The following is a 71,454-nucleotide window of genomic DNA, read 5'->3' as shown; positions in this document are numbered from 1 at the left end:
GTTCTTAAAGATGACTATATGGATAATGATATATGCAAATATGGTCCAACAAATGAGTTTTACTTCTTTTTTTTCCAACAGGAAGTTTTGAAACTTGCAGAATCCCCTTTGGGATGTCGGGGCTGAACCCGTGCCCCCCAAAGCTCTTTCAGCCCCTGCTGCTGTGTTCCTCCTTCCCCTGGAAACCTGATTTTTTGAGAGATGCTCAGCCAAGGGCACAGGAAGGGCTATGAGACAGCAGCAATGTCCCCTGGCAAACCTGCTTTTTGGGGAAACTGCGAATTGCATGATGCCAAACTTCCAAGAACTTTGTAAAAAAGAGAATCCTTTCTGGCAAGCAGAGAAACAACAGTTTACAAGTTGGAAATGTATGTATTGATGTTTGGTTTCTCGCTGCTCAAACATACTTTGGGGCTTCATTTAGCCTAAGCTCGACTGCTGATTGTTTATATAGGCTACTGGCTGTTTACATTAGGTCAATACACAGGACAGGCTGTTTATACCAGACCAGCAACAAATTCCACAGCACGGTCTGTGTCTACCACTGCTACTTTATTGTGTGTGCAGAGCTGGAAAGAAATAAAAATTCGGCTCTGGAAATAAACATGTAACAAACTCTCCTATGTATGGAGTATTCCCTCTTGCCTGAGAAGTGACCAGCACCATAACTTTTTAATGGTCTGTTCAAAAATACACAGCACAGGGAATTAGCCTGGGACAACCTGAATGGCAAATGATGGGGAAGAGCTGAGAAGAAAGCGAATGGTCGGAGTTGATGTTTGTCTCCATCTACAGGGGACACAGAAGACCCGTTTGTAAGCATTTGGTCTCTACTTCAGCTGCAAACACAGGTTTGCAGTGCGCTTCACTCAGGGTGTAGCTCGTTCCATCTCTGGTAATGCAAAGACTCCTATGTTAAACTGAATTCAAGTGTTTCTCTTTTAAATGACTTCATAGGCTGCTCTGACAGAGCTATGTTCAGAGCTCAGGTCCCCCACCCTGGATAAGCAATGCTATTTATATCCTTCACAACACTGATAAACATTTGCAACGCTACTAAAAAGTTTCTTGGCCACAGATCGATGGGTTTCTGTAAGGCTGTGGGAGAAGGTGGGTCTCTGTCCTACTGCTCTTAGCAACCCCTTGCTGACCTGAGCTGCCAGGGTCCACCCCTATGGGATTCATGCCAAAATGAAGGATGTCTTGGGCCCCAGCTCCCTACTGACCACCATGGCATTCCTCTTCTGCTCTTGTACTTTCCAAGGAAGGGTGCTGCCGGTTGGAGAGAAGACAAGGGAGAAAGCCCATCTTTAACCTGCTTGTCTTGCTGGTCCCAGCAAACCCACCAAGAAAGGTACTGATTGTCCTGACGCTGCTGGGGACCTTAGACTTGTGCTGGGTAAGCGTGGATCCCATGTGATCAGAAATACCTCATTGTTTCTGGAAAATGCAAGCTTGATGCCGAAGCCTTCAGATAGATATGTTTTTTGCACACCTCAGCAGTTTTGTTTGCATTTGACATTTAACTCCAAATGCATTTTGCATTCTTTTGATTCTAGGCCCACAGCTGCCTGTGTGCTTTCCCAGCGGTAACCCTAGGGAGGAGTGCAATGAGAAAGGGCGTAAGATTGAGCAACACCCATCCAAAAGCGTATTATTTCACCTACTGCTAGTCAGCTAAGCAAGCTGAAGCTAGTCAGCTCTGCACCCTTAACAGCTGACGGAGAGAAGATGCATCTCCTGAGAGTGAGTCTTCCAACTAGACACAGAAATGGGCAAAAAGTGTCTAAGCAGTGTCTCATCCCACCTCATCTATGGACTACTGATTACAGAGGAAGCCTAGATGAGTAGTTTGTATTAGATATCTGACTTCTTAGTGACTAAGGTGAAGGCAGAAGAATCCCATCCCACTTCTCCCAGTCCTTTGTGAGTTCCCATGTGCCTGTGTGCACCAGCCTCAGTGGGGCTACCAAGTAAGGTAATCGCAAATGAGCTTTATGAGGATGCATGCAGAATTTGTGAGTCTCTCTTACTAATAAGCCCCATCAACAGCTTCATGTGCCCAGCCCTGACATCACAGGAGGGTCATCTGGAAACTCCCCAGCCAAGCTCCTATGTCTGACAGATCTAACTCCCCTGTGTCTCCTGTCTTGGTTTGGTTTGGTTTGGTTTTCTTTCTTTTTTTACTTTCTGATGTGCATTTCTATACCTTTGTCATGCAGGAGCAATGAGTTATAATGTTAACGGTAGATTTTATTAAAAAATAAATGGCTCCAGGAGGGTGCAACCAGTTTAGCATTGCTTACTATCTCCATCAGGAACTGTAAGCCTATTGGAGCTCCCCACGCTTGCCCTCAAGCCAAGAGCTGATTTAATGAACTGCCTCCTCTGAGGGTTGGCTTGCACTTAATTCTGAACAAGAAACTACTGCCATGCTAGTTTTTCTGTTTTCCATGCGATAATATCATCAGGGTGAATTTAACATAGTATCAAGGTTTTGACTGGGTTTTATGTTTCAAGTGAGCCCTTCTCAAATACCCCATCGTTACAAGGCTGGGTCACCAGGCAAATCATTTAGCAGGTCTCTCCTATTTTATTTCTCTACCTGCTCTTTTTGTGGCCATAGCTAACAGCCTGAAAACTCACCATCTTGTTTCTTTAAAATCTTCCAGTTAAATGATAGAAGAAAATTGTTCACAAAATAGGCAATGCTGGACACATTCCTGATGGTTACACAAGAAGGAGCTGAAGCTCGCGAAGAAACAGAAGCTCTTAAATTTTGGCAGCATTCAGTAAACTGTCTCCCGTTAATAAATAACTGACATAATTTTCAAATTTTACTCCTTTACAGACGCCTCTCGCTTGGCAGCTGGCCTCATCCCAGCCAAGTCGGGAGTAAAAACTCCTGATGATTTCAGCTGGCCGAAGGGTCAGGAGGCTGAGGCTGGATGCTGCAGCGCCCTGAGGGGGAGCAGGGAGCAGCAGCCACTCAGAGAAGCTTCTGTGAGTAAAAAGGGTCAGTTTGATCTCCTTTAAAAAGCTTTTCTCTGCTTTTTAATCTCGGGCATGGATGCACTCTGCGGGAATCTGCTTCCAGCACTGCTTTGCAGACTCCCTTTGCTCAAATTTCATGCTAAGGAAAGCAAGCTGCGTGGTACGTGGCAGCTGTATGGGTCAGGTTTGGGGAGGTGCGGAGTGTGCATGCAGGCAAATCAATACTTGCCAGAGGGGATAAGGCGGCTGTACCTTTCTTTCCCTCTCCCCTAAATTAGCCCCCCTCAGCCCAGGCATAGGCAGGCTCACACACTGGGAAGCGACGCTGTTGTGCAGCTGCCAGTCCTGCACTCGCACTGGGGCTGCTTCCATTCCTCAGCCCCTGCTGACTTAAGTGGGGGAGAAATGTGCCCCTTGCAGCTTATGTACCTGTAGCTGGTGCAGAGCAGCACAGGCACGCTTAAAAAAGGAAAAATAAAAGTCCCACTCCAGCATCTAAGCCTCAAGTTGCAACCCTGGTGACTTGCTGTTCATGGTATTTTTTGCTGCAGCGGCTGAAGGCAGGTAGGAGCAGCACACAGGCTCCAAGAGGGTGCCTGCTTTTCTCCGAAATCCAGAGCCTGTCCCAGCAATGTGGCGCTTACTGGTATCAACCTCAGGGGATCTCTTCTGCACTGTGCAGGACTGGGCCTGCAGCTCTCACACTGGCCTATTGGTTCAGCGTGAGTTTGGAGTAACTCAGGATTTGAAGCACCGTAAGCTGAAGCAGAAATTTGCCCTTAGCAAACGCGCTGCTGTTTGAGAGGGCTCTGTGCCTGCTCCTTGAATGTAACAACTGCACCGCTTTTCTAACAACAACTTTAAATGCCATTCATCAATAAATCCATTGGGCTGCTCGGCTTGTATTACATGCCACTGATTAACTACCATTAAATTAGCAGTTAGTGTAATCAGATATAAACATTCCTTTGTGGCTAAGCTGTTAAACTTTTTTTCCTTTTTACAATTGCGCGTAACACATGTCGGCAGGAGACAGGCTCAGTAATTTCACATTACTGCAGCTAAATTATGTTTGTGGGCTCCAGAAACGCTTCTGGTGCTACCAGGCTCATAAACACCTACCTGGCAGGGAAAAGCTACAACTTCTGCCCCAGAGCGTTCAGGGTTTAACAAGATTCGGCGTAGTACAGTGAGTGAATTTATTACATAAATATGTGCATGGGCCACGGACAAGCGATTCAGAGGAGGAGTTCAGAATTCGATTTGTTGCCATTCGCCGCTGATTTTCACACTGGGTAACATTACTAACTGGTGTAAGTCAGCATACAACTTGTTAGAAGGAGACATGGAAGAAAGGCAGGTGTTTGCAGTTTAAAAGGACAGGGATGTGACTCCGCGTGGCTTTCAGCTCTAGGAACTCCAGGCTGCAGCAGTCAAAAGTGGATTTTGATTTTTCAAAAGGAGACATTTCATAGGTATCGATTTGTAGAGCAGAATTAACTAGATTTACTTTATATGTAGTTTTGCACCCTCTCCATTGCTAGGCATTTTTGTAACTCTTAAAGACAGAAATGAAATACACAGCTGTAGTAATACTCAACCACTTCCTTATACACCTGTGCAATACAGAACATAATTAAATTATTACTTGAAGTTTCTGTCTCAGTGCCAATGTTAAATCATAAAAAAAATACCAATCAGCAAAAATGTTCCCATTGTAGCCTTCCATTCCCTCATAATGCAAGAAAATAGCTAGAACTTGCAGCACACCCAGGAGATGGATAAACTTATCTTCAGACAAAAACAGGCTGTGGAACAGAATTTTTAAAATGTTTGGGTGGTGGTTTTTGTTGGGCTTTTTTTGGTCTGTATTAAATCTGGTGATGTTTTTATCATTTACATATCACTGTATTGGCTTTTAGACGTTTATATGCTTTAGGTTATACTTGGGTGTGATTACATGTGAAAATTTGCACCAACAGATATTCGTCTAAATAACTTGTGAGCTGGAAATTGGACTACTAGATTAGCTGTTTTAAAAAGTCAGTCTTGTCTTTTTTTAAAAAAAATACCATTCAAAACATTTAATTCAAGTTTTTGGGATTTCTTGTTTGGGGTTTGTTGTTTGTTTGTTTGTTTCCATTTTAGTTGCACTGTTTAGAAAAATGTTATAAATTGTTACACTTTAATGCGTTGTCGATTGCTCTCGTGGAAACCTCTAGTTTCTCCAGTTATGTTCAGACAGCTTTCCTGAGCTGTCAGCCTTGAAATGGGAAAGCAAGAGAATTCAGCTTAGCTGCATGTGTTGTCTGACATTATTTGACGATTTGAGAAACTTATGATCCAAATTACTTGGATTTCCAAAACCTAATAGCGGGCCACTCTCCAAATGTATTCTTTCTCACTCTGACTATGAGAAAGGGGAATTTATATGGCTGCTTTTAATATTTTCTTCATGGGTGTAAACCTGTAGAAACTGGATTAGTATGTTGACTCCCTCAATTAACTTTAATCTAATATCCTGCCTATTTAAATTACTGTAAACATTGGTGTATAGGGTTAAGGGAAAGAGTTGAACTGAAAAAGATTTATTTAAGGATTAGTGTAGTAGCTAAATTAGAATTAAATCCAGGAAGTAAACATCCCAGCAATGCAAGTTGTGGGAAACAAGAGACCACAGCAAAGATCAGTGGTTTGAAACAATAATGTGCCACCACGGGAAGAGAAAGGAAGAAGGGGAGAAACAAGTAAATCAAGCATTACTGTACAAATAAGACTCTAAGCCTATTACTGCCACACAGGTTGTGAGGAAACTCCCAAATAAATGCAATGGAAAGAAATTGTTATCCTTTTCATCTTTCTTCTTGATTTGCTCAGTTGAATTACATTTCAGACCAAAATACTCACAGCAATTACAATAAAAGGATAAATTTGTAGAAGAATCCCTGAAGGTACGAAAATTATCGAATTTGCTGGCACAGATTGGCTACAACAACTAGCGAGGGTTTGTAGAACCTTTGGAGGAGAAAACAAGCAAGAAAAGGTGGCTTCACTCTCTGATAGGCAGCAGTAGGAACTAAACCTGCCTGTGACATAAATGCATGAATTTTTTCTCACTTAAAATTACTAAGGCTGGCTTTTGGTATTTGCTTAATAATACCTCCGATGATAGAAACATCCCATCTACTGAATTATCACTTTTGGACCTGATTTTTTGTTGGTAATTTGCCTTCCCGGTATCAATTTCATCAAATCCTAATGAATTGGTGACAAAAATCTGACAAGAATTCAGCCTGGGGTACTATGGCTGAAGGCTGCTGTGGTTGACTAATTTATAAATTAGGTAAGGGCTTGTTCGTTCAATAAATACAGTTTTAACTGGTTTCCTGCCTATATACCCAACATCCTTAGCAAATGTCAGATGTCCTCTTTTACCATCAATTCTTATCAGCAGAAAAATTAGCCCACTGCTATAGTGCTGCTGAAAAGAGCGGGGGCCCTGCATTAAATGAGGCTTTGCCCACCAGGAGCCAACCATACATCAGCGAAAGGCCCGTGGGGAGCCCGGTGAGGAGCAGGGCCTGGAGCTGTGGGCGCCTGGCCGGCTGCGCAGAGCTGGGAGCATGCGTGGGGTAATCTCTCCCAGCAGAACACACAGAGTGCTTCCCAGCCACGTATATAACTCATTTTTTTTATTGTTTTGGCAGTTTCTTTGCTCTTTATACCCCTCAAAGACTGAAATGATCCAGCCAGCTTATTCCAAAAGAAAATGTCTGAATTTCAGCCCCCATGAGCTATTGTCTTGTAAAGGCAGGCAGCTTAGTATTTCAACTTTCTGACTAAAGCAGCTTTTAACAAGCTCGTTCTTGGCAGAAGGTTTTGGACTTAACCATGGCTCAAATACATCACGTGTCTTAACAGCATGCTTCGCATGAACTGCCACCCTGCTTGGCAGGAGATGCAAAGAAATACTGGTCCAGGGGTGACTTGAACCGTCGTAGTGTGTCTTCTGAGGGGTCAGCAGGGAGTGGGGAAGAGTGCAGCGTCACTCTTCATGTGACATCTTGCTGGACAGGGGAGATTGTTTATGGGGCTGTTACTTCACAGGACAAAAAAAGTCACTCCACAAAGTAATTACTCTTGTTCTAATCCTCTTCTCCATCTGCATGCTGAGCACCCTGTCAGGCAAACCTTCTGTGGTCTGTGCTGGGTGGATGCAGACGGCAAATATGAATGCAACTACTCTGTGTTCCTCATTCGCCTTAAAAAAGCACAGCCACATCAGCAGTACTAAACACGCAGCAACAAGATCTCTGGGTAAAAGCTCAACCAAAGAGTTTGCTAATAAACCCCCCTCTGTCTGTGTAATTCAAGCTTTTCCCCTCCCTGACACCTGTTCCAGCCAAGCTGCTTGAGTTTAGAGCTTCATGATATTTTTAATAATGTTGCTTGACTGGGCCCTCAGTCGAGGGGTGCTGCTGTGGCCCCGTGGATGCCCTGCCGTGGCTCGGGTGATGGAAGTGCTGTGTTGGGGGCAGAGGGTTCAGCACCCGCCCTCGGGGTTGGGAAACTCTTCTGCACGCCCTGCTCTGCAAAGGCTGCATTGCCCCAGCCTGATGCTGTAAGGCACTGACTGCCCTCATGTCCCACCACGCGTGTGCGACAGAAAGCAGCAGGTACGGAGAAGGCGGAGGATCAGGCATATGCCCATTCCTAATCACCATCTGCTTTAAGGTTTTGTTGCTCTTATTCATGGTGCATGGTACCTCACTTTAGGAGTAGTGCCCCTGGGCCAGCAACTGATACCTTCTTCAAGCTAAGCAGATTTTCTGACAATGTAGAAGCACTTGGGTCTTTATGAGTCCTTTTATTGATGCTGGGGAAGAGAGGTCATACTATAAGCATGAAGTGGACTCAGTCTGTGTAGAAAGAGCAAAATCTGTCCATAGATCAACTTAGTGAAGTACCACAGCTTATAAATCATTTATCTTTGCTTAATTGTGTTACCTTGGAGTCCTAAAGAGATACAAGAGGCCCCTTAGTTTCAAATGCAGTATAAAGAGAGAGTAGAGAAACCTTAAGCTAAGCTGGCAACACCAACCGTGGTCAGTATTGGTTTTCTGCAGGGCCACAGCAACGCTTGTGCTGGCTGGAGGGAGACGGTTTAGATGGTGGGGTGGCTAGGGCAGGAGAAGGCAGTGCTGCCTCTATCGCTGAGCTTGCCTGTGCTCATTCACAGTGCTTGTGAAAGTACAGCCCTGATGCAGGACCCATGCAGCTCAGTGGGGCTTTTTCTATTGACGTTCAACAGATTTTTGGAGCAGATCTTTGGATAGGACCAGTAGGGTAAAAGCCAATTTACTTGTGGTGTCTTACAACCCATCACATTAATCCTGCGTATAAAAAAAAATCACATTTGAGTAGTGGTTTCCTCCTGTTGTTTAAATAAATTCAACTGCTGGGCTTCTGATTTCCCTACCAGAGCTCCGCATCAGCCGGCCCTGGTTGTGGAAAAGTCAGCAAGCACGTTTCAGCCAGCGTGGGGTATTAATGTAGGAAGCCAATGCTGAGTCGGTTCTCCTTGTTCCTCTTACAGGCTATAGAGTTTCACAGCCTGGGATATTAGTAAATATTTATGTTTAATTACTTTCACTTAAGAAAAACAACCACAGCCAAGAAAACTACAGAGCAATTTAATGGGTTTTAACTTGCCACACTAAACCGCCTTCTTAAACATAATGAATTATATGAAGTCATCCGGTTTCAGAGACTCTTAAAGAGGTAATTTAATTCAAATAAGGTTGCATATTACTAGCTTCAGTGTCTGAAAACATTTATAGTGCCAGTAACTGTTCCATTGCCCTGAGTTATTCTGCAGCCTGAAAGACAATAACAAGCTAAGCTTAGAAAAGTGTGCTGTGGTTTGGTGTAACTGATAGATGAAATTGCTAGGTTCACTGCCTCAGGCAAGAAACACTGGGTGAGTGTGTTGGAGTCTCCTTTTACGTAAGACAGTCTGGGTTAAAACAGAAACAGGAAAGTAAATATGGCATTAGCTTCTCAGCAGCATCGTTTTTTAATCTTTTCCTCAAGAAAGCAGCCTACAAAACGGCTTCTTGCCTCCAGTTCCTAGATACAATGCTGCCTTTTTTCCATATGGTGATTAGGTTCCGGTATACGTTCGTTGGTCCATTGTCGCACTATAATATAAAGACACTTCTGTTCTCCGGCGCCACTGCAGAGCTCATATTCAAAGAGAAAAGAAAGGGAATGTTGGGTTACCTACACAACTCTTTTTTTCCCCTGACAGGTAACTAACAGAATGAACTAAAGAAAAATACCTATACTCTTCCGTGTGGAGATCCCCAGCTACTGAACTATGGGTAGGATTAGGAACATCCATCAGGGTATTTTTTCCCCTCATGAAACAAACCGTTATTGTTGGTCTGAGTTTGGCAGTTAAGAGCCAGAAGGTTGTGCCACAAAGGCTGTAAAACTTTGCGAGGCTTTCCATGTCCTTTAAATGGTTGTCCTTTAAAGTAATTGCATACTTTAAAGCTCCTTATGGGGCTTAAGGGCTTTATTTGCCCAGGACAATTGCACACCTTGTGAAAAATGCTGTAAGCCAAATCCTGAGCTTGGTTCTGCCAACTTTCCAGATGCTGATTGCTAAACTTCTAAACTTGCTAAGTCTGATAGATGTTGATTGCTAAGTATGTAGCCTGCATGTATGTCTATCAACATGTTAGCCAGAAGATGCACAGGGAGAGTCCCTATGTTCTTGATGTTTCTGTGAAGATTGATACACAACTCACAATTCACAACTTTGCTCATCTATTATGAGCACATGTAATGAATGCAAACCTGAGGAAGGATTACTACATTAGAACATGCTGCAAGTATAATAAACAGTCCACACATAAACACAATGCCGTCATACTTTGAGTCTTCACCATGACTAGCCATGACAATATTTTGCCAACTTTTGAAGAGGACTATGCGCACAGATGGCATTCAGTGGAACTAGCTTTGATTTCAGAGCTTATGGGGTCCCAGTGAAATTACAGTACAAGGTTCTTTGATGCTATGTTTTCCAGTCATCTCCTAGTTCAGGTACCTTTTCCCATCGATTAAAGTCTTACCTGAGGACACATTAATTTCCCTTGATTCATACTGCAGCCTTGAAGGAATTGCATGCATTTCAAGTCAATTGATTGAAGAGTGAACCTCTGATCAGTACTTACATGACTAACACTATCAGCTTTTGGGCCATTTAAATTCCTTGAAAATTGCTTCACAGAATGTCAAAGGGTTTCTTTTCAATAACAGACTTGTGGGATAGGGACTGTCCCCTCCCAGGAGACACACAGCATCTGGCTGAATGGAACCATAAGCTTGCTGGCTCTACAAACTATGTGACTGTATTAATTTGGTCTAATTGCAAGGTCTTTACTTCCATTCACATCCAACTAGCTCTGACTGCTAATTAATTATGTTCTTTAAAGTTTTACTCTCACAATATAAAAGTCACCCCTGGGAGAACATTGCTGAACATGCTTGATGAATGTATGATCTCTTCTTTAAAACAAGCCACGCATAGAGTTGCTTAGGTGTTCTTACAGAAGACTTCTGATAGGATTAAAAGTGAACACAGAGCAATGGAAAAAAATATTCTTCATTAGAAGGGATCACATTTAAACCCTTCACAATGACTGACATTTTTTTCCTTTTAACTCGAACTTGAGTCAGCTGTTGAATGGAGCTCGGAGATTATTTCTTGTCAGGACCTATCAAAAAAATCTGAGATCACCAAGGCATTTGAGCATGCTAAGTTTGACTTTTTCATTGCTCCCTATGTTGCATTTTTACTATGTCTAAAAAACTGTAGTCACTTCTACGGGTACTTAGCCATCTTCTAGGAGAACTAATTTTATTTCACATCATGGTCAGTAATCAGTCTGGAAATGAAACCATTCATTTTAATGCAGTAAGTGCATGTATACATTAAATTTTATTGCTTTGTATGAATTTAAAAGAGCAACAGTAGGGCGATTTCAGGCCAGTGTAAAGTTGCAGGTGCCTGTACTTTACTGCTCACCTCTTAAGAAAGAAGAGCTCAGCATTTCAAACTTTTAGACCTGCAAGTCTCTGAAATAAAACGGAAAGGTTTCTGGAAGATTGGGATCAAGCTTTTGGACTGTACCATTTATATGTGAGGATCTTCTCACCTAAAGATACATGATCTGTAAAGTGCACAACGGACTTGACAGTGTACTACCATTACAATCAGTAACGACACAGATTTTGAGAGTCCTAAAACTTGCTACCCAAGCTTGATAAATGTAAAGATCTGTTGGGCCAACTACAAATACATTAAAGGAAGCATAATGATAACAGAGCAACCAGAGCCAAGAATATTTCCGATTTTTCAAAGGCTTCCAAACATTTTATATGCCATAAGATCATATGCAGAGTCAAGGCATCACATTTCAAGTTAAAGTCAGACATTCAGCTGTAACTTTGAATGTATGGGTTGGAATCAAACACAATATTTTCACATTACTTGAGTTTAGACTTTCTTTGTGTTTTTATGTTCCTGTTCAAAAGAAAGGAAATCCCTGATACCGAGACAAGTAATCTGCGTTCTGAGCCAATAAATCCTCAGGGAATTTGAAGCAGGTAGATTGTAAGAGGCCCTTATAGGAGGCTGAAAAGCAATGGGTGACATTAGAGGGACCTTAATGAGAGTCGCAGGTGCTCAGCTTTTAGGACGAGGTCATTTCCTGTGTGTTGGCACAATGACAAAGATGCAAGATTGAATGGTTCTTCTAATTCACAGCTCAGTAATATATACTCCTTAACTGGGAATGGCTGAAAAGATACCTTTGGAATGCTCTCGGTGCCCTAACACATCCTAAACGCTGCAGCCAAGTCTCAGCATTGTTAAAATAATAGATGCAAAGAAGAACCTGCTAGCCAATAATCAACAACAGCTCCTTTCCCAACCCTGATCTTTTGTTTACCTGTTTAATAGAGATGCTCTGTGGCTTTGTTGCCATCCTGACCTCAGGGAAAAAAAAAAACAAACCACAACCTGACAGCAGTGCCAATGCACGTCTTTCTTTGTATTCCATTTTAACAAGAAAAACTGTGCAGGTGGAGACTGGAGAGGCTGAGATGTCTGTCTCAGCCTTCTGGGAAAGCACAATTTTGGCAACATGTCTTAGCTGTGGGCCAGCCCTAAAACACCATCTAAAATCACCTAAACTTCCATGTTTGTGTCTTGACCTCTGTTTGTGGTCACAGCTAAATGATTCAATACAAATTCCCTTGAATAAACATGCAAATAAGACTAAGTATTTACATTTCAAATGGATCGTCATTAAAGTTTCAAGCTGTCAATACGACCAGCACAGGAAAATGTTATTATTAGACCTGAAAGTCTTTGAGGGAACGCGTGAGAAGAAAGCCTAATATCAGGGGACCAGTAATGTGTTCCTAGCTGGCTTTTAATTCCACTTAGCAAATGTGAATGATTTTAAGCGTTGAATGAAGACGCAAGCTACAGAACCTGCACCATGCGTTTAAACTACAGCTGGCTGGAATGCTACATGCCTGAAGGCAACATTTTTAAGTTCAAAGGTAAACATTTGGGGTTTTACAGAGAAAATTAGTTGTACAGCATATTTGATTTAGCATACTGCTACCCAGTCCAACTTTTAATTGAAATGTATTAAAAAAATAACCCTACTTCCACTGATAGTATGCAGTTTCCTAGAGAGCCGCATGCTTGCTAGCAAACATCAGTCCTCTGGGCCAGGTCTAGAAGACAGAGGTCAGAACTTCTATAACTTAATATTTTTCAAGGCACCATAAAGACTTCCTCTTACCTCCCCATGTAAATTGTTTACAGCCTGCTCCAAAGAGAAGCTCCCCTGCAGGACTTTGACCATGCCTGTAAACTGATAAAAAACCTCTCCCTGGAAACTTCCCCTGGTGAACCTCGCCATAATATTTTATTGTCTTTGATTCTAAGTGTATACACAGGGATCCTTTCTGGTAAAAATGCAGGCAATAAATAATGCTGAGCAAGGAAAGGTCTATACATTGAACCTTATTAAGGAGTGATGGTGGCATTTTGTAATTCTTCTTACTGTTGGATTAAAAGGATAAAGGGAGCTTTCTAGTGCCGCTCCAAATGCCAGCACCCACTGTCCTGCAAAGCTGTTGCATAGCATTTGCATGTGGTTTCAGACATTTTAGTATGGGCTGCTTAGATTTTATTTCTTATAATTGTGGAGCTTTTTTGTTTAAGTAAACTTTTTAAAAGTGAGGAAAACCTATGCTGCACAATGAGGTATTGAGAACCATGTGTTCCATGGTATGGAAAGATATGTTATGATTCTTATCTTCGTGAGACTGTGAAAAAATAGTTCTTTGTCCTCAAACTCATTAAAAAGTTATTTAATAAAGAACTTGAAACCATTATCAATATTTACAAAAGAAATGCTTGAGAGCTGAGTTATGTGTTTTGAAATTCACAGAAGGCTCAGTGCATTGAAGCAACAATGTACGTGATAGGAAGTATAGCTGACATTTTCCAAATATAAAAACCAGATGATGGAAGGTTTAATTTCTGTGAATTGGAGTAGTAGCTGAGAGCCTACTAATCTCTCAGGAATATTTTCAGCCCATCGGGGTGCTCAAAGAATATAAAATTCTAAGCATTTCTGGAAAAGCTGTTGAGATCAATGTGATTTTGCTAGATTCAAAGGTGGCTCCAGTCTTTGACCTAGGTTTGAGGACTAAAACTATTTTTAAGGTTGGTTTGGTTTTGTTTTTTTTTTTTCGAATAACAGCATATTGGGTTTTCTTTTTAATTCTCAGGATAAATAGAGCCAAATTATCAAGGGATATTTTATGAATAATATAGGACTTTTTTACACAAGTATACAGTTTTTCTCCTTGTGAAACAATGCTGCTGACTTTATTGCCTGTTATCTATTATGCTTTAAAGAAAGGTGGGAATAAAAAGTCCCCTGCAAAGTGTGACCACATTTGACTGAGGATATATCCATCTGCAAAATGCTGTGAGCAAAACACCTCCACAAAGTGATGTACTCATTAACTGCCTCTCTAAGCACCTGAAAGCTTCAGAACCTGAAAAATCCTCAGAAATCCTTTTGACCCTTAACCCTAGGCTGCCCAAACCCCGTTGGCAGGTCAGTCTCCACCTGCCAAGGCTGTTGGGTCCTCCCGTTCCCGCAGGGCACATGCCAAGCCGTGCAGGTGTGAGGACCCTGTGAGGACCTGGGAAGGGCCTTGCCCTGCAGCGATCCTCGGGGCTCAGCCGGCCTCGCAGAGTGCTGCTGGGCATCTCCCCAGGGTCTGTGAGTCAGCGCATTTACTGTCCTAAAGCCGACGTCAGCAGGCTGGCCTGTAAATCCACCTTTTGTGTTATTAGAGTTAAGCGTGCCCCAACTGCTGGAAATGCATGTGCCTTGTGTCTCTGTTTCTTCTGTTCATCATTTAACCAGGGACTGACCTCAGTTCTTTTATGCAGCAGCTGATAAAAAATACCAGAGTACAGAATAATTTCTGTAATAGTCTTTAATACACAGCCCATCATGTGCAGCCCTGATGGAGCGAATCCCATCATGTAGTCTCCTGCCAGAGTACTCCAGTAAGAGGTGAGGGACAAGGGACAAACTCTGGTCAGGCAGTATAGGGACTCAGGTACGTAGATCTCCTGGATCGCAGGACAGTCCAGACCACCAGATTACATGATGAGGTAGCAGTACAGAGCCTCAGTCTCTGCTTTTTCATAGGAGCCACCTGCCCAGGGGTGTTTCAGGATGTAAATCCCAAGTGCAGAGGCAATACCTTTCAGCCTTAAACCAGGCACCTAACTCTATATTGCACTCCGTACTTGCTGATGAGCTTCAGCAGCTCTTTTCTCAGCCTGACGGTTGTCCTGACTCCCATTTGCAGTTAGTTCTCGCTCTTGGGATGCCCAGGCTCTTCTGGTGAACAACATGAAGACAAAAATCCTACGAGTGACACAGCACCGTAAGGGTGGCTGTTGTAAGGCCAAAGTGCCTCTTGTGCATCTATAGCCCCAAAAACCTTGGTGTGGTCTTATTTTTGAGTGATATAGGTGTGAATAAGACTAGACTAAGGTTCTTGGGGCTATAGAGAGATCAGTGCTGAAGCAGGTTAGGATTGGAATCAGGACCAAAACCACTAAGCATCATGTTAGGCAGTATTGACTCCAGACCAGGGCATAAGCCTTGCACAAGCACAGCCATGACCTATTGCCCATGTACTTACTATTACTGCAGGAGTATTTATGTCCGAAAAATTCTCATCCAAGGACCAACCACACACAGACACGAATATTCAGTCAGCAAAAGTAGTTATGTGAGATGTTCATCCACATGATGTGTGAAAATCCCAAACTGTTTCTAAGTGCATATCCTGAAGTGATTTAAACACTTGTGGGTTTTTTATTTTTTACATGAGGTGGTTGGTGTTTTATATATGATACAGTGTTGATGCTGTGCTTTTTCACTGTGAGTGTACTTCACTGCTCATGCTGTCAGGGCTATATATTTCTTACACTATAGCAACAGTTGATTTTAAAATGTTCAGGCAAAAGACAAAAAAAAACATAACGTAATTTATTTTTCTTTTTTAATTACAATCCAAGGACTTTAAATCTATACTTTAGCAGGCTTGAAAATGGTCTAACTGGAAAAAAGAGATGGCAACAGGGTCACAGAATAGATGCAGCGACCAGTATCACGGATGAAGGTGAGAGCCTGACCACTGAGTGCATTAGTTTTCCCAGAAGTTTCCAGCTCTCTGAGTATTCAATCAATATGCTAAGGCTGAGCTTTAAGGACTAGTTGGATGAGGTCTAATCCATACATCTGGAAACAGCCTGTGTATCACAGAGAATACGTGCAGAGAGGGCTGCTCTTATATTTGTGTCCCATGTGTTTGCTTTTATTTGATTTTGTATTTGGGTGGGAAAGGGAAAGAGGAAATTCTCTGACATTTTCACATGCCTTTTTTTTTAAATGTCTCTGAGAAACAATTCAAACATCTTGTCTATTCAAACAAGAGGCTGTGAAGTGACCTGACATCTTTCCTGGATGCAATCTTGGATTCTTTCATAGAAAGTAGTGCATTCCCATTTCTAAGAACCACTACTGCAGTTATCCTGCCAGCACCCTTGGAGGTAGATATCAAAGGCACAGGAATAAATTACAGATCCAGGTCTTCCTCTTTGCCATGTCTTTGTGAACTGACAGATAGCAAGAAATTGTATTCTGAGTACAAAAATAATCTGTTCTTGATCCTTTCCATTGCTGTATGCTGATGGAACAACTAAGATTCAGACAACATCCTTCTGCACCTCTCCAGTCTGGCCCTTGTATTTCTGTCCTGATTTTAATCCAAAATTGTTTAAGTCCTCTAAAAAAGCTACTACTGCTGCAAAGGATTTTATGGCCTGGCAAAATATCTGCATCAGGATCTTCTACAATCACATTTAAAAACTCACAGCTCCTAAAGCTCTTCAAGTCTATGGAAACAGAGGAATTAAAATAAAAACACTGGTGGTGATTAATTATGCCTAGATGCCAGTGTAATGGGTTTGCATGGCAAGGTTTTGGTAGCTAGGGGGACAACAGGGATGACTTCTGTGAGAAGCTGCTAGAAGCTTCCCCTGTGTCTGATACAGCCAATGCCACTGGCTCCAAGATGGACCCACCGCTGGCCAAGGCCGAGCCCATCAGCAACGGTGGTAGCACCTCTGGTTGTGTTTAAGAAAGGGAAAAAGTTATTGCACAGGAGCACTTGCACTCAGAGAGAGAAGTGAGAATATGCGAGAGAAACAGCTCTGTAGACACCAAGGTCGGTGAAGAAGGAGGGGGAGGAGGTGCTCCAGGTGCTGGAGCAGAGATTCCGCTACAGCCCATGGTGAAGACCATGATGAGGCAGGCTGTGCCCCTGCAGCCCATGGAGGTCCATGGTGGAGCAGATGTCTGCCTGTACCCTGTGGAGGACCCCACGCCAGAGCAGGTGGATGTGCTCAAAGAAGGCTGTGACCCTGTGGGAAGCCTGTGCTGGAACAGGCTCCTGACAGGACCTGTGGAGACAGGGGAGCCCACGCTGGAGCAGTCTGTTCCTGAAGGACTGCACCCCATGGGAGGGACCCCACACTGGAGTAGGGGAAGCGTGTGAGGAGTCCTCCCCCTGAGGAGGAAGGAGCGACAGAGACAGTGCGTGGTAGAACTGACCACAACCCCCATTCCCTGTCCCCCTGCACTGCTGGTGGGGAGGAGGTAGAGAAATTGGGAGTGAAGTTGAGCTCGGGAAGAAGGGAGGGGTGGGGGAAATGTGTTTTTAAGATTTGGTTTTATTTCTCATCACCCTACTCTGATTTGATTGTTAATAAATTAAATTCATTTCCCCAAGTCAAGCCCTATTTTGCCATGACAGGAATTGATGAGTGATCTCCCTGCCCTTATCTCGATCCAGGAGCCTTTTGTTACATTTTCTCCCCCCTGTCCAGCTGAGGAGGGGAGTGACAGAGCTGCTCTGTGGGCACCTGGCATCCAGCCAGGGTCAACCCACCACAGCCAGCCTTCACTAATTGTTTTGGGAGTCAGGAGGAAAGGAATCAGCATTGCCCTGCTGGAAATGGTTCGGTCACTGTAGTCCTCAAAAGCCTGGAGGAGGAGGTGGAGGAAAACTGCCACTTTCGCTGCTGGCAGGAGGAAGAAGCAGAAGGGACGCCCAGAGGGGCCTCCTGCATGGAAGCAAAAGGAGGTGTGCTGGGAGAAGCAGGCTCAGTGGTGAAGATGGGAAAGACAAGAAGACCAGAAGCGAAGCCGGGAGGGATGAGGAGTAAAGGCTCAGGGGAGGCTGCTGGACCTCCCACCGCACTGGGGCAGCGAGGCAGGCAGAGGGCAGCCACTTCCAGGGAAATGCCAGAGCTCTCCCTTGGCAGCTTGAAGTCAAACACTTGAGTTTTATTCTTGCTTGCTTTAATGCTGCAGCTGCCCAGCGACACAGCTTGCCTCAGACTCTGGCCTATTCTGATTCCTCAGAACAAGCTCCCAAAGCTTTTCTTTGGATGGTACTTATGGAGAAAAGTGATGTTGCAAATGGCAAAATATACCAATTTTAAACCGTCAGTCCCGAGCCACTCAGTGACCTTCACGTTTGCGTGACTGCACACTATGCCCATGTACTGTCATACTCACTGCAAAAGTTACCATGATGTTGCCTGAACATTTTGCTTCACACAGTAACTCTGTGAACCATGGCCAGAGAGAATTGTGCCTTGTCAGCAAATACAGCACGCACCCCTGGCCTGCAAAATTGCTCCTTTCTGACTTGATCCTTGGCAGAGCCCCTGGTTACACGTGCTGGGTGGTTAGACCAGTGCTGCTGAAGCTGTTCCTTCACTTCTGAGCAGGTCCTCGTTTGATGTCAATTCATAAAGCTCCACCAATGAAGCCTATTCACACCTGGAGCCCATCCCCCTGCACTACAGTGTTAGGTTATTGTTTATTAGGTTGAATGGATATTACGTGCATGGATGTAAGGCTTTTCATTTCAGATTATGAAAAAAAAAAAGTAAAAGCAAGAATCTCAAGAGTGCCCACAAGCCACGAAGACCTTGGACTGAACTACAAACACAGGGACAAGGCAAGGCAGTGTGATTCACTGAGAGGGGGGGAGCCCCGGGTGCCGCAGGATCTGCGGTAAGTCACTTCCCACGTGCAGGTGCACTTCCCACTTCCCAGCCGGTGTGTGACTCCTTCCAGTTCCCTTTGGGAACAGAGCCCTCTGTGAGCAGCACTGGCACCCCACCTACTACTCTGGGGTCCTGACACTGGGGATGCGGGGCATTTCTAGTATAATATAAATCATCAGATGAAAGAGGGGATTTAAAAACAATTTCTTTTGTGGCTGGTACTTCAAAATACTTTACAAGTCATATCAAGAGGATTTTAAAAAAATCTTTCTTTATGAGTTGCTTTCTTTTCCAGAATAGTATCCTTGGAAATGACCCACTGGGTAAAAACAAAACAATAATAAACCGCTGTGAAAAACAGCCGTTTGAATTTCCATGAACACCATTACCTCCAAAAGCCACTGCAGCCTGCACTGTGTTTGGGTGGCACTGTGGAGAAGACTGAGCAGTTGGAACAGAAGATTGGCAGCAGTGAGATTACACAAATCATCAAATGTCATCCAGACTGCTGGTAAATACATTTGTCCGTGTACCAGGCTCAGATAAAGAGCTTGCAATGTGAATTCAGGCCTGCACCACATTATAACGCTACAGTTCACATCAACCTGGTCCAGCAACACACAGCCACACCGCAAGAGTGAAATCAGTGGGAAGAATAAGCCACAGAGCAAACAACTCACCTAAACAACTCACCCAAAAGCTCAGTGGCAGTAAGTTCAGGCAGCTCCCTGTGCCTTTACCCCATCACACGCTAGACGATGTGACTACCATTTTCACACAGATATTTGCGCCCCAGCTGTGCTGGCTGGTTTTGTTTTTCCAGGTGCCAGGCAGCACCCCGGAATGTAAATTGTTAGACTAAGTAGACTTGAGGCTTGCTACTGTGTCACGCTCATCAGACCAAACACAGTAATTTTTGAAATGCCTGTGAGAGGTGACCTAGCCTTTGGCATGTCCTCAGGGAAGGATCAGCCACGAGAACTCACATCGGCTTTTTTTAAACAATTACTGGAGGAGCTTGCAGCAATATTATTCACAGACTGGTAGAGGAGCCTGCCATGTGGGAGCTCAGTCTTTCCTCCTGGTATCATGAACCAGTGGAGCTGGGCAGCAACTGGGAGGAGTGAAAAATCACTTGAGATGCTTGGAAACATCTGCCTGTCTTCAGCTTACCAACCCTCACCTTTGCCAAGACGTGGGACATCCCCACGTGCCAGAAGGAGCGAGGGCGCTGCTGTAGGTTTTGAAGGCACTTTCCAAGCTGCCCTCATACTGCTGCACGTGGTCCTGCCATTTTATTAAATCCTTCTGAAGTTGCTTCTGACCTAAGCAAAGTACTTTTCTATTGACATCAACTTTTGCCACTTCACTATTCACCCCCAGGTTATTAATAAAGCATTAAACAATATTGGTCTGAGTCCTGCTCTCTAGGGCACCTCATTATTAATCTCTTTCCCTACTAGAATTGGCCATTTATTCCATACCCATTTATAACCAGATTTTAATCCATGACAGGACTTTACTTCTCACTTTGTGGTTACCAAGTTTCCTTAACAGTTTCTTGTGTGGGTGTTTATCAAAAGGCTTTTGAATGTCCAAATAAATTATATCCTCTGGTTGTTCTTTACCCACCATTTTATTAACTCCTAAAAGTGTAAAAGGTCTGACTGGCAAGATTTATTCTTATAGCAGCTATGTTACTTTTTTCCTTTGCTTGAGACTTGATATTTCCCTGCAGATTGTAAAATATTTAGAGCAGTGACCCTCTGAAGATTGTGGCTTGAAGCAGCACCAGCTACGTTGTCAATGTTTAATTAAAAATAAAAGCAAATGTAATATACTGCTGACTTTCTCAGCTACTTCCTTGTAATGAAGTTAAGCTAATATTGTAAAATTTCCATGACCTTGCCTGTCTGTGTAAATATTTACAGGGTCTTTATCACTGCAGTACCAGATTTCCACATGCATTAATGGAGTTATCCTTGTTATACCTCTCTGACACAGAGAAGCTTTAATCCCAGCTGCCTGAAGAATCAGGGCACACTGACATCTGGCACATAAAAACCAAACTGCTGTGCTTTGAGACTACAGGTTAGGAGATAAAACACCTTCTCCCACTTACAGATGCTGTATTCACAAAAAATGCAAGAATCATCACAATTCATAAATGTAATCCAAAAGGCACAGTGCCCCAGCATCTCTTCCCAAGCTCTCTAAACCCCAAAGTTCATTTTTCCCTTCGAAAAAATGCAGAGCACCACAGGTAGAGTCCAAGCTTTTCCTTTTCTGCAGACTGTGCTTGCAGGTTTTTGCTGGCTCTGCTAGTGACCATTTATTTTGGACTCACACCACACATCCAGTGTTTCATTACGCATTTTTGCTCCAGCCAGAACTAATACAATTGGCTGTATCTCAGCTTGCTTCAAATATACAAGGGAGTGGGGTTTCCTGAGAGAAAAGGAAGAAACAACATCAAAAAAAGAGATCTTGTTTAAAGTAAAAAGCCTATTACAAAGATTTTGCCATGTAAGAAAACTTACAAAAGGCTACAAAATCCACACAAGAAAGGGCCCACCGCTGGCCCCACATCCCTGAGGAAAGAGAGGCTTTCCACCCTGCCCTGAAAGCTGACAACACCTTGGCAAAGCAGGGAGAGACGGAGAGGCTGGATACGGAGGAGCCCTCAGCAAAAAGGTATGCAGGACATGGACTTGCATTTTCTGGCCTCACGGCTGAGGCCAGGCTTTCCAAAAACAGCTCTCCTTCCACACGAGCAGCCAGAACAGGTGGCCAGGAATTCAAAATTTTTTTAAAAAATATTAACTCCTAAGTGTCAAAGGGGAGTGATGTGAATGCAGAACATTTCTAGAAGAACAAAATTCCGCAGCAGAAGCTCTGAAGGATTCCAGCGCCCACAAACATGTTTCCAGTTGTGGTTTTTAAGTGACATCTCAAAGCCACCCACGCTTGAAAATGTGGGACTTCCTTTTTGGGACCTGGCATCAAAATCCCTTGAGACTAACAGTAGGACTCGCTTGAAGATGCCTCCTTGTGGGTGTGAAAACAGGGACAGTTGAGCTTAGCTTGGCAAATTTCATTGACTCCATAGGTCAGCAATGCCTATGCAGCTGGGCTGGGAGCACAGAGGGGGACAGGGACACTGGCACTTGATCCTGCTCCTGGCCGGGTTTGGACGCAGACTCCCAAACCTCCCTTTCCCATCACCCACTCCTGAAACATAAGCTTTGCCTGGAGGATGGCCGTGGCTCCTGCAGCAACAAAATGATTTCCCCAAGGAGCAGTCAATATATTGCCACGATCTTAATCTTATTTAGCGTGGTAGCATGGTTTTAATTTTTCCGTGTTTGATCCCTCAGCTTTAGAAATATTGATAGAAATAGGGACTGTGAAGATCAAATAAAGAGCAGCCCGTTGCATATGAAAAAATACCCTTCAGTCCTCACTCTCTCCGCCGTGATTCAGCTTTTCCAACTGCTCTGCCGAGATAAAAGGCTCGCATGTGAGCAGAAGTGTTAGCAAGGTCTGTAATGCTTTCAGCACAGCGTCCTTGCGAAAGAGCCTTGGCTGCGGGAGCAGCTCTCGGCTGCTCCTAAATCTCCTTCAGCGGCGGCGTGGGGGATGCAGAAAAGGCTTTTGCCCCGTTTGCGCGCCGGCACGGGCTCTTCGCCGCAGCTCGCTGTTGGCTTTAGTCGGCAGCTCTGTTTATGCACCCGTGTTGGGCTGCCTGGCAGCGCGGTTTTAGGAGGGTGGCAGCCCCTCCTCGCCCCGGCACCGCCGCCCTAATCAGTGGCAGACCCCGGGCGCGGGGTAATTAGAAACATGGCAGGGGCTTTCTGTCTTTTGAAATCTGTCTCTCGACATCAAAGCGCTCCGCGCAAGTCGTCCTCCAGAGGTCGGCTCCCATATCTAAATGAGCGATGTATTTCATGGTATCTGTCGGGAGGGATATAATGAAGAAAACCGGCTTTGAGATGGGGCGTGATGTGAAAAACAGGTGGCCCACTTTAATGGGTTGCGGGGCATCTGTTTTGCAGGCCGGTTGTGTTCCCGTCAACTGCGCAAACAGGGCGGGCCGGCGATAGGCGCGCAACCTGCGCGGCCGCGCAGCCTGCGCGGCGCCCGGCGCTGCCCGGCCCGAAGCGGCGCGTTTCTGGGGAGAAGCAAAGGGGGAAGCAGAAGGGCCGCTCTCCTTAAATCCCCTCACGGTGACAGCCAAAGCCCGATCCCCCCCATTTCGCTGCAGACACCCTCCTTTCCCGTCCTGCACGAAGAGCGGGCGCTGCCCCCCCGCCCCGGGGAGATGTACAGCCCCCCCAAACACACCCGCCCCCCAAAGCATCCAGAGCTGCAGGTGCCGCGCGAAGGACCCGGCAAAGCTTCCCCCTCTCCCCGTGCCCCTCGGCCGCTCCCCGGAGCTGCCCGCGCCCCCCCGGGGCACCCTCCGCTGGGGCGGCGGGATAGGGCCCCACGGGGGAGCCGGCTCCCCGCTCCGAGAGGTTGCTGGCCTCGGGGCGCCCCCCCTGGTTTGTCCGGTAAGAAACGTTCCGCTGAGATCACCCCGCTCGCTGATCACGCTTCCAGTGCCGCCTCCTTTCCCGGCTTGCACAACCGCTGCGGCTTTACTCTGACCCTGTCTGTGCAGGAACGGAACGCGTTGGCCAGCATCAGCCGAGCCATAAATCCCGCCGAGCGCGCACGCTGCAAGCGCTCACGGGCAAACCGCCGCGATCGCCCCCCCGGACGCGCAGGGCTGCGCGCCTGGTGCGCGCCTGGTGCGCTCGGCTCGAGAAGCGCGCAGCGGAGAACCCTTCCGCGGTGACTTGACCTGGAAGGTGCGATTTAAGACGAGCGGCTGGATAATATTGCGCGGTGTCTCCTCGGGAGCCCCCTGCCCTGCCGGCGGGTGGCGCGGGGGGCGGAGAAAGCGCTCCGCACCGGGAGAGGTCCGGTACATTCAGGTCTCTCAAACCTACCGCGGAAAGGCAACGCGAGCCTCCCGCCGTCTGCGGGGATGGGGGGTTCCCACTCAAATCAGGGAGGGCTGCAGGTGTCTCAACAACTTTGGAAACGGATTATCATATCGTTGTGAACCCGCTTACTTTGCAAAAAAATTATCCCGGCCTACAACCCCTCCTCTCCATCCGTGAAATCTCACTGACCGCAGCAGGAACAGGGGCTGGCTCGGGAAATCTGCCACGAAGCCGCCCTGGCAGGACTGAAGGGTAAAAAACCCGCTGCTCCCGCTGGATAAGAACAGAAACGATTAGGGGAACGCACCACTCCCCCCCCCCCAAAAAAAAAAAAAAAGAAGAAAAACCCCTATGGGGTACAGCAAGCATAAAAGCCCGGCTCTTCAATACCCCCATCGATTCCATCCCCGCCGCCTCCGCGGTCCTCTCCGAGGGCAGGTGGCACCGCCCCGGCGGGCGGAGCGAGGACCGCGGGCCGGTGCGGAACGGCAGCGGAGCAGCGCGCAGCGGGGCTGCGGGCGGGAGGGGGTGTCACACCGCGCCCGGAGCCTGCTGCCTCGCCGGGCACAGACACCACCCCTCCCCCGTGTTATTTTTTATTTTAATTGGTGATTACTCACCCCCCGTTATTTTATGTGGTGGTTAGTGCCGGGCCCCGGGAGCCCCGCGGGGAAGGGGCGCCCGGGCCGGCAGCTGCCCGCCCCTCTGCCCGCCCCGTGTGCGGGGTCGCGGGGGGGGGGGGGGGGGGCCGTGCCAGCGGTGCCTGCGGGGGGCTCCCGGGAGACTGCTGGGAGCGACGGCCGATCTCCCGCAGCCCTCCGGGGGCTGCCTCCTCCCGCCTCCTCCCGGGCTCGCCGGTGCCGCCGGTCCGCGAGCGCTTCCCCGAGCTCCTCGTTCTCTCGGCGCTGGGGGAAACCGCTGGCGATCGCAGCAGGCTGGGAGCCGCCGTCGCCAATTTATTTTTCCTTTTTTTCCTCCCTCTTTTTTTTTTTTTTTTTTTTTTTTGGTATGCCCGATGTGTATTACCTAAATGGCTCGTCCCTTTCCCTTATTGGAAGTGACTTCCCGCTTCCATTGTGGTGAACTTTGCCTCGCCTGGCTCTTTACGGCTTTTCTCTTGTTGATGGGCTTGCTTTTGTGGAAGTTTCGCGGGCTGATTGTGTTTGTTAATTAGTTGCTAACAGCATCGTAATGTGGCCTTGATGGATAACCATGTCATTATCGCTCACCCCTGCAATTCACATTTCCAACAGGGCAGGGGCTACCCCATGCCGGGACCGTGATTTGTGGCTGGAGCCTCGTGTGGGTGACAGGCACCCCGAGCCCCCTCCCCGCTCCCCTGCCCAGCCCTCCTCCGCGCCCGCGCTGGGCCGTCCCTGGGGGGGGGGCGCGATCGAGACCCCGACGATGCCGTTTTTCACCCCGGATCATCAACCCGCAGCTCTTGCCTGCAGCCGCCTCATTTCGCTGTATTTTGGAGACGAGTAAAGAGGTGGGGGAAAAGCACCGGAACCCCCTCCTTTGTGCGGCTCTGGGTACGGGGGTGCTTGTGCCCCTTCCCGCGCCCCCCCCCCCCCCACCCCGGCTGCCGGGGACGGGGACAAGGACATCCCGCACAAACCACGCGTGGGACGGACCGCGGCCGCGCACCTCCCGCCTGGCCCGGCGGTAGCGCCCGGGTCCCGCCCTGCCCGGCAGCCCCGCGGCGCCCGTCGGGGGGTGGGGGGGGTCCACCCGCCCTCTCCGCCCCGCCCCGCCACGCCCCGCGCCTTCCCCGCCGGGGGGCTCGGCCGAGCCTGGGAGATGTAGTCCCGGCTCCCGGGCTCGCCGGCGGCCGGCGGGGCTTCCGCGGGGGACTACGTTTCCCAGGCCCCCCTGCTGCTCGGCCGGGCCGCGGGAAGGGCCGGGCTGTCAATCAGTGCGCGTCGGCGGGGGTAGCGAGCCGGGGATCCCCCCCGCCCCCCCCCCCCCCCTCCTCCGCGTCCCGCTAATAATAAGTGCTTCAGCGGCTTAAAAGCAGGGAGGCAAGTGTCATGCGGGCGTGCCGTGAGGGGCTGAGCTGCGGCTGAGCGCCCGGGTCCGCTCTGCCGCCGGCACTGCCCGGAGGGGGGGAAAAACAAAAAAAACAAACAAACAAAAAAAAAGGTGGGGGGGAACCACAACCCGCCTCGGAGCTGGTTCGCGGGGAAGGGGCGAGAGGAGAGAAGCCCGAAAGGCTGGACAAGCCGGCAGCGAAGTGGCGATGAGGCGCAGGAAGACGGCGGTGGCGGCCGGCTGCTGCCTCGCCTTCCTCCTGGGCACCCTGCTCAACGTCCTCTTCATCCCCGGCTCCGAGCACCCGCCGCCCCGCGACGGGGCACCTCCCTCCCCGCCCGGCGCCCCCCTCGACCCGCCGGAGGAGGAGGGCGGCGGCGGCGGCGGCCGGGCCGCCCTGGAGCGGCAGATCCGTGAGCGCTACGAGGAGGTGCTGCGCTACCGGCAGCACCGGGCGGCGGCGGGGCGGCGGCAGCTGCGGCCGCGGGAGCGGCGCCTGATGGACCTGGAGCCGCCGCGCACCTCGGCGGAGCAGCCGCGGGGCCGAGCGGCGGCGGTAGCGGGGCCGCGGGGCGGCGGCTCGGCCGAGCTCTCTCTGGAGCCGCCGCTGTTGGGCTGCGGCGACATCCGCAATGTCAGCGGGGTGCAGTACTTGGGCTCGGGGTACACCAAGGCGGTCTACAAGGCGGTCCTCAACCGCACGCTGGCCGTGGCGCTGAAGGCGGTGGATTTCGGCGGGCACGACATCGCCCACTGCGTGCGGCAGTTCTCCGCCCTGGGGGACTGCTACCGCCTGGCCGCCTACAAGATCGTCAAGGAGATGATCCTGCTGCAGCGGCTGCGCCACGCCAACGTCCTGCAGGTACGCGGGTCCTGCGCGGGCGGCCGCGGAGCACCGCCGAGGCCGGGTGGGTTGCGCGCTCGTTTTCCGCCGGTTTCTCGGCTCCGCCGCGGGCAACCTGTCGGGAGTCACCCTGTCCCCAGCGGGAGCGGAGAGCGCTCCTGGGCCGTGCCGCGGAGCCCCCGAGAGTTTTACATGCTCCCCCCCCCCGCCGTGGGGAGCCGCAGCCCCGTCGAGAGGCGCGGGGGGGGCGGCGGTGCTGACACGGGGGTCCCTGCGGGCACGGCTGCTCCTCACCTCCCCACCGCGGGGAAGGCAGGGGGCGCGGTGATGGGCGCTTTCCGCCGGCAGCCCCGCACCATCAGGAGTGCTCCCCTACACCCCTCCCGCCGACAAGTGATTCGGGCCGGGCCCGGGGGCCAGGGCCGGAGAGAGGTGCGGGGTGCGGTGCCCGGTGCGGGACTGCCCTCGGCGGCGTCCCCCCGGCCATCCGGCTTGCTGTCTGATCGCTCGTCCTCGTCAGCGGAATTAATACTGAGGTGAGGAAGGGGGCGAGGGAGAGGGCCGAGGAAGGGCTGGGAGAATCCCAAAGCGCTCCCCAAATTCGGGAAATAAAGGCCGTCTTGAATGCCAGCGCCGCTTGCTGCGGGCACCCCTGGGGAGGGGGAGGCGGAGGGGGCACCCGGCAGCGTCCGCGGCGGCTCCGGGCGGGAGCAGCCCCTGGGCCGGGGCCGCGCTGGGTGGGCGCGGAGCCCTGGGGCACGGATGGGCCCACGGAGGGACCCGCTGGGACCGGCCGGGTGCTGGCGGGGTTAGTCAGCGCGCCAGCACCGCGCACTTGCCAGAAGGGCTGCGTGGTAGGACTGTTACACATCAGCATGAATCTCAACGGGTCCATTTGGATGTAAATGCTGGTATGGAAATTCCTATTGCGTTTCGCATAGCGTGAGCGTTGCAGTAGAATAAAAAATGAACGTTAGACCAGACGGTCTCACAGTAGGTGCTTTTTGAACTGAATCGAGTAAAGGAGTTTTGTGTTTCTTCTTCAGCAGCAGGAGAACCAGCTCCCCCACGAGAACTTAAGATCCTAACGATCAAAGCTCTCGAGTTTCATATACTGTTCAAATAAAGGGTAGTCATGATTTATCCACAGCAAGAAAATAGGTATTATCCTTCCTTCCCTCCTTCCTTCCCTCCTTCCTTCCCTCCTTCCTTCCCTCCTTCCTTCCCTCCTTCCTTCCCTCCTTCCTTCCCTCCTTCCTTCCCTCCTTCCTTCCCTCCTTCCTTCCCTCCTTCCTTCCCTCCTTCCTTCCCTCCTTCCTTCCCTCCTTCCTTCCCTCCTTCCTTCCCTCCTTCCTTCCCTCCTTCCTTCCCTCCTTCCTTCCCTCCTTCCTTCCCTCCTTCCTTCCCTCCTTCCTTCCCTCCTTCCTTCCCTCCTTCCTTCCCTCCTTCCTTCCCTCCTTCCTTCCCTCCTTCCTTCCCTCCTTCCTTCCCTCCTTCCTTCCCTCTGTGGTGCCAGGTCTAAATATAATCCATAAGGAGAACAGTATCTAGTCAACTACAGAAAGCTGGGCTCCTAGTAAGGATGTTAGTTGCTCCTCTGTTGCTGCAATGAATTCTTTTTGGATGCATCCATCGTTACTGATGGAGTTGACAGCAGGAAATTCACCCTACAGCTGTAAACGCTGAGGGGATTTCCCCCCCCCCAGATTGTTTTTCTTGCTCGGTGGAAGCGAGTTGGCCAGATTGAGCTTGAAGCGTGTGTTTTTAAACTTGCGGGTCGTTTTGGGAGGCACTTCCCCGTGTTACTCGTGTGTAGTTTTCTGCTCTGGAAAGATGAATTTGCAAATAGCTCGTCCTCCTCGCAAAATGGAAGGGGGCTGTGAAGGGTCCCCAGCAGCCGCCGCGGTGTTTCCGCGGGTGCGGGCAGGGGGGCCGCGGGCCGGCAGCCCCGCTCCCTCGGCAGCGAGGCTCAGGGGAGCCGCAGTCCTTCACCTCTCCGTTCCGTCGGGTCGGGTGGGCTCTGGAGGGGGACGCGAAGGCGAGATGTGGGGGTGTCCCTTGGTGAGGAGAGCCGGGGCTGGAGCAGCTGGGGATGAGCAGGCGCTTCCACAAGCGCCGGGAGGAGAAACACGCCCAGCCGCCGTGCTGGGAAAATGCTCTCATGGGCAAAAATCCCGCGTGTTAATTAGGGCTTCATATTTACATGCCACCCCATTTAAAAATAGTTTACACTTAAATCAGAAACATGTTTTCAGTTTCGTTCTTATTTTGCCATCGTGTTTTCTTTTGTCTGCCCTCCGGCTCCCTCAGCCCCTGGCAGCGCTGCCTGGCTGAGATCAGAAGAGCCCGGAGCCCCCGCACATCACCCACCTTTTATTGTTTCACATATTTCATTCTAGAGGCGCACGGGGCGAGGTCACTGCGGCCTGAGTGAGGGCTAAACGTTTGATAAGACCTTACCTTGAGAGGAGACTATAAAAGTCGACCTGACAGGCTTTATCTAGGCGCAGTCAGGGCAGCCTTGTGGGCCGGGAGTAGGTCTGCAGTGTCACCCTGGAGTCGTAAAATCGGTGCAGAAAATGGGCACCAGCGAGCAACGTGAAAATTAGTAAGTCTCTGTCAAAATCTCAAAGGGAACAGGAACTACCGACCTCAAGACTGACTTTTAGCTTGTTTTCAGCAGAAGCCGGCCCAGAATATAGAAATCACTATCTAGGGTTTGCTGCCGAGGCAGAGGAGATCGGTTCAAAAGCCAACATCTCCTCCCCTCTTCTGGCTTTTGACAGGCGCTTCAGCTCGCCTCGGAGCAGCAGGACCCGTACTGCCTGCAGATGCCAAAGGCGCCACACCACATCTACTGGGCCAGCGAAGGCCGGGACCTTTTTTTCCTCTCCTTACCTCTTTTTTTGCTCCTTCCCGCCCCCCCCCCCCCCCCTCCCCCGGCGGCTCCCGTCATACCCAAATGCGAGCCGGCTGCTATAAATAGCTGGAAGGACATGCCACCCTCCTGCCACCCTGCCGGGCTGAGGGAGGGCAGGCTGGCGGGCAGCCTGCAGCAGCCCCGCCCCCGCTCGGGGCAGGCAAGGGGGAGCCGGGGGGCTTTTGGGCACAGAGGAGGGCCACGCTTGTCCCCTCGGTGCCACCTGCGAGGGCCGCCGGGATCCCCGCAGCCCTCCCCCGCCCGGGGCTGGAGACGAACCGGGGCTGCGTGGGGCAGACGGGAGGTCTTCCTCCGCCTCCCCACGCCGCGGAGGGGAAGCAGCCCTGGCACCCGGGGACCCATCCACACTCCCCGTCGGGCCGTCTTGTCCTCCCTCCTCCCTGTCCGGTCGTTCCGGAGCATCCCCGGCCGCGGTCAGGGGCTATTCGGGGTGAATGCGTTCATGAGTTTCTTATGCTGGAAATAAAGTTTCGTGTGGGTTCAGTCCTAGGAAGGGGTTTTTTCCTGTAAATCTCTGGCAGCTGACAGCCTGAAGTGTAGTTTGTAAGATAACAGGCTTGTTCTTTACTGTCTCAGCAGTTCCCATTCTGGCCTGTCTCATGTCAAAATCAGCTGCTTTTTTTTTTTTTTTTTTTTCCATCCTTTTAAAAGACTTGATTATTGTACAATATATGATAGAGGGGAAAAGAGCTCTTTCCAGAAAGTACCACTGCCTTCAGACAAGATGTTGACATATCCACCATGCCCCTCCGCCTGGGGAAGGAGCCAGATGTGTCAGCTCCGGCAGATGTGGCGAATCAAGTCAATCAAAAAGAAACGAGAAGAACCGGCAAGAGGGAGAGCGGTTTCGCGTCAGCCAGCGCTGAGGCGACGACAACTTGCCTTCCTCGGTTTATTTGCGTGCTCTGCCCGGAACTCGGTGCCCGCCGGAGCGCCCGCTCCGGGCCATCGCCCCCCTCGCCCCCGCGGGCTGGGGCAGCCTCCAGCCCGCTGCAGCTCTCCGGGGCTGCCCGGGGCTGCCTGGCGCGGCAGCCGCTGGGGAGGGCAGGTGCAGGCTGCAGTGGAAATATATTTGCTTTGGCATGGAGAAGAGAGGGGTAGTTCATTAAAGTTGATTTTATAATGAAGGGTACTGGGGAAGAGGGGGAACTGGGTCACTGGTTTATTGTAACAGAGGATTTAGCGGCCCCGCTAATTGCTTTGCAGTCGCTCTGTGTCAAATGCGGTGCCTGATCTCTTCCTTTCCCTCCGTGCTGCGGTTTCTTTTCTTGCAAAGTTCAAATGCTGCTGTCTGAATCCTGGCTTTCCGTGCGTTTTAGTGGAGAAGATGATTTAGTGTGCTTTAATTCCACCCTGCCCGTATTTGAGGAAGAAAACAAAATCAAACCATTTGCAGTTAATTTCAAACAATGAGCGCGATTGTAAAGACACAAAGGCAATGTTTGATTTACTGTAATAAAGTAATTATAGCCCTGGAGTATCAGAATTAAGGGTGTTGCCATTCATGGGCATAAGCCGTTCTTTGGAGGAATTCTTTCTTCCTTTGCATTGCTGAAGCTGAAGAGAAGGGAGGGAAGGTTTGAAGCTGCAGACGTTTGGAAAAGAGCAAGCTTATTTCTGCGACAGCGGTTTATCGGCACTTCTAGTGTGAGTTCACACTGATTCATTTAAGAAGGAGCTACCACTTTCTTAAAAATAAACACAAAAGCTCAAGGAAAAGAATTGACTCTGAAGCCCGTGGAAGACACTAGCTGCTAACAGAACCAGTGGTTCGCTGCCTGCCTGGACAAGGCTGCTTCATTTAGCTTATTTAGCTTTAGTGTAAAGTTAAAAGACACAGGTGAAATACTGAGATGGCCTCAACACTAAAAAAGTCACCATCCAAGTTAGATGTCAAAGCAGTTTCTGTATGAATTGGTTCGGTTAGCTCTGGTGTGTTTGTTACTAATTTGTTTTAAATGGTCGTGATCACAGTGAGAGTACTTATCGCTTGGAAAATTCATCGATTAAAATGGTACTGAAAATAATACGTCACTTGCTGTTGACACATTCAGCAGACTTGAGATGTGATGCTAGCAGATCGTGATATATTTAAATAAGATTTTCTTTTCTTTACACGTGTTAATTAACAGACTTTTTACCCTGATGGTTTCCCTATACATATGCATAGCTAGAGGGATAGGGCAGTTTTACTTTTAATGTGAGAATTAAAATAATAAAGCTTTGTATACAGTTTGCTTATTCTGGGTGGAAGTAGACAGTCTTTCGAAGTCTGAAGAAAGTCAATACACAATTAATTTCCAGCGCAAACACATTTGCATAGGCAGTGTATGGACTCTGGAAGGTCTAGTCCTTCACCATCCTTCTGGCGTAAATCCACTGCTGTTTTCACAGAAAGGAGGGGGGAAGGGGAGATCAAGCCATGGTGGAAACAGCTACTCAGAGACCTCTTCCCTGTTGCCAGCGGGTGGGCATTGAATCCTCTTTGTGGTGACGACGATGCCGGCTTCCCACAAACAAGCCTTGATCTGCAGTTGGCTGGAGTTTGACCATGACAACTTTGTGAAGTGCTGGCCTGAGAAGAGTGCTGCGATTGCTGATTCCAGCTGGTGAGACTGGAGAATTTGTCATTCTGAATTTTGACTGGGGCAACAGAGGTTCACGGTTCTTGGGAGCAAACATTGCAAAACCAAGTGCCTAATGAGAATTGACCTTCCAGGCTGGGGCTGGTGGGGGTCTGACTATGTGCTCCACATGCAGTCATCGGCAGGGGATTGCTGCAAGTGGGGGGGTCCTTTTAGACGGGGAATTTTTTCTAATACTTTTCTAAAGTACTCATTTGACCTGCTGTTGGGACAGGTTGGCTAAAGATGAATGAGGCCACCACACACGGTGAAAGACTCGGCTGACACCATCTGTTTACCTAGTGCTAGGATCAGAGGAACTTCAGGTCCCAGGCAGATGAGCCTGCCAAATCCTGTTGAGGCAGCAGGAGAGGTTTGCGGCGTTTGCTGGCCATCTCCTTCCTCTGGAAAAGCTGCCACCACCGCCGCCCAGCGAGCAGTGATGGAGCTTCTTCCTTGTCCCAGTCATTCCACTGCTTGACATTGCTGTAGGCGCACCTTGCAGGAGGTGAGGCATCCAAGTCACTTGGGCATCCTTCAAAATTGTTAGTGGTGGTCGATATAGGGTGTCGGCACTGGACATTTATGTGGGTGGAGAGAAAAAAGCAGGCAGTGCCACCTACTGATGGCTTGGTGGAGACAGCTTGCTGCTGCTAACAGATGTCCCCACAGCTCCAAGGAGCTCGGGGTGGAGTGGAGAAGGGCAGAGAGAGCAGACAGATGCGGTTTGGCGAGGAAAGAAGAATTACACAAAGTGCTTCTTTATTGCGAGACTGCTTCCCAAAAGGCCCAGATGTTATCCTGCACTTTTAAGAGCGAAGAAAGGATCTGTTAACAAGAACTCCGGAGCTGCTGGAAGCGCAGAGCTGATACAATTGCAAACCAACTCTAACTGTTCGTGTCACTGGAAGGCAAGCTGTACGTCTTGATGCTGAAGTTGCCAAGTAACGTTTTTTCCCATTGAATTGCATGGAATGGCAGAGGGTGTTCAACTTGCAAAGATGTTGGCAGGAGCAGCTTTCCATAAGGCACGTGCCATCACACAAGTTAAAAGGACTACATAGTCCATCCTTTTGAAAGCAGCATTCATAAAACTAATCCCAATCATTTGTTGAATGATTTCTATGATTGCTTCTCAGTTTTATGTGCCATGTAAATCATTCCAGAAGACTCTGGTTTGAATTTCTGCCTACTTTATGGGAGCTGATGGCTTGAAACCTCATCCAGTTTCCTTCAGGGGAGCCCGGCACTGCTCCTTCTGCATCGCGGCTCAGGGAGATCAGTGGTCACCGCGGGATGCTGTGGGTATGATCGAGTTCTGCCTTGCTGCTCGCCTTATTCAGAGAGTGGCAAAGAGTGAACAAGGCCACTCCCCTGTGAATATCCTGTCCTGGAAATGAATTCTGACCAGGGCACAACTGCAAGGGAAAGCATGTGGCATGGTTTAGAGCTTTCCTTTTCACTCCTCAGCCACCCACCTACCACCTCCAAATGTGGGGTAGCTAGGTAAGCCTCTTCTCCCTGGTATGCAGTAGTAGGAATGTGGGAATGGTTCAAAGCTGTGCCAGGGGATGTTCACACTCGACTTTAGGAAGCATTTCTTTACCAAGAGAGTGGTCAAACACTGGAACAGGCTTCTTGGAGAGGTGGTTGATGCCGTTTAAGAGGCATTTGGACAATGCCCTTAATAACATGCTTTAACTTTTGGTCAGCCCTGAATTGATCTGGCAGTTGGACTAGATGATCATTGCAGGTGCCTTCCAACTGAAATATAATGATCTAGCCTAGCCTAGCCTAGCCTTGCAATAATGGATTGTTGTAGCCCTTTTGTACATGCTCTGTCTTCTCATTGCAGCCGTATTTTGGAACGGGCAGGTAGGGCTGTGGTGATCGGCAAGGCAGGCAGGAGATGACCCCTGGAAGGGTATGCCAGGGCTGGCATAGCTCTGCTCCACTGGCCCTCTGCTTGCTGCATGGACACAGAGCGTTGGTGGACTCAGGTGTGAGCTGGGGTCATGATTGGAAGTATGACAGCCCTGGTTTATGAAGTGTCTCTGTCAAATATGCAAGCTGAGTTTTTTAAAGGTCTTTTTCATGGCTTCTTGCCCCAACAGAGTTATCTGTGGTTCAGGTAGATGCCTTGTGGCATCTAACTCCCATTGCAATTTTTTGTTTCTGTCATGGCCATGAAAAACTTGACAAGAACTAGTTCTCACAGGCACTATGCTAATACTGATACTGACTGTAGACTAATTTTAAAGGAGTTGTTATTTTTCGTCACACTTGGCTGAACCCCTCAGTTTAGGTAGTAGACACCAAACATGGGTATTTTGTATTGCTGTAGGCCAAATTTGGAAGAACGAGGTGTGGAAAGAGTTGGTTTTTGCTCAGACTATGTAGCTTCAGATAGATTCCAAGCTCATTTTAAAGCTTGCCATGATAAAGTACAAAGTGGTATAACTCTGATACCCAAAAAAGAAGAATTATACAGACAGGTCTAATGAAGCCAAGTCAAGCTTTTCCAAACATGCAATGCACAGAGGTTATTTGATAGTTTTGTAATGCTAAATCACGTCATAACCAAGGGTTAAACTTGCAGCGCAGTGGAACTGAATGTCGTGGCTGTGGATAGAGGTCAGGGGAGCTTCTAGTCTGGCTGCTTAGGAGATAATGAGCTGCACCTCCAGTGATATCAGCCCATTTCCATTGACATCGTGGTTGTATGAGTGATCTATTTGTCTTCACTGGAAGGCTTTACAAGAGTAGGCTACTTGTGTGACCAAATATTTGCAGGGTTGGGCCTTGAGCTTGTGCAGTGCAATGCAAATTCAAAGTGCTGTAAATGTTTTTAGTAGAAGAATTTTCCACTTCAGACTGTAAGGAAAGCAGGGAGAGTAAACGGGAGATAACATTACTAAATCATAAGTTTATAGCCAACATAATATGTGTCAGAACAGCAGGTATATATGGATATGTATACTCCTATAAAATATATGGAGATAGCTGTGGACCTCTGTGGATATACTGACAGATACGGTTAGATATACATACGTGGATGTTTCTAAGTAATACATTCCAATTTTTCTATTAATGAACTTGCATGTTTAGTAACAGTGCCAGGTATAAGATTCTTGTGCCTTCTAGCTCTTCTGGAGTTTAGTGCTAATCGTAATAATGCATTTAGAAATAAAAGCCTAGGCAGAGCTGTGAATTTAGAGTTTAATATTTGAATTACCCACTGCTTGCTCTTGGATTCCACTATCCAGCAGCAGAGGAAATCCTGCCTCACAGCTGTCAGCATACAGTTTTGGTCCTGCTCTTAAAAGGTTCTGCATGGTGTGGGGGATACCCTGTATGAAAGTCTTTTTCCAGTGAAGCTCAGCGCTTGGCAGGGCTTGGTTGCCAGATTTCAATGAGGAAAATCAATTCACTTCTCATGCACCGTCTCTATATATCCTGTAGCAGGAAAGCTGACGTTGGATCAATCTTTATTAAGTTTAGGCCTTTCAGGGAACTCGTCCTTTTTCCAGGGAGATGCATGTTACAGGTTTGCAGATGCTTTTGGGCTGAGTAGGTGTGGCAATATATGATAATGTTTTAATATATATTTAAAAATATATAAAACATATTAAGATAAAGATGCAAATATCATGTGTATTTATTATATATAGAAAAACACATATAGATATATGCGTCATATATACACAAATATATACATATATATGTATGTACCATCAGCAATGAAGAGAAATATTTAAAACGTGAAGGATGAATAGATCTTAGTGTGACATAAACATCTCAAATCATCTGTTGATGAATCACAGCTCTATCAGGCAGTGCTGGGAGTTCCTGCTCCTGCAGGGACTGTCCCCATGCTCCAGGAATGAAAGGTGAATCCAAGGATTGGTTGTGTAAAAAAAAAACAACCCACTGTGTTCACTTTAGTAGCAATAAAGTAGCAAGAGCTTCTAAAATGTGCTGTTCTTATTTTGACATGGAGCAGCTCAAACAAATGGCTCATCAAATGGCTACCAATGTCAGTGGGAGCTTTTTATTTCCCCAGGGCACCAAGTCATCACAAACTACAATCTCGACAGAACCAGTTTTGATTAGGTAACCTGGTGTCCTTTTGAGAACAAAGGCTGTGGCAAGTGTTGATTACGGTTGCTCTTCATAAAAGTGAGGGGTTTTTTAATTGCACTTTTCTGTTGTGGGCAGCAGTTGGGCCTTACTGTAGTAAGTGTGGGCAAATCCAAATTAAAAGAGAAGAGAATTAGGTTTCTAGAAATTACTTCTGGTCTAATGAAGTTGAGCCTGTCACTTACATTACAGCTGGTAATAGTGTTCTCAAAGTTCTTGTTCCTGCAGTCATGGAAATCTCATGTTCATTAAAGAAAAAGGGGGAATTTCCAGCTTTTGTGATTGTAGAGAAAATCTAAAGATTGTGAACGTTAAGGGCTGAAAACTAGGAAGGCAAAGAAAATGTGGTGTAATTTGTAGGGAAATCGCATGGTCTGTACAGGGGAGTTTTACCCTCCAGTAGCCAGGGCGGTTATTCTGCCACAGCCCGGCAGTGGGGCAGAGCTGAGCTGGTGGAGCCCCAGTTGGGGAAGGTGGATGGAACCTTGGTAGGGGAAGGTGGCCAGTCCTACCATTCCTGACTAAGCAACCTCTATAAATGAAATGTAACGCTTTGGCAGAGGTTCCGGCATGACATTTATTTTTCTGAAAATCCAGCTAAGGTGCCTACGCTAATGCAGGAGGGCTCGTTGTTTGCACAGACTTACCCTGCTGATGACAGCTTAATAAGCTCCTTTATGTTGTGTTTTTATTCAGTAAGCTTGTTGGCTTTTGTGTAGGGGCTGACCTCTGCTTTTGCCCCCCCGCCCCCCGCCCCAGCTCCTCTGAAAGGGGCACCTCTGTCATCATAATTTGTAGTCGAAGGGAGTTGTAAAGGGAGGTGAACTGACCGGCTGGAGGGATGTGGGCTCCTACAAAGCAATATAACTTTTGCAGGGACTGACCCTGTGTGCCCAGCGTGCCTGAAAACTATTGCAGTCAGTGGGAGTTTTGGGTGCATAAAGGCTAATGCAGGACCGAGCCGTTATGACTTAGAAAATCCAAATAGCGGGAGAAGGATTTGGTAAACAGGGCTACTCGAAATGAATTACGGCACACAATGTGAGAACAAGTCAACATTTCATATCTGGCATGCGTTTTTCTAAACAGATAGAAAATCATCCCAATATTGTGACTGTTTGCTATTAGATTCTACACAAAAATATATTGGGGTGGCATTTAAATGCAGTGACTCAAGATAGCAAAAAGATGTGGGATTGTATTTCTTTCAGTTCATTTAATTGGAACCATGCTGAAAAGGCGTATGAAAACCATCACTCTTTAATATCTCTAAAGTGTAGCTTTGCAACGCTGAGAATTATGTCCAACCTAATAGAATTTCAGATAGAGGAGATATTTTGGCTCATCTTTTGTTTCCAGCTATGTTCAGTTTCCCCGTGTGGTTATTTTTCTCGTTATTGTATGCATCCAGTTATCTGTTTCTTACTTCACTGTCTGGGAATACAAACCATTTTGTCTCATTTCAGACCTTAAAATGGATTGAATGAAAACAAAAGGAAGGAAAAATAGAGTGTTTTGGGTAGTACCTCTGTACTTGTTTCTGTGTCTTAATAAGTCAGCTTCTTAAACAAAAGGCCTAAGAATTACTGTATTGGAATATTTTGCATCTATATATATTCTGTATTTTGTAACATCTGAATACTGGGTGGTGGTTCATCAGGAGGGGATGAATGTAACCATTTTAGATGCTTAACCGACTGTTGGGGCTTGCCCAGTTTGTAATCATGGTAATTGCACATACAAATATGGCCATGTAATTACATGTGCATTTTTGCATTTAGTTTCAGGAGTTCATTTAGAAAAGTATAAATGCGGCCCAATAAAGTCCTTTATATCTCAAACTTCTCTGCTTTTATAACTCTATAAAATTATGTAATAACACTGCATCTGGAGAGCTTTCACTTAAGTAAAAGCAATAAAGAGCTCAGGTTAGATTATGTATTTCTTAGTTAGACCTACGCTAACTTGCTCAGTGCTGTGTTTTTCAGCTTGTAACGTTGATTAGGTTCAGCAGTACTCATGCAAGAAAATTTTCTTGTGAGAATAAAGAGCAGTTTAATATGAAACCAAAACTGGATCAGGTCATCTAAGCTTCCACAATGACTGAGGGGATTAAATGGGTATCAGTATAGTAAAATATACACTAAATACTCAGATACTTGGGCAGTGAAGACTTTTGCCAAGGTACCAATTGGATACTAAAATGAAAGACTTAATTACGAGCAAAGTTCCAATGTTCTCAGAACAAATCTAAATCATTATTATTGCTGTTGGCATTCATGGATTGAAATAAAATAGACCCAAATAGATACCGTAATTAATTTCTACTTATGTGTTCATATGCGCATAAATAGATAATAAGATTAATGTCTCAATATTGTGTGTGTACATATATGTATGTATACATTATGTTTTTATAATCAAATGAAGGCATAGTTGTTGTTTGTCTTGCATATTTCTATTCCTGGAGTGTTTTTCACAAACGTTGAGAATGTCTAATGAAGTCTGATATCTTTTTTGTACTCGATGTTACTGTGAACCAACAGTTATTGCAATGCTGTCATTTCCCGGTCTGGATTACTTACTAATTTCCCTTATGGTTTCTTCCCCAATGGATAGTATTACTGTGCTAAAGACAAGAGCTGAACTCTGCAGACGATGCAGAGCTTAGGTTTGGACACTCAGAAGTGACAGTTTTCAAACTTATCAAGCTTCAATCCTGCCTTCTAAGTCTGCCCCCACACAAGAGACGTGAAATACCTAGTAGGAACTGCAGAATCCAGCTTGTCTCTGGGAAAAGATATATGTTGTATTACATATTTTCATTTTGCTTTAGTTTTCTTAGTTCAGAAGGCTTAAACAGAATTGTGCTGATGGGATCCTCTAAGGTAGTTTGCGGCATGCAAAGATTTAACTCCTGTCAATAAGCTGCATAAAAATGGTGTCACAGATGATAAGCAACAAAGCCACGTCCCGTCTGCATGGCTCTAGGTTAAGAAATGATTGCTGTTGCAGTCTTTGTCATGGTTGTGGCAGTAAAGAGAAAAGTCCCTTTCCCTATTTCAAATGTTCATATCAGCATCTATCACAACTTCTCTGTTGTGCATCGATGCCAAAATCTTTTCGGCATGTTTTAAAATAAAGTCTTCTAGCTCTTTTTTTGTTTAGGTTAATGTCCATGTTTAAGCAGCTGTTTTGAAATACAGCGCCATTTTTACACCAAGAAGAAAAATTGTTTACTTCTTTTACATTTTTTGGCACCCTTTTTTCCTTTAAATGTAGACAGCTACAGTCAGAGCTAGCAGAACGGTTCATAACAAATCCCGTATTGGCTGACTTTAGCCTGCTCTTTGCTTTTCTGTCTGGGAGGGTCACAAGCTGTAAGAATGTGCTTGATACTCGAATCTGCTTGCAGTGATTGTGTTCAGCCTCACCCCGCTCCTTCCAGTGATGGTACTCGCTAGTCTGGCTCTCTGCTTTCCTGGTGAATTAGGGTCAGTCCCTGTTCTGGTCTGCATGAGACAGGTTTCTTCTGCAGGGCCATATCCAAGTCCCCTTGGCTCAGAGGAGAGCCCACATCATCTTCCCTGAGCTTTCTAAAACTAAAAGAGGTTTGAAAAGTCAAATTACTCAGGGCAAAGCCGTAGAGGAATAGCAGCAGGGCATTTTTTAATGCTGCATTTTTATACAGACCCTTTTACTGTATGGTTTATTTGACTGGGAGCAGAGATTACATTTAATTTTATTTCATGTGCATGCTGTTCTGGCTGGAAAGTTGCAATCAGATCCTTATCAGGCTCATTTAACTGCCTTTCTGCCAGGGCTTGGCAGGGAGTTTGTAAAAGCCTGTCCCCCAGCCCTGTCAGGCATTGTCCCACTCCATATAAAGCCAGCCATCTCTCTCCACAGTCTTTAAATATTCTTCTTGTGCAATTATTTGTGCAAGTGAAAATTAATCATTCAAATGTCCTTGGAAACCAAATACAAGAAGGAGCTGGAGCATGGCTGAAATTGCCATTTAAATGCTTTTTGTAGAAGCTACTGGCAGATAATATTTTGGACTATTTGCCCTTCTTTAACGGCACTGCACACAAAAGTCCATCAAGTGTAGCGAGAGGCAATTTCTGGCCGGGAAAAGATAAGTTATGGCATTTCAATTGCTTTTCAAGCTACCATGTCATTGAAATACACATTGCCACTCAATGCACAAACAGTAGTCTGATGGGAAATGTCATTAAAAGCTATTTTGAGGTATGTTTTAAGTAGAAAATCAGTCTTATCTAGCCAGATATTACATAGGCTGAACTAGTTTTCCTCAGATAGAATTCTGTTTCTGCATTCATGGACATTTTTTTTTTTTTTCTTAAACATTTGTGGTGGGTTGACCATGGCTGGACACCAGGTGCCCACCAAAGCAGCTCTATCACTCTCCTCCTCAGCTGGACAGGGGAGAGAAAATGTAACAAAACGCTCATGGGTTGAGATAAGGACAGGGAGATCACTCAGTGATTATTGTCATGGGCAAAACAGACTTGACTTGGGGAAATTAGTTTAATTTATTATCAATCAAATCAGAGTAGTGTGATGAGAAATAAAACCAAATCTTAAAAACACATTTCCCCCACCCCTCCCTTCTTCCCGAGCTCAACTTCACTCCCAATTTCTCTACTTCCTCCCCACCAGCAGCGCAGGGGGACAGGGAATGGGGGTTGTGGTTGGTTTGTCATACGCTGTCTCTATCACTCCTTCCTCCTCAGGGGGAGGACTCCTCACATGCTTCCCCTACTCCAGTGTGGGGTCCCTCCTGTGGTAGACAGTCCTCCATGGACTTCTCCAATGTGAGTCCTTCCCACGGGCTGCAGTTCTTCACAAACTGCTCCAGCGTGGGTCCTTTCCATGGGGTGCAGTCCTTCAGGAACTGACTGCTCCAGCGTGGGTCCCCTGTGGGATCACAAGTCCTGCCAGCAAACGTTCTCCAGCGTGGGGTCCCCTGTCTCCACGGGTCCACAGGTCCCGTCAGGAGCCTGTTCCAGCTCAGGTTTCCCACAGGATCACAGCCTCCTTTGGGCACATCCACCTGCTCTGGCGTGGGGTCCTCCACGGGGTACAGGCAGACATCTGCTCTACTGTGGACCCCCATGGGCTGCAGGGGCACAGCCTGCCTCACCATGGTCTGATGGGCTCAGCCTTGGCCAGTGGTGGGTCTGTCTTTGAGTCAGTTGGTGTTGGCTGTGTTGGACATAAGGGAAGCTTCTAGCAGCTTCTCACAGAAGCCACCGCTGTAGCCCCCTGCTACCAAAACCTTGCCATGCAAACCCAATACAACATTAATTGAGATAAGATCCTATACAGAGGGTTATGCAGGGGGTATTTCACTGGCCTTGCGCTGTATAATGCCCACAAGAGACTCTGCTAGCTAATTTGGGAGTTTCAAGGGAGTGTTCCTCAAATGAGAGGACACAAGAGCTATTGGGGGGCGATTTCAAGGCAATACCATGTGTAGAGCTCAGAGCCTTGTAAGAAATGCTTCCTTTGTGCCGCATCCACAGAGAAAAGTGAAAGCATGCCAAGGTACGTTACACTGATATTGCTTGGTTGTGATTTTTTTCAGCTTTATGGCTATTGCTACCAAGATACCAATGACATCCCAGACACACTGACGACCATCACTGAACTAGGCTCGCCTTTAGAGATGATTCAGCTTTTACAGACTTCCTGGGAAGACAGATTTCGAGTGAGTAACAACTGTTTTAAAAAGACTTTTAAGAGAGCAATGAATGCAAAATACATCAAGCATGAAGCAGGGCCTATGTGCTATACAGTGCAATTCACATTTATTAAATATTTGCTTTGCATATGATTACATCTTGGTTTAGAAACAACATTTAGCATTCCCTTTCTGCAGTGTTTAAGATACTGTGCTATTTTGTCTGTTGATGTTATCTAATTGTAGTCAGTTATATGGTTTTTACATGGTATCTTCAAACATTTCTTACTTGTTAAAGCTTAAGGGCCAGGATTTTTGGCGTTGAGCATTGTGCTCTGCAACTGGGATTTAAACAATAGAAGGATGTTACATTTCTCTCCTGATCCTTATCATAGGTTGGCTTTAGAATTGTTTTCTGCTGCTTCCTGCTCTGTTCATATTTACTGGGGAAAGACTGAAATAAATGTACACAAGTCTTAAACCCGGGTTGTCCACCGCGTTGGCAATTTACCAGGAGCATGAAGGTCACACTTAATTTGTCCAAAATGAAGCCAGACTGCAGCAATGCTTTGATCAAGACAGCACTGTCTCACTCAGTGTGTATTGGGATGTGTTGTTGGCTGAGGTTAACTCCCTAAGACGTTTCAAAGCAGCAGCAGTTTTCATCTAAAACACTTTGGATTGCATGGCTACATCTGTACCAGAAAACTAAAAGTGCGCCTGACCTATCTCGGAGATGACCCAGCAAGGTGCAGCCCACGCCCGTACTGTTGAATTCTTGCCCCCTCTGAAGGCTGGGTGGCTGCACGTAGGACGCCCATGGGAAATGGTCCCTGGGCCGTGCTGCCTTCTGGATTGCGTCTGGGGACTGTGCGGGAGAACAGCCTTGGTCCCGGTCAGACCCGGGCCAGAGATGGTGCGAGCCAGTGTGCGTGTGGGATTAAATTTCTGTGCGCAGGAATGTTCCCTGGCAGAGTTTATTTTACTAATATAGATGGAGCAAGTGTGTTCCCTGTGCTAAGCTTCAGCTCCCTTCTCCTGAAAGAAGTACGGTCTTAATAAGCAGTAGAGGTACTCGTCATGCTCCTGAAATACAGGACCTGTCTTCAGCTCGTCTCATCCAGGGAATGCAAATAGCAGACTGTGACAGCAACTACGTACAAAGTAAATGACCAAGAGGTGTGTTAGATTATGGGATAAACAGGGATGAGATTATGGCTAGTAAACAGGGATGCTTCCTTCCAGCATGGGTATTTCTGGGTGAGCAATTAAAAAGGGAGATGAAGGAGAATTAGATGAAGGTGCTGACCTGATTCACAGAGGTGGAATTACAGATGAAACATTCCTGTGACTGCTGTAATGAAGTCTTAGATAATGTCATGCTCATTAGCCTGTCTAGGACGCAACTAACGGAGGGAAGAAGGAAGAAGTAAAATCATGTCTCTTGATACATGAGACTTGTTTGTGGTCCAGCCCTGAAAACGGCTGCATAAATATTTGACCTTATTCCTACAAATAATAATTTCCTTGCGTTGAAGGACTTGGCACTAAGCTTGCTCCCCAGATCAGCACCTCTGTGCTCAGGAGAGGTGTGTGGTACAGAGCAAAGCCTTCCTCTGTGTGCTTAAAGCTTGTTGTCCAGGGGCATTTGCATTCCCAGCCTGACAGCAGGTACAGAGGGCAGCAGCCTGTTGGGGTTGATCACAGAGGTTCCCACTGCAGGAGCAGGGGCTTTTTGGTGTTTGAGAAAAGGCAATAATTTCAGATGACAGCCTGGGTTTTCATTCAAGCTACATTCTGGATTTGTTGGCAATTGAAGATACATATATTGTGTAGGTTACTTTGGGCTGCATGTGCCTTTTATATGCAGCGTATTGCAGAATGGCACATACGTGAATCCTGTGTTCTTCCAGAGGAAGGAAAGGGTGGTCAAGTCTGGCATCCCATAGCCAGGCCTACAGGCATCTCCATGTGATCTGTGGTATCCTGTAAGTAGAACAAAAATGTTCTAGCCTCGTCAAGCAGGGAAATGATTATACAAGTGTATGGTAGTTGTAATGTCCCACAAGCGAAGGGGTCTATGAGGGATAACTTCAGACACACTCAGCTTTCTTATGAAGGACGCATTTAGGTGCTCCCCTGAGTATACCATTTATGCCCCAAGATTGAATTTGAATTTGACTACTTCAATGCACGTGGCCTTAACAATGTATTTTAACAGAAAACAAAGATTATATATAAACAATAAAAGGCTTGCTAGACTGAATAAGACCTGTTATTAATTTAATACATAGAATAAAAATTCCAGTATTTAACTGTGTTCATATTAATGCTACATTTACATTGATATGTTACGTACTGGCGTCTAAAGGAATGCATGAATTGAAAACAGTACTTTGGTAAGGCGGCTGAGTTCAACATTCAAGTTTGCTGTCTAGTAATAGTTACTCAGGTTTCTAACATGCAGCATCAGGACAGAGTTCCCGCCCCAGCCTCACAGTGGCACATGAGGGTCCACCAAGGTAGACTCACCAAGGTAGACGGACATATGTGCTTACCCTGAGGCACAACGAAGTTACGGAGGAGCTGTAGAGCTCCTCTTTCTGGGAATTTGCTTCCTTCTCGCCTGGAAAAAGGCAAACATAAGAGGAACAGTGGGAAAAAAAACCCCTATAAAAGCAGTCAAAAGGCAGGATTAGTATGGAGGCAATACAGACACTGTCTGCAGTTGGAGCTCCAGGCGTGGGCGCAGAGTGGCCTAGCCAAAACTTCCAGACCTGGAGTTTGTAAAAGAGCAGAATCAGGCTGCATGGTCAAAGCCTGTGCATAATGTGTTAGTAAAAGTTAATGCTTTTATTTCTGTTAAAAGTAGGAACAGCAACAATGAGCCCTGCTTCAGTAATAGTGTGGGAAAGCGCTGGTAAAGAAGCTTATTTTTGTTTCAAGTCTCTAAGGGTTTTACAATCAACTATGTTAATCCTATGAAAAATACCTTAATTGCAAGATTCAGTTTTGAGAATAACTTACAATGCTTGTAATAAGTCATATATTTATTAATATATCTTCAGCTAAAGTGGCTTCATTTATATACTTTGTACTGAGAAAATAACACAAGGTACCCACTTTTTTGCATTTCAGATATGCCTCAGCTTAGTTCGGCTTCTGCATTATTTGGCTCACTCTCCGCTTGGCTCCGTGACGTTACTGGATTTTCGCCCTCGGCAGTTTGTGATCGTGGATGGGGAACTGAAGGTAACTGATCTGGACGATGCCAGCATTGAGGAGAGCTCTTGCACCAGTAACAGTGACTGCTTCATGGAATTCCCTGCGAGGAACTTTACCTTACCCTGTTCGGTTGAGGGACGGTGTCAGAGTATGAACGAAAAGAGGAATCTCTACAACGCCTACAGGTATGTGATCAGATAAAGGTGAAAGATAATTGAAAGTGGGCAAAAAGTCTCCAGCATCCTTTGTAGTTATTCACATCAACGAGTACATAGTCTCAGAACCATTACCCAAGAGTAAGTGAAGCCGTGAATTACTGTTTCATTTGTGAAAATACGTAGCATTTATAACTTTGGAAATGTTTTGCATACTTTGAGTGTGATTCACCACTCAGTCTAATTTTACATTGGCTTAATCCCACTGAATTCTTCACCCAAGTAGAGATTTTCACAGGATTGAAACAGAGATGCCTGTGGAGATGGGGGCCCACTAGCTCTGTGGTGAGGTGATTCAGGCAGCTCTTCTTCTGTGTGAGTTATGAGGGGTCATCACACGTTTTTCAACACCGCTTGAGCAAAGGGCTGGCTTCAGACACAGAGCTCAGCCCTTGTCCTGCACTCCAGGTCGATGCTCCCTGCCTCACCAGAGCCTGCCATGGTAGGGTTGTGACAGGCCCTGGGGCCACCGAGACCCTCAGTTACTGACGATCTGAGGCACAATCCCAGGCCTTTGAAAGCAAGGGGTGCTCCCTTTTGCCACCCTCCCTTTCACCCCCTGCCCCCGTCTCTGTGTGGGAAGGTGCTGTGCCCATGATGGGGGACACATAGGTGACGGGTCACGCCAGACCAGTCGGCCACACTGAAGAAAGCATTCAACTGATGCATCTGTCTTCCAAATTTGATTTTAAGGGTTTTTCTGAATTTACAGCAGTCACTCTGGGTGATGGCTTTGTGTTTGTGGTCTCAGCTGTCCCTCATCGGCCATCACTCCCCTCGGAGGGCTGGGTGGGATACTGGGCGAGCCGTGTCGCTGCATTCCAAGGAGCTGGTAGCCGATGCTCAGTGCCATGCTCCTCCTGCTTCTGCCACCAACCCGGCTGATGGGCGCTGCTGGGGCAGGCGTCTGCCTTGTGTCTGATCCAGATAGGAGGATAGAGGATCTCAAAGCAATGCCATAATGGTGTGCTCATTTCTTAGACTTCCCTTTCAAGTATCATGCCATTCACTGCCTGCCAGACCACAGTGAGGAGAGGCTGCTCCAAAGAGAGTCTTCTGCTTTGGTCCCAGGGTGCTCACCAGCATGTGTGTTGCATTAGCTGACCACACTGAAATGGGCTGCACCACATGACAGCCATCTGCAGTTGTGCAGTGCAGTTTTTAGCGTGTCCTGCAAAATTTTCCGTTTCCATTTGCTTGGCTTAAAGATCTTGCTTAGCTTGCGAGCTTTTGGTTAAGACCGTTTTACTCGTCTCGCTAAGAAGTGTTTAATAGGCACTCATCCATCTCGGTCCTAAATGGGGATATGTCTGCAGCGTGGTGGGCTTGCGGCAGGTTGCTGGTCTCCCTGAAGGAAGCAGTCTTTTTCTGTTACCGTTCTTAATATTGCCTGTGGACCACGCACCAGTGTGTAACGCACGCACAGCGCCCCAGTGTTTTCGGCCACTGCTTCTGCTTAATTCGATGGAGACAGTGGGCTTTTGTTCAACAGCAGATTCATGTTATAGTAGGCTGTGACCACCCGTGCTGGCGCGTTAGCAGCAAACCCTTTGCTCTTGTCTTGGAAGGCTAAATCCTCACTTCAGTAGGGGTAGGCTACTGAATTTCGTGTTTTCGTGGATGCACTCTGCAGCTGTGGGGTTAGAGATTGCCCTTGGTGAAGGGTTGCTGGTGCTGTTAGGTAGAAGTCAAAAGCAGCGATATGTCAAATGATTCGTAAAACCCTTGTAATTTCAAAATATAGCAGGCCCTAGCCTTGAAAGCGTAATTAGCCTATCTAGCTGGTTTCTTTATGAGGTAAATAATTAAAGGAGAGAAAACATTTTGGAAAAAACTGTGCTATGCGAGAAGTGGCCCATCTTGGCTTTCAGATGGTTACCTTCTGTCACAAATGTGTCTGCATTGGTTTTCCTCCAAATGTTTGGAGAAACAATTTTCAAAGCACTGAACAATTTTAAAAGTAAAGATAATTAATATTTTGAACTGTTAACCAGTGGCTGAGATGAATTCTCCAACATTGACAATTCTTGAATTAATATGAGATAGTTGTCAAAAAGTAAAAAGAAAGGGAAAAAAAAAAAAAAGACTGTAGGAACAAATGTAAAAGGATCTGATGATCTGTGTTATGCAGATCACAAGGGATGCCACTGGCCCTGGAATCGATGAATAACAAATGTTCCTGCAATTAAGTTGTGCAGGCGCCAGTGTCTTTACATGTCAGAGTTTCACATGTGGGTGTTTGCATTAGAACAAGTCGTGTATTTCTGTAGCCACGGAAGAACAATAACCTCCGTGACTCACATCCATCCCGCCTTCAGCAAAGTAAATGACAGCTACTCAATTTTTACAAAGAACTATTCACAATCAGTCAGACTCTGCTTTATGGATAATCTCTAAGCAAAAAAAAAGTAAGGTAAAGTTTACCAGACAGATTATTCATTACAAACGTTATGCTGCTCTTTAGATTTCTGTATGTGTTTATACTGGCTGTTTCATTGCTAAGAAAACCTACCTGGGGATAACCCTGCTTGGGAAAATCATAAATACTGTTTTTGTAAGGGATGAAAAAGGGCGTTAAAATCTCAAGGAAATATTCATTGTGTAAGTGGAATATGTCAGCTCAATAATACCTGTGTCTATGATCAGTTTTGCTATCAGTAACTTACGTTTTTCATTTGTGCTTATGATGTGAGCTGTCTGCTAGTCTCCCTCCTGAGCGTGAGTCCCTGGAGGTTGCTGTTTGACAATGTGATCTCTGTGTATGAAAAAGCATTTATGTTGGTAGAGCAGGGCAATTTCCCCATTGTGTTCCAGTTCTGCTCATTACCTAATATTATGTCTGATAGTTCTGTTTATATAGTCAGATCCTGAACTGTCCATCCCTATCTTAGGATGTTATGACGTTGAGTTTGCAGTGGGTAGTAATATTGGCAGAATAGGAGAAATGTAAAGGAACAATGTGAAAATTAAGTGTACTTCAAGTGATGTTAAAGGCATATTATTTTTTCTTTGTAATTAAAGTGTTAAAATGGAGAATATATATCCATCAGTGAATATCTACGTGAATGCATCTTGAATTTAGATGAGGAGAACAGAGAAGACATTCTGAATTGCAGTGGCATTAAAACAATAGAAGGCAGCTTTCTCCTGGCAATTCATTTGAAAGTCTAAGAAAACTGTAGAAAAGAAAATAATCGTTAATTATTTGAAACGAGCAGAAATCTGATTTATACGCTTTCAAGATTTGAAAAAAAAAAAAACCCAAGACTTCTGGGGTTGATGGCACCCTTTTCGTTTGTTAAAGTACAGACAGCTTTGCAAATAGTCACAATCCACAGGGCTTAATAGCAAATTTCTGTGTTAATGGAGCATTTACACGTAGTTACAAGGCAGCCTTGTGTATAACAGCAGGGTCTAGGTATGCCAGACAGCTGTGTGAATAGTCTTGGCTATATATTTATTTGACTATAGAATATGATTATATTTCCTGAATAGGTCAGTGGCTTATAAGCAATAGGAATTTTATTCCTTATGTTGTTCAGTACTTACCAGCCATTTGTAAACTCTTTTTTTTTTTTTTTTTTAATTTTTCAATATTGGTTACTTTTCCATTGCAGGTTTTTTTTTACGTATCTTCTTCCACACAGTGCTCCATCCTCACTGAGACCATTACTGGATAAGATAGTCAATGCAACAGGTAATCACAATAAACATGGTAATGACAAGTATTTTCTTTTTTGGTGTGTCTGTCGTGTTTGGGATGGGGAGGATGCTGCTTTTAGGTTCACTGCAATAGAATCAGATTGGTTTTCTCTCCAGGATAAAATTTCCCCCATGCAAAGAAGGCAAGAATGGCCCTGTGTTCCAGAGAAATCCTATTTTGAGATTTTATCTAGGCTTCACAGAGGTATTTACTTCCTCCTGACACCTCAGCACTGGGGTGAACTGCATCAGAACAGAATTCCTTGTGGGATCTGGAGGAACCCCTGTCTCTGGCAAGGAATTTTAATGATAAAACCAGGATACTTCCCCATTGCTCATGGTACCAGTGGTACTTTTTTACCTCAGAAGCCAGAGGCAAGTGACGTTACCATAGATCTTTACTAATTACCAAGGCAGTGCCTTTGGGACAAGAGTACTTGCATGTGCCTGTAAATCTGATCTGAGGGTTTTCAGTGTGTTGTTCTAGGGGTTTTATACCTTGTGCTGTGTGAGTTCCACGGGGCAGTTAATGATGCTGGGCTATAGCTAATTAACAAGAAAAGCCTTTGGAGTTCCTTATGTTGGCTAAAGTTCGTCCCTCATGGGGAGCTCACTGCAGCGTTTTCTACCCTCAGGCCCGGGGTTCCCAGCTGGACGAGCCAGCCTTTGACATGCCTGGCTCATGTCAGGTATGAAACCCAATTTCTAGTAACTCAGGGATTTCGTGTCCATGTCACAGCACTGCCATAGAGCAGGGCACCGCTGGGCTCTGATGCTTGGGCTTTATTTGAATGCAGTCTCGTTTTGTCCTGTGCAGGTTGCTTCTCATCTAACTCATTCTTTTTCTGTGCTTTCAAAGGAGAACTTCACTGGGGAATAGATGAGACAGCTGCTCAGCTAGAAAGAGTTTTGGATCTGTATAAGAGTGGAGAGTACCTACAGAACATGACCCGGATGCCGAAAGCTGGTAAAGTGGTCTTTCTCGAAACTTAAAATCCGAGACTTTGTCTTTATTTTGAGGTGTGAAAAGGCATATGTGCAGAAAATGGGGCTCAGTGGCTCTTGAAATCATGCACATGATAGTCTCTTGTCCGCTTTTTGCTTCCTGGGTGCCTTCTGAAGCCCTTCTCACTAAATGACATAGCTGGAAATGCGTAGGTAGGAGCAGGCTGTAATGGGGATAAGAAAACCCAAAGGAGCATTGCTCTCCATAGCAGATTTGTGGAAATTGCGTTTCATCACATCCACACACTTCTCTGCTGTTAGAGTGTCAGCGTCTGCCCAAACATGAGTTGGGAGGGAAATCTAATCAAGATGCCGTAACCTTCTCTGGATTTCCTGGGACTTACAGGAATTGCTTGCAACGTAAGCACGTGTAGATTAGAAGAATAAAATTTTTGCTTGCTTTGCAAGAGAAAAATAATGTATCCTTCAGCTTCTGCTAGCAATAGAATAAAAAAGAAAAAAAAAAAAGGACAGGATGAAAATGAAGCTTCATAACAGTATCTTTTTCATAAAATCTCCACAGTACCACAGGTATGTAAGGTGCTGTTCAGGCACATATGATATGGAGGGATGATATTCTTCACAGGATAGCTTGTGAAATTATACATGCCAAAGAAGATTATGTGTAATGTAAAGGACTGTCAAGTCTAACAATTGAAAAAGCTGTTTTGCAAATTATTTTTGTGTACATACAATATTCATGTCAAACTGTCAACGTAACTGACGGCAAGTTGATAGGAAAATTATGGCTTTGCTGCAAAAACTCAGTAAAGAGGGAAAGATGGGTTCTAAATGAAGGTGAATGTTGGCACAGGGGTTTGAAAAGTCAGTGAAGCATTTGCTCTGTGAAAGAGACACAGGAGCCAAATTCATTCCTATCGTAGCACTGTTAACCTCAAAGGGCCATGACACCAGGGATGAATTTGACCCACTTATCAGAATAATTCAATATTTATTTTGTTGTAAAATTGGCAGGAAGATTGTTGCAGGTGTTCATTTAACTTTCTAATTTTCAGCTTTTCATCACAATCTGTGCTGAGTGATGCCTGTCAACACAGCAAAATTATTTTCAGCAGTACAATCAATAGTACAAACACTTCCTTTGTTGAAGAAGTGCCAGGAGGGCTAAAGGTTTTCTGTGATGCTGGTTGATTCCAGATTTAAACCGCTGTATCAGGATAGGATGAAGTTTTGAATTTTAGAGGGCTGTCATGTTTGTAAAGACTGTCAGGGAGAGAAGCTTAGGACAGCGATAGTAAATGTAGCAGTGCAGGTTTCTACTAATACAGAGCAGAGCTCCAGGTATATTTTGCTGCTGTAATAATGACGTATCTTTGTGTTGATTTAATTCCGTAGAGTCCTGGATAATATAACACAGAATCCACTACCCCTGTTCATGGTTAGTAGCATCCTTCGGTGCAAGGAGCCTATTTTATTTGTAGGACACTGCTCACGGACTTAGGCGCTCTGCAGCATAAGCAAAGATGTTGAAAGTCTGTAGATCCTTTGCGTAACATATGGCCAGTCTACATTAAAAATCGTGAGCGTAATTTTGAATTCCTTGATGGGAAAATGTTCTCAACCAATGGCAAGCCTGAGGAATCAGATATCTTAGTAGAAATTACAGTTAGATGAGATACGTTTTCAGACTTAGCTGCCATGCCTTTAAGATGTGCAGGCCTGTTTCTTGTTTGTTCTAAGGCTACTTTAACCAAACAGAAAAGGGGTGATAATTTATTTCTATTTTAAGGCTCCCTTTCCTTGCTGGAAAAGTATGAAGTCATATTGTGAGGGTGAATATACACTTACCTACTCATTCGTATCACTTTTATTCCAAACATAGTCCTTCCTCAACTGGTGTTTAACTGGTAATAAATTAATTTTTAATATTCTCAGTCCAGAGATGATGGAATTGGAAATTATTAATTAGAAATGATCCAGAGATTGTGGAATGAGAAATTCTTCTGTGGTACAGTGAAGTTGCAGGAGAGGGTGACAGTGGTGCTGGAAGGGACTGGTGTCCTCTTTGGCTGAGAGGATGTTCCTAGCTGAGCTGGCGTCCTGACCAGCAAAACCAGGGCTGAACAGCTGAGCAGATCGAATATTTTGTATAACTTGGAGAGTAGTAGAGGGGGAGACAGGGGTGAGAAGGGACAACTGTGATACTTTCCCAGCTGAGGTCCTGCTTTGGCCTTGTTTGGGGCCTAGGAGGACATGGTGTTACTCTCTGAAAGCAAAGAAAAGATGTTTTTAAGATTGTGGGATTTTTTTTAAACCTTTCTGCCTTGCTTTACAACATAATGAAAATTCAAGGAGAGTGTTTTCCAACCCAGTGCTAGATTAAGATAAAAGTAGAGATGGTGGTTTGGTTCTCGGGCCAGATCATGCCGTTGTGCCAAGATCAGGTGGGGACAAGTTTTCATTTATTTTTCTCCAGATGATGGAAGTCTCACAAGGTGACTGGCTTTCAGGACTTTTGCTCTCTCAAATGGTAGAAATCATTAAAATTAACAATTCCAGACTCCTCTGACGTCTAAAGGGTTGTGTCAAAATAGAGCCTTTCTGGTGTACGATCTATTTTGAAATCCTAAAAGCAGAAGTGGAGGAGAATTCAGATCCAAGAGTTGCAAGATTTTGGGTTGGTTTGGGTTTTTTTTGGGGAAAAGAAACCACAGAAGGTTCAGGTAATGATGCTTCCGAATTTGTCTTAGGTCTAAATGCTTTGAATTAGCCATTGTCTTGCATAGAGCATTGTAAATTTGTACTAGGAAAGAAAAGATCATGATCTTGGACAAGTGATCTAAGGCCATAGCTAAAACATAAACTTTGAGGAAACAGTCTGTTATCTATCTGAACCTATGTTTTTGAAAGGAAGACCTCTTGCTATGAACACCATGAAGTGAGAAAGGTGATATTGATAATCAGTAGGGAAGTGACCTGAAAAAAGTTCTTGTCAGCTCTTGTGTTCACATAAATAAAGTTTAACAAGATGACATAGTCATATTACAGAAGGTCTTGGATATTAAGCTTTCACTGTGCTTCAGTTGTAAAAGATTTTATAGTGCTGTAAATTATATTATGCTCTGGACTTTGCTTTAGTATCTTAGAAACAGAGTAGAGGCGCGGGAGACATTCGATAGCTATGTATGTGTCCTGTAATCATAAATCACACTACTGTTAATGTTGATATAGGAACATTACAGTGTTTAAAACAACACCATGAACAAATACTTTTATATGCCATTGACTGTTGGTTTCTTTTGCTGGAATCCAGAAGAATGTGAATTAGAGCAGGAACCATTTCTTCTGACATATGTTATCTAAAAATGATTAAATCGTTCCATTAATTATCCAGATAAAGAAGACTATAAAAAAAATCTACTGATATTCATCAGTAAAGTCCTGCCCCACTATCAACATTTTTATTACTTCAATCAACTGACACTGATTTGTACCAACTGGGTGTCTGGCCCTTGAGCTAAGCCCCAGTCCTTCAGTTAACTCAGAATTTACTCAGAAATGCGTGAAATCAGCTAACACTAGTAAATCGGATAGCTTTGTTATTCATTAAAGCTAATAGATGACCCATTATTAGGCCCGAGGGTGTGCGAGCCCACAGAAAGGCATGATCAGCTGCCGCTGTTAGTTGAAAGAACATTCTCAATGCTGAAAAAGCTGGAAGGCTGGACATAAAGCAAAGACGCTTTTGTGTTTTCCTTTGTCTTAAGACAATTTGGCAGGATTATGCTGTATGTAAACATTTACAGTACAACAGTGTTTTGAAAAAATATTCCGTGGGGTCACTATAGCAACCTGCTTAGGAAATTGTAAATCCACTCAAGAATTACTGAAATCTGGGGGGGTGTATGTGTGTGTGTGCACATATGTATGTATGAGAGAGAAATTTTGCAAGGTTGCTGGAATGTTGTTGGAGGCAGTTCGTACATCGGACAGCAGGCCACGATGTGGATGCTAGAAGTACCCTGCTGAAGGCGCTTGAAGGCTCAGCCGGGAACGGACTGCAGCCAGTCCTTGCGGCCCAGATTCTTGCTTTATCTGGCACTTGTGCATTTAGCGTCTCTTTCCCAGGGATGACGAGGCTGCTCTGTGGCCAGCTGAGGGGGAAAGGTGCCCAGGGCTGCAAGCACAAGCAGAAAGTCTCCCTCTACGCCCTGCCTCGCACGGAGGACTTTTGCATCAGCAGCCGGGCAATCCCAGCACGCAGCGGAATACAGGAGCAGGTTGCTTTGCACCCGTACGGCACTGGCGATACAGTGGGGCTGTATAGCTGTATAGGGACGGCTTGCTTGTTGCTCCCACATATCTCTACCGTCATGCAGACTATATGCCCTAATCACTGAGCAATGTGTTCTGCTGTCGCTAAACTGCTCCAGGTCCAACTTGGCAGCGTACAGGAAAATGCTTTCTTCTGGAGGGTAACTCCTCAGCTCCTTTCAAGAACACTGAAGAAGTCACTAAGTATCTTTTACAAATCCTGAAGGCATCTGTCTTTAAGCTTAAATACGCTGCATGCATGATCTTATACACCTTTTGGCTTGTCCATCATCAGCATTGTTGTTTTTATGAGTGAGTGGGCCAGATGCAGCTTACAAGCGTCTGTGGCACTAGTTTGGGCTAGTTGCCTTCAGTAAATGGGTGTGCACCGCAGAGGCGGCCGTGGTTGCAGAGCAGCTCCGCAGCCCGGTGAGCGGCCCTGGGACGTGGGGCACGAGGCGGGAAAAGCACTCCAGCTGTGTCATGTTAGTGGGAATAAAATGTAAGGGAACATGTCGTTCTTCTCCTTATTTATTTGTGTTTCGGTGACAGCCTGCATACCGATTTAAATATGGCTCTACTGTAAGCACAATAGAAGCATATAAAAAGCGGCAAGCCTTCCTTCGCTTCCAGCCTGCTCGCGGGAAACAGCCAAAGGACAGGAATACTCACCAGAGAAGCAGGGCTATCTCCCAGTCTGACAGCAAACCCGTGTCCTGCCAGGCCTGTGTGTCCTTCCAAACGGTTGGGATTCGTCAGAAATGATTGAAAGCAGAGACACGCGGGATACGCCTAGCATGTCGTTTTCTCAGACATACCAAAAAATAGCTTTCTGTAGTGCAACTGCGCATATGGCTTTGTGAGGCTCGTTGTCAGAAGCATGTTTAAATGTGAGGTATTGAAGCATGAGGAAAATTTCAGCATAAAATGAAACGTACTAAAACCATAAGTGTATTACTGTCTATTTAGGATCCGATTCTGTTCTCCATAAGCTCCCTGGGAATCAGTGGGGACTGTTTGTAGAGCAAAACACTGCTCAATACTACTTTTTGCCGAGATTGGCAAGATCAGGCTCTTTCTACTTACTTGTAAGCAAAGCAATTAAAAGCAAATCCAGAGTCTACTGCCAGTGTTCCTCTCGAGAGAGGAGGAAAAGAGGAGGGAGGAGAAGGAGCAACATGATTTCTCTCTCAAGGATGAACATTACTGCGTCTGTGTCACTGACCCATGGTGTATTGGCAGGTGATAACTAGAAAAGAGAACTGGGCAAATTTCCAACGAGTAGCTGTAGTTTGTAATAAGAATGCGATCTGGCTGCTGTGGCTGAAATAAATGGTCATTAGGACTGATTAAAGTCAGATTTAGGGTGATTCAAACGAGCTAAAAGGGGGAAACCACAGGCGGTTTCACATAGTTTATTATATACTTGTGGAGTTATTTATATGATTCAGTCTAGTACAGTGAAAATGAGTGTTTATAGATTGTAGTCAGCTTTGGGACAACACAGGTGACTGGTGATTTTTGATGGAAAAAATGTAGAATAAGATACTAAAGCATTGGGTTTCTTTTATAGCTGTTCCACTGGTCAGTGATGCTGCAGAGTACTTTTAAACATGCGTGTCTTATCTGTCACGAGAAGGTGCTCAGTTTGAATATCACTGTGGCTGTTGTGGCGGCTGGCTAGTGCTGTAAGAAGCTTCTAAGAAGATTTTGGCCTGATTGAAAGAGCATGTTTTGATTTACCAGAGCGAGCTTGTAAAAATATTTTAAAAGTATTAAAAATATCACAAAAAAAAAACTTTTGAGGATTGCCCAGATTCAGCATAGCAAGGTATTTTGAAGTTTTGAAATGTTCACAGGGCAGGAAAAATGTTTCCTAGTAGGGTTTATTTGTATAACTGTGAGCAGGGAATCAGCTCCCATATGTTAAGCTGGAGTAAATCTGTCGTAAGTGACATCAAGATCAGGCTTACTGCATTGCATTTATTTGCTTCAATCCTCACAAAACCAGTAGATGGAGAAAAGGGTTCTTTTTCTGTTGTGATACTGGTAGGAGCATCTTGCATTTCTCTGATCTATTCCTTGCCATTACCTTGATAGACTTTATGTACTCTGTGTCAAGCTATATGTATGTACGCAGAAGTGTAAATTTATGGCTGCATTTATAGTATTAGGCAAGTATTTATTGGTTTTAAACACCATTAGTCTGGAAATCGACCAGAACTTTGACCTTTTTATGATGTGATTTACTGCCGTGAGCCTTCAAATTCCATGGCCTCCATTTAAGCAAGTTTCAGGTCTTGGCAGGACAAAAATCTGAGCTGGAGCTGTCTTTAAACCAGCGGAGTATTGCTTAATTGAGCAAGTAGCTGCACTGTAGTGACCAAGATGATCACTTGAAGGTGTAGTGGAAGCCCAGCTCTCCCGCTGGCTAGGGCTAATGTCATTGTTGGGGCACATCTTGATGGAAGGACATCCTTCAGGAGTGTCCTTCTAGTTCATGTAAGAGGAGTGCATTTCTTCACAACATGTACAAATAAGGGCTAAGGGGTCAGCTCCCTAATTTGTCGCTGTGTAAACAAGAGATTCCAGGGATATTTACCTTCGCCATGCAAACGGGGAAGGCAGCTACCTTGATCTGCTTGAGATAAAGTGAATTTTGCAGAGAAATGTGGTTTCCTCAGACCAGCGCTTGGTTGGTGTTGCAATGAGTTTCTGATCAGTTCTGACTGTAATTTAAGAGGAGATCCCGTTGTGTTGGCTTCCTGAGGCAGTGGGAGTGCCTGGCTAGTTTGGGAGCATGAGCTAGGGTGTGGGGCCATTGTGTGTCCCGCTCTCTGCTGCTCGTGGCCGCCTTCCATCAGGATGATCCTGGGGAAGGGCGCTCTCAGGTAGCTGCCCCTGCTGCCTGCCATGCAAGTGAGGGAGGGGCCCCCTTCCTGCCTTTCCCCCTCACTGCATCCCACTCCCCTCCTTTCTGGCAGCATGGGCAGGATGCTCAGATCCCCAAACTGCAGGCATTCAGCAGTCTGTGCCCATTCAAGGGAGTTGCCAGAAGCTGCCTTTGTGGAGCCCGTGTGACCCTGTGCTTTCACTTGGACTCCAGTGGCTGTATTTTCACCTGTCTGGCCTTTGATGGTCTCCCAGGCAAGGAAAATGCTTCTCTGCACGTTGGTTGCGCTGCTGTGTACCTGTTACGCTACTCTGTTCCCATGAGTCATTGCAGATGGTAGTGGCTTCCCTTGTGTAGGAACTGGCAGGGAGCGGCAAGGAGAGCAGGGACAGCCACAGGGCTCTGCTGCATGGTGAGACCACCCTAAGTACCGGTGTGGAGGTTTCCATCCTCTCTTGCACCCGCAAGCCAGGACCTCGCTATCAGCATCGCAGTTATTCCTGGCCCAACTCCGTTGATTAATGTGTCCAAGCTGCCCAAATGATTTACCAGGCTCAGTCACCTTGAAAAAGTCCATGGAAAGGGAGAACTTTATCACCTACCTCTGACAGAGCCTCAGGTCCTGTAAATCACTGCTGCTCTTTTGAAATCTCCTTATGTCAGCCGAGAGCCTAACCCCTGACAGCTGTACGAGGAACAGTGTTGAGAAGAAAGAAAGTGCTACAGGTGTATTAAGAAGCATATTTGTGCACAGAATTGTTTAAAAATTGAATGATAATTGAAAATAAGGGTCTTCCAGATGGGCATCTGCCTTGCATGGAGAAAAATACATGATGTGATGTGGGGCTGCTCTGCTTAGTGCCCTGACAGCGTGCTGAGGGATGCTGCAGCTCCCTCCCAGCCCCGGCACGGAGTCTGGTGGGCTCTGACAGCTCTCCCGGGAAGGGCTGGGGCATGCTCCCTGCTGATGTGGAGAATCAGGCAGATGCTTCATCTTCTGCTGCTGCAGCAAGTGCCATCGTTCTGTGAACGTCATCCGCAGCATGGGGTTTGGCACAGTGCAGTGTTAGGTGGCACTTCTGTAGCTGTGCAAAGGAAAGTTGTGAGGAGTCACATTTTATGTCCAGTCAGTGTGGCACAGACACTGATGCAGATAGTTGTATATGGTGCCAACAGCGGGGAAGTGATTTTTTTGCATTTCGTTTGCAGGTATCATTTTACTGACCTTGATTGTGAGGTACAAATCAGTACTCAGCAGTTACTATACAGAGATAAGGGAATGTTATTCAGTTACATTCAATTATTGTTACACTGTACAGTTGATAGAGAAAAACAAAAAAAAAAAGGGACTTTACCTATCCAGCCAGTAGCAGTTTGATTTAAGCTCTGACTTTTTTTCAGAAGAAATACATATGTATTTTTGATGGAGACATGACCGTTTGTCATATAAAACTGCATTTTTATGTTGTTGGGTTTTTTTCTTCGTCTGTGTGAGTCTGCATTTTCTGAATTAATGAAAACTTTTTTTGCTTTTGATTTAAGTGGGACATGATCAGCTCTGATTTTGCTCCTTGTTTGTGGGTGTTTCTTATGATGCGTTTAATGAGCCAGGCTTAAAAAAAAATGCATTTACTGCATTTGTTTCCCACTATTTCAGACTGCCTGGTGTGAATGAGCACTTGTGGATGTGTACTTCTTTTTCCAGTTGACATACTGGCAGTTTAGAGTAGTAGACGCTCCCGCCTCTGACTCGGTGGTGTTCGTGCAATATGGTGCCTGAAATATTAGCAGGCTGAATCTGCAATGTCAGGCAGAAAATGCCTGAACCAAAGTGACTTAAGAATAGGCTGTGAGTCAGGGCCAGCGGTGCTGGTTTCCATAATAGATACAATTAGAAGAAATACAGAATGTTATTTATTTTTTTGAATAGGATGTGGGAGGGAGAGACAGGGGGGAGCCATCAATTTGTGCGTCTGGACACTAAATAGAAATGTTTATAAATGATTAGTTGAATCTGCTGATGCATTCATTAGAGAAACCCCCGTCAGCGGCTGGGAAAGTGAGAGGAGCTGCGAACAGAGAACAAGAGGCAGCTCATAAAGGCAAGTGAGACTGAACGGCAGCCAAGGGAGAGGAGTAATCGGCAGGGCAGCGCGGAGGCGCTGGGCGAGGACCACGCTGACATGCTCCTGCTCCTTTTTTTTTCTCTTCCGTCTCTTCGGAAGCCCATCAAGCGACTCCCCTTTTGTGCTAATCTGAGCAAGCAAAAAAAAGTTTGCTTAATTAAAAGCCTGTCTTTTCTTCCTTCTCTAAAGGAGCTGGAGGAAAATAGCATGCTCTTCTGAGGGAGAGGGAGGGCTGGGAACGCCTGGTCAGGTCTCACCCCGACAATCCCGCTCACTGTTAAGAAGTAGGACAGTGAGTCAGTTCATTCAAGTTGGATGCTGTTTATTCAATGGGACATTCTTCCTGTAAAACTCCTAATAAAACCAAAGCCTCGCCTACGCAGTGGGGAAGGGGAAAGGGTTTTGTGCACAGACTGTTTATTTACAGACGCTTTCTGAAGGAAAAGGTGAGAAGGAGAAAGGAGGAAAGGAAAAGGAAAGTAAGGTGCAGAGCTATAAACACTTTTGAGAGTAAACCGGGTCTGGTACAGTCTAGCCTGTCACGTTTTCTGTCCTATATCCCACTCCTAAGCTGTTATAATAAACCTTGCCTGTTAAAAACAAGCAGTTTGCTGGAGCTTTCAAAACAATGGCTTTGCTCTGGTTATTTGCAGAGTACAGACGGGTGCCTGAAGCTTTTATTCCTGATGAGAACTACAGATGTTGGCCATCTTACCATCATAAGGGCTGCCTCCTCTCCGTGTTTGATGTCAATGAAGCCATTGAGATCTGTGACAGCTACTCCCAGTGCAAAGCTTTCGTCCTAACTAACCAGACGACTTGGACAGGTAGGTCATGGATGCTATGAAGCAGAAGCAGCAACTGAGCCATGTATTCTGGTTGCTTTAAGTGTTTTAATACAGTTTGGGGAGCATGCTGTGCTGGGCTGTGGGAGCCACCAGCAGCAGCTAGAAGTGGGATAGTTTCCAAAGCTCCAGCTGAGGCAGTTTCATTTTTGGTGGGGTTTCTCTTTGTGAGCTGCCAGGGGAGCAGAAACCTGCAGACAGACTCAGAGGAGCTGGTGCCAGAGGGCTACAGCGCATGGACCGTAGATCTTCAAACCACAGGGTCTGAACTTTTATTTTAAAACACAGCAGTGTGAAACAACAACAAAAGCCTGTGACCTGTTTCCACAGTTAAATGTGCAGGACGTGGTCCAACATCTGGATTTAAATAAACCTTTCCAATCCGTATGGTTGTTGGAAAACCAAACGGATTCTCCCATGTATCTAGCTGGGACTTCCCAGCTGGTGTCAGAAATGCCCTGCTGCTGATGGGAACACTGTGCTTCTAGCCATAGGGCTTTGGTTAAAGGACAGTGAGAAGGGAGGGTTTAATACCAGGTAGAAGTAGAAGTAGAAGTAGAAGTAGAACTTGAACTTCCAGGGGAAAATCCCATTTGCTACCACAAGTCATTTTCTTGTCAAACAGAATACACTTGTTGAAAAGAGAAATACATTTTCAGAAAGGTCTGTGGGCCTGGCAGTGCCAGTGTGATTCCTCTGAAGGCAGGCAATCAGTGCTGACTGACATCAAGCGGAGAATTGGCCCTGGCTCGCTGCTTCTGCACCAGACTTGTGCCTAGTTCGAGCAACTCCAGAGCAATCTGAGAAACAAAAAAGTTACATGTCTTGCTAAAAATCTCTGGTAGCTGCAGCTCTGGAGTGGTTGAGGGGTTCAAAGAGCTGAAAGCTGCAGCCAGCTCCCAACCCTGTGCCCCTTCCCTCCGTGCCCAGGAATGCTGCGTGCCCCACGGCTGGCAGTGTTCCCCCGAGCACACTGCACCGCTTGAAGGGTAAAGGAAAAAGACAGGTTGGTGCCTGTAAGGTGCAGTGGACCAAATCCATGTTCTTTTGTAATCTTCCCCTCTGAGATAAAACCCCCACTGAAGTCAGGGTGAGTTTTTCTTCTGTGATGGCTGGTTGTGGACACATGGCCTTTCCCATCCCGTGACGGTGTGTGTCATCTCCACACGCACAGGGCTGTTTCTCTGCCTGCGATTGCCATTTTCTGCTAGGGCCAGCACAGCTCCCCTGCCATCCACGCCTCGGGAAAGCTGATTGAAGTCCTTGCTCTGCCACAGACTTTAGTGTGGCAAGTTATTTAGGCTCGGAGGCTCAGCTTTCTCTCTGACAGCACATGTCTTAACTTTAAAGTGAAAATCTACCCTGTGTACAGTTGGGTGCTTTAGCTGTGGTTAGTTGAGCACATAAATACACACCACAGCCGGGCTTGTATACGTGCCTAGCAGGTCTCTCTCCAGCTCTGAAAGCACCACACACAAGTAGAAACTTTAGACAGTTCACACATTTCAAAGTGTTTCAGGCAGTGAGCTGCTACGGCTTTCTGCATTTTTGGTGTTTCTGGGAGGTGTGAACAGAGACTTCCATGGAACCTAGAAAAAACCCCTTTTTTATAATAACCTTGCCTGTGGTTAACTGGTGACTACTAGGTCATCGTGTCAGACTATCTATAGTCAGACTATTGAAGTTAATTAATATTCTAAAAAAGTAATTATTATGGCACAGGGAAATTCATTGGAAGTTTAGAGCCGCTCTTGTCTCAGGTGACAATGTTAAAAGCAAATGAGACATAGTACCAATATTTCTAGTCATATTTATTTATCATTCCCTTTATCCTGTCTTTCCTGATGCATGAGCACTTGGGTCCCTGAAACCTGCATCATGGGAATTTGCTCGGTAGTTGAGGCATCCCATTGCCATGTGACACTTTTTAAGAAAATACTCTTATGGGAGCCCCCTAGAGAGGCAGCTGGGAGTAAATAGCACTTGATTTTTCTGAACTTAAATGAGGGGGAAGGCAGAGGTTGAACAGATGTGGAAAGTATCTCTGTTGCCTCTGCTGCAAGGAAAGGCAATGACGGCGCAGGTCTGTGGGGCAGCTGGTACTCATCGAGAGGCAGGGATGTGAATAAGATGCTGGGTCAGTAAGCGTGGGGAGATACCAGAACTGCGCTGCGGCTCCCACAAATACTGGTGGGTGAAACCTCACCAAATTCAGCGCCTGCTGGCCTCTGATGTATATATGGCAGGTGCCTTACGCTACCCAGGCTGCTGTCACTTGCTGGTGCTTTTTGTTTGAGGAATAGAAACCTTGTTCCAGATTGTTTGAAACCCAGAGCTATGAAGTGAATCAGCAAGAGCTATTTCAGAGAAATCTGTGTTTAACATACATTGCACTGACGAGGTTTGCAATGATTCAAGCACACAAAGATGATTCTGCTCCTGGACAAACAAATGAATGTCCTCCATTTAAGCCCTGAACTCAAGCCTGGTTTTGTCAGTGGGAGAGTCTTTAAATACTTTTTTTAAGATCATGTGAAATTTGCATTGAAATCTTCAGACCTTTCCTTCATTTATTGTGTTAGCTGTGCACAGTCCTATCTTGGCCATAATTAGATAAGAGTAAACGTACTGAAACCAGGGGAGATTTGGTGTCATTTTAGACAAAAGCATTTCAGGTTTATCTCAGTTCAAGTTAAGAAAGAGTTCAGTCTTGGGTTGCCTGAAGAGTGCATAGGTTGAAGGATATGAAATGTCAATATTTTAAGGTAGGCAACCTTTTGCTCATCACTGCTAATATTTTATTTTTCCCCTTCCCACACCTCTGCTTTTCCTATTCGGTGCAGGTCGGCAGCTTGTCTTCTTCAAGATGGCCTCAAATCATATCATGCCTGATCCTGACAAGATAACATATGTGAAGGTGACAGACTGACACCCAAAGTGGCTCAGTCTGACGCGTGAGTGACAAGAGCTGTTTGTGTATAAATATAGGCAGCTGTTAGGTAGAAGGTGGCTGTGGCTGGAGAGATAATTGCACTATTACTCATTCTAATCTATAGAGTGCCAAACAAAACTTTAAAGAAATAACCTGCATGACCAGGATGAATGTGCAATAAAACAACATTTTGAAAATGTGATATTTTTTTAAAAACAAAGCAAAATACAAGACATGATACACTGTTAGGGTATAATTTTGGTTATAAATCAGCTGGCAGCTCTGGCTTTTCTAACCAAGGTTAGCATAACGTTTCTGACCTGTACATGTGTGTACAGGGATGGAAGTTGATCGTTTCTATGGGAAGTCTGTATCCTCCGCGCTGATATTTGTTTGGGCACGTACAATCACAACAGAGTAACTGAAGCATATCAGTTTGTAAGCTGAATAGCAAACGTTAATGAAGACAATCAGCATTTGTGTTAAAGCTATCAAATGCGCTGTGCTGGCGTATTTGTCAAAAGGAAGGAATTGGTTATGATTAGAATTGCAAGACTGTAGCTAATTTTAATTTTTGCTTCCAATGTTATCATAAAGTTTCATTTTTAATTTAAAAGAGACATTTTATAGGTCTAGCAAGTCACATAAGCGTATGAATAGTCCCACTGAAAGGGTAGGGACTTAACCCAAGTGCCGAGTGCTTTGCTGAATAGGGATAGGCCTAAGCATATGCTTACAATTAAGCCTGTGCTTAAGACTTTTGTTGAATTGAGTTTGAATTGTTCAGGAAGCCACATCTTTGACAGACTGGCAAAGCAATCCAGCTGGTGGAACAGTACTAGTTTAATGACTATCTTGCAGTTATTTGTATTTTTTATCATCAGATCCTTGGTTTTCTAAGGCACTGCTTGCTAATTCTTAGAGTGAAGGAAGTAAATGACCTTAATGTCAAATGAATGCTAGCCTTAATTCTATATAAAATGCATTTTACAGGCATGGTGTGTCTAGAGAATTTGCTTTCAGTGAAAGCAATAAAGTAAATGCTAAAGTGACCAATGTCATACTGTTTTGTAGTTTGTACAGTCAGGAAAAAATGTGCTTTTGTTTCTCAAATTGTTTATTTTTGTAAAAAAAAATAAATAAAAGATAAATACAATTTATTTCGTATTCATTTTTTTTGTGTGGTAAATAAATGCCTAAATCCAGTGAAGACTTAGATGTAATGTATTGTATGTAAACTTAAGCCTGGGATATTTTTTCCAGGAAGAAGCTGAGGTTGTTCCAGTGTCTCCCAGTGAAGGGTGTGTTTCTGGGGTACGTCGTGGCTTCGTTTATGCGATTGCCAATCACAAAGCAAGTGACTGATGCTTGAGCAGCCTTTCCTGCTCTGTGGTTTGAGTCATGCTGGTACCAGTCTTTTAACGTTTGGACAGGGCAGAACCTGAAGGGATTGCTCATCGGGCTAAATGGCATCTTTTCTTTACCAAGGAGGGTCAGGGAAGGAGAGCAGAAGAGCCAGGAAAGCCAGGCAGCACTGTGACCATTCAGGAGAGAGGATCTGACAGTGACACTGTCGGCAGCGCGTCTTGTCTCACCGCAGTTTCTCTGAGGTCACTGATACCCTAACAACTTCTGGCAATTGACTGAAATGACATGCTGTAACGGCTGTAACTCACAAATTATCAAACTCCCAGCCGTAATAGCTCAGCTGATTGTGTCGCCGTGCACTTAGGAACCCATCAGTCATGCTGTGGTAATAAACAAACACTACAGATTCTTTTAAAATTGCTGCATAAATCATGCCAACACATACTGCATAGTTCATTGAAGTGATATGGGTTGTTGGCGTAGAGGTGCTGGCATGTATTTTGAAAGTCTTTAACCTCCTGTGATTGCCTTCCCATTAAGCACTGTACACTGTTCCAAAAATACTCAGCATTTAAAACCAACATGAATGGTTAAATTTTTTAGTTGCATTCCTAGGTAAAAAAAAAAAAATCAACATTTAAAAGAAAAAAAAAGGTATCTAGGGTAATTCTTTAATGTTGTAGTCAGGTAACTTAGCATAATTTCATTCCATCACTTCCCGTGCACCGGAAGAAAAATGCCTCTTAAGTCAGGAATTGTTTATCCCTTGAATTAAACAAACTTGCCAAAGCAATTTACATCAGCTTTTGCAAACAGAGATCAAGTAAGCAAGAAAGAAACGTAGCCGTGAGCCAAGAAGCTGGATTCTAAATTTCAGTGGTAATCAACTTTATACAGACAGTTTTATAACTCTGTGAGAGTAAGGCTTTCCAGTGGAAATGCTGATTAAAATCTTAATAAAAAAGGCGTGATACTACAGTAAGTGAATTTAATACCTCTAATAAGCACTGGTAAAAGTCTGAATTTATGGGGAAAAAGTGTCTTTGGCAGCAGTGGGTCTGATTCAGCAAAGTGCCTGGCTGGAGCCTGTGGCATGGAAACCCCTGAAAAGCCACAGAAGAGGATGAGGAGGAGGAGGACGCAAGGCACAAAGTGAGCTGGCAGGACTGGGCCAGTCAGCCTAGGAGCTGCTCCACATTTTCTGTGGAAAAGGCATTTCTATCTGTTTTTCTCCCTAACATTTTCACCGCTTTTTACATTTCCTGACCTCCTCAAGCCACAAGGTAGGATTATGGGAGAAGACACCCACAGGGCTTTAAACAGCTGCTGTCTGCGTGCACGCATGCACGTGTGTGTAGGTGTATATGTATTTGTGTACATGTCACGCTGAACAGGGAGAGCTTATTTCCTTAGCGAAAAACCAATTGGCTGTGCATGAAATGAACTGCTAAAACAGGGTGTTGAGTTCATCTGGAGAAGTGAGAGCTGCATGAAGCAGTGGGTGCCAAAGCTCTGCAGGGGGCTGTGCTGAGCATTCAGTCCAGCGCTGCATTGCCCTGGCTGGGCTGCAGCTCAGAGCACCTCCAAGTGCTGCCCAGCATCTCTGTGATTGTTTGGTGAAGGGGTGACACTAGCCCCACCACTGGGAACAGGCTCCAGGCAACAAAGTGGGCGTTACTTGGCATCACCTCTGACCTGATGTCCTGAGGCTTGTAGAGGAGACACGCCAAGAGCTTTGGTCTTTGCTTAGACCAAAATAAGAATGTGTTCTTCTATTTTTCTGTATCTTGTCTGAGCCTACTGTTTTTTCTCTGGTCACTTTTCAAAGCTTTGTCCCCAGCTTCAATGCACCTTTTTGAGTGGAAAGCTGAGGTCTCATGTATTGGTTCCAGAAACAGGTTGTTAGAACTCATATCACATGTAAGAGAAATCTGTGGTGAAATTAGTGGTATCACCAGGAGCATTCATCACCCTGTGAGCCTGAAAGCAAGTGGGCCCTGTTGCCAGCTGAGGAGCTCGGATGAGTTTGTATAGAGAGAAGGGGGTTGGATAGGCAGTGAGACACTGGTGAAGAATGGCAGAGAGATTCTTCCAACACCACATAAAGGAGCTTAGTGTAATTATGACTATTCCTAACATGCTTTGCCCTGCCTCTGCCTGCTTCACTGAGGCATTTTCTGTAGTGCTTCTGCCAGCCATGACCACCAAGTGTCCCGTAAGATTTGTGAGAAGGCTGGCAGAGTGGGGTACAGGGAGGACAGCAGCTCGGAGTGAAGGTTACTGTATGTGGTGTGGTAACTGCTGGGGACCACTGTGCTGTAGCAGGACCTGACCGTAGTAGGTGCACAGGGAAGACCTTGCTGCTGCCTCTGAAATTCACTTTATCAACTTGTCCCACAGCTCATCATAAGTCAACGCAGCCTGGTGTTCATACCAGGTGAGCAAAGGAGTAGACTAATCGGTCAGTCACAGACAAGAATCCTGAAAAGCAGCTACCCACATGGGCTCGCTCTGCTACAGTTATGGAGAGCAGAGCACCAGCAGCTCCCTGCTGGATGGCCCTGCACGGCTGCTCTCCCACGGCTCGCTGTAATACCTAGGGACATGCAGGAGACTTGTGTTACAAGGAGAATTGGAGAGAGGCAAAATATAGATTGTTATTCCACTTCTACTGATGCTGACCCTGTTAATGTTTATAAGGCCCTGCGCCTTCATACACTGTTGCTATTTAGAGTGAAAAAGACACTCTTGTTGATAATAATTTAGATTAATCAAATTATTTACGGGACTTATAATTCAAAGCATATGGAAGGTGACAGTGAACAGCCAGAGATCGTGTTATGTTGCCAGTCAGGAAGAAATATATAAATACAGGGATGTTCCAACTTTAGTATGGAGAGCCTTACCTCATACTCTTTAGCACTGAATTCTGTGAAGATTAACTAAAACCTAGTACCAGGGAAAGAAAAAGAAAAGGAAAAATGGAGTGGCAAGACTGTTCACAAATTTTTCCAGGAAAACGTATCCCTAACCTTTTGGTCAAAATGTGAAACAGTGTTGAAAGAAGTCAAACAGATTCAGATTGAAAAGACTCAACTGAAGTTTTCATCAGTCGACTGCAGAAAGAAGAAAATGGGACTTGAAGAAGAGGAAGATCTGTGAAAAGCAGGCAGTATATAAAGACTTTACAATCATGCTCTGCATAATGTTTTTTGAGATGTGATCGTTTGATCCTTTTTTTTAAGAAAACAATTTTTTTTCCCCTCTATGAGTTTTAAGCAGGAGCGAGACACATCGAGCTGACTCAGGCTGACTGCCTCTCAGAGCTCCCAGGGCACGTAGGGTCCATGTCCTTTCTTCAGCACAGACATGGACCTTGGCATGTTAACTCTGAGTAAGTTGCTTGCAAGTACATACAAGTGATTTTTTTTCAGGTTGACACAGATGCTTTTAAGAGCTGCATTTTAAAAATGTGAAGGAAATAAAACGTTGTATCCCTTCCTTTTGTAGTTGCATGCAGTCAACAATTGCCTTTGTGTAATAGGTCCCCCACTTCCCCATGCAAACTGAGGGGAAACATAATTCAGTAGGAGCCACCCTCATTATGAAACTGTCTTTGATGTCAAGCCAGAAGGCAAAAGACACATTTATTAGAAATTGTGGCTTTTAAACAAAAAATCCCTGTTAACCACAGTTTTTCAGCAGATGACTGTGAGGCTAAGGAAGACCAAACTTGGCTACTTGAAATGATAAAGCCAGAATCTGATCTTACTTAGCTTGATTTTACCAGTGTAGTTCAGTTAATCCTTGATTTGTGTTCACACAAAACAGAATCAGACTGTTAGATTTTAACATACCTATAATGTCTCTTGGAACTAAATGTTTGGACCATCTAAGTGAGGAAAAATACACTGATTTTCCCATATTTATGCACAGATATGTATGTGAGCATGTGTTTAGGTTCCTGTGAGAGTTAAACAATGACAAAGAGTCACCTTACTTGAAAACAGAAACTTTAGCAAGACACAGCAAATTAAAGACATACTACTTAATAAATAATTTCCAGAAATGAATGAAAGTTCTACAGATTTAAACTTGCCATTTAACAGGAATAATGCCATTCCTGTTTATCACCCTTCTGCCAACTTCAAGTATGCCCTAAGAACAATTTCCAGTTTTCAATATTACGAGTACTTGGCATGTATGAAGATAATGGTACAAATTGGTATTTATGAATTGCAGCTTTCTATAAATACACTAGAAGGAATGTGGAGCAGCCAGTAGACGAATAGGTGATATGGGGCACAGCATCACTTTTAGAAGTGGGTGTACTTAATGTTTTATATGAGACCTTGGCTTTGTGTAAGTTCATGACCTGTTGAAAACCTTATATGACTTACTAGCAGTTGTTACCTCATTCTTGGACACAAGCTGTTGATCAGCATGAACGCTACTATTTCTACATTTTTTTCCTGTCCTTTAGTCCCCAAGAGTAACTATCATAGAATGGTTTGGGTTGGAAGGGACCTTAAAGATCACCTAGTTCCAAGCCCCCTGCCATGGGCAGGGTCACCTTCCACTAGACCAGGTTGCTCCAAGCCCCATCCAGCCTGGCCTTGAACACTGCCAGGGAGGGGGCAGCCACAGCTGCTCTGGGCAACCTGTGCCAGTGCCTCACCGCCCTCACAGTGAAGAACTACTTCCTAAAACCTAACCTAAATCTTCCCTCTTTCAGTCTGAAACCATTTCCTCTCAATCCTATCACTACACTCCCTAGTAAAGAGTCCCTCCCCACCTTTCCTGTAGGCCCCCTTCAGGTACTGGAAGGTCGCTGTAAGGTCTCCCCAGAGTCTTCTCCAGGCTGAACAACCCCAACTCTCTCAGCCTGTGCTCATAGGGGAGGTGCTCCAGCCCCCTGATCATCTTTGTGGGCCTCCTCTGGACTCGCTCAAGCAGGTCCATGTCTTTCTTATGTTGTGGGCCCCAGAGCTGGTTGCAGCACTGCAGGTGAGATCTCACCCGAGCAGAGCAGAGGGGCAGAATCCCCTCCCTCGACCTGCTGGCCACACTGCTTTTGATGCAGTCCAGGATACAGTTGGCTTTCTGGGCTGCGAGTGCACATCGTTGACTCATATTCATTCATCCACCAGCACCCCCAAGTCCTTCTCCTCAGGGCTGCTCTCAATCCACTCATCACCCAGCCTGTGTTTGTGCTCAGGATTGCCCCGACCCAAGTGCAGGACCTTGCACTTGGCCTTGCTGAACTTCACGAGGTTTGCACAGGCCCACTTCTCCAGCCTGTCATGGTCCCTCTGCATGGCCTCCCTTCCCTCCAGCGTGTCGACCGCACCACACAGCTTGGTGTCGTTGGCAAACTTGCTGAGGGTGCACTCAATCCCACTGTCCGTGTCACTAACCAAGATATTAAACAGCACCTGTCCCAATACTGACCTTTGAGGACTGCCACTCATCACTGGTCTCCAATCCACAAACCTGAAGCCTTTTTGAAGAACGGAAACACTTCAATTAAATCTCAGGCTTTCATCTGTATATTGCTCTGATTTCTGATTCATTATAGAACTTTTATTAAAGACAGCTCTTAAGCAGGAAGAATATTACAGAGGCAAATAATAATTCTCATTTTGTCATAGAGGGAATGAGTTTGCAAACAGACTCTTCACAGTCTACCCAGAGAATTGAAAAGTTTAACAACTTAGATTGTGGGACAAGGTGGCAGATGTGAAACGAAATCACCATTTTGCTGCCTTATATTGCAATATATGTTCCATGACCTGTAATTATTCTGATATACAGTCCATTTCTTAATGACCGAGCTCCTAGAATCACATGTTCATATGAGAACAAACTCTTCTTTTCTTCTTTTTACTAACTACTGAAGAGTATGAATAAAAGGGAACTCTTTAAGTGTAATCATGATCTTGCAATCCAGAAACCACAGTAGCTGTGGTGCAACTGATTCTGCATGGCTTCTTTGCAGTAACAATCAATGGACAAGGGTAGGTGACTAAAATCAGCAGTGCTTCCAAAGTGGATGTGGATGCTAAAAAAAATATCACAGCATGGCAAACATATCTCATTCTAAAAGTAATAGGAAAGAGACATGAGAACTATATAGTAAAAACTAAGAAAAACCATTTATATTATAGTATTTGTATAATTTGCTGTGTGAGGAAAACCAAATATGCAGTACCGAAAATTCCACCCTAAATCTCAGGAACAGATTAACTCTTACCTCTCTGAAGTCATCCGCCCATGTAATCAGTTCTCAGTTCCTTCAGTACCCTTCACAATTTATTTCTGTCCAAATTTCAGTCTTCCAGTTCTAGCTCAGAGATGGTGAACTCCTTGCGTGTGAGAGAACAGTATTGCAGCAACACAGTGACTGCTCCACCAGTGTTGGTTCTTGCTTCATGTTGCAATTACTATGGACTCCTAACAAAAGCTACCTTTTTCCTATGATGACATAAAGCACCCTCCAATGCCATCTAGTGATGCTGATAGAATCTTATTCAAAAACCCGGATCTTGTGCATTCTAAGTAACCTTTATGTGTTTATATACTATGTTGTATACTTATGCTTTCATAGCAAACACAGAACAATTTTTCTTCAACAAATTTCAGTAGTTTTTACTAATTTTCTCAGTTAATTTAATATACTATTAATATATTGCCTTTTTTTTTCCCCTTTCAAATTGTTTGGTGATGTAAGAGGCTGCTGAATCTGTTCCAGCTGTCACCTGGGAAGGAAAATTATTTGGTGCCATATTCCATGCTGATTGCCCTTAATTCCAACTCTACCA

At 45.7% G+C, this 71,454-nt stretch overlaps 1 protein-coding gene across 1 annotated transcript; it reads left to right on the top strand.

Moving 5' to 3' along the window:
* The first annotated feature begins 25,999 nt into the window (after nucleotides 1-25,999).
* Nucleotides 26,000-63,262, top strand: PKDCC (protein kinase domain containing, cytoplasmic). The gene is made up of 7 exons (XM_086460624.1): nucleotides 26,000-26,653; nucleotides 41,952-42,074; nucleotides 45,186-45,457; nucleotides 49,105-49,184; nucleotides 50,049-50,156; nucleotides 60,142-60,315; nucleotides 63,177-63,262. The coding sequence occupies exons 1-7, from the start codon at nucleotides 26,000-26,002 to the stop codon at nucleotides 63,260-63,262; spliced, it is 1,497 nt and encodes a 498-aa protein (XP_086316750.1).
* Nucleotides 63,263-71,454: the final 8,192 nt, after the last annotated feature.

Source organism: Leptosomus discolor, chromosome 2, assembly GCF_034619465.1.
Source record: "Leptosomus discolor isolate bLepDis1 chromosome 2, bLepDis1.hap2, whole genome shotgun sequence".
In the NCBI taxonomy this organism is placed as follows: Eukaryota; Metazoa; Chordata; class Aves; order Leptosomiformes; family Leptosomidae; genus Leptosomus; species Leptosomus discolor.
Note: the sequence above shows the minus strand (reverse complement) of the source record. Positions and strands in the feature narration are given on the sequence as shown.

What these genes read in the sequence shown, in the direction of transcription:
- PKDCC (XM_086460624.1), top strand. Translation starts at nt 26,000, where the DNA reads ATGAGGCGCAGGAAGACGGCGGTGGCGGCCGGCTGCTGCCTCGCCTTC. An exon ending in AATCTCTACAACGCCTACAG is followed by an intron (nt 45,458 to 49,104) that starts GTATGTGATCAG and finishes TTTCCATTGCAG; the next exon opens with GTTTTTTTTTACGTATCTTC. An exon ending in TAACCAGACGACTTGGACAG is followed by an intron (nt 60,316 to 63,176) that starts GTAGGTCATGGA and finishes TATTCGGTGCAG; the next exon opens with GTCGGCAGCTTGTCTTCTTC.